The sequence below is a fragment of the Myxocyprinus asiaticus genome, chromosome 19, assembly GCF_019703515.2.
Source record: "Myxocyprinus asiaticus isolate MX2 ecotype Aquarium Trade chromosome 19, UBuf_Myxa_2, whole genome shotgun sequence".
Lineage (NCBI taxonomy): Eukaryota > Metazoa > Chordata > Actinopteri > Cypriniformes > Catostomidae > Myxocyprinus > Myxocyprinus asiaticus.
The window spans coordinates 13,470,503-13,542,591 of record NC_059362.1 but is presented as its reverse complement, the minus strand read 5'-3'; the positions used below and the strand labels follow the sequence as shown (position 1 = coordinate 13,542,591).

Here is a 72,089-nt window from a genome sequence, read left to right as displayed (position 1 = left end):
AATTTCAATGCGTGCCCTTGTCCTGGCTAGAGCTGCATTGTAACGGGTTTGTGGTCCGGGGTTTGGGTCAGGGAATGGTGTCATAAAATACTGCCTGCAGGCATAGCCCCTGTCTCCAAGCAGGATCCCGTCATAATCACCTGTACAATGGAAAAATGCAGTTCTGTTAGGCCCAGCATAAGTGTATGTAATTCAGTGACATTGACATCTATATTTTCCCTTACCACGTTCAAATAAAGTTAAAAAAAAAGTTCTGAAAATTCTTGAGTCATGCATAGATCCAGGCTATTTTGCTTCCACATTTGTGATATGGCACATAGTGTCACACACCATCTAAGAGATTTTAGTCAGTCAACTGTATATTTTTTTATAACATTCCTTTTTTAAAATTTGATATAATATTACTAATCTGGAATATTAAGAATCCTAATAGCAATTTACCTGCACATTTACACTGTGAACCCACTTTCGGTTCACAAAATCCTCTTCATTGGGGCCTGGTGGGGCCTTGATGGGGATGTGTGTGCAGTCTATGGCACCAATCACATTAGGGAAGCCTGGGGGACACATAAGTCATACTTATTGGCATGGTCATGATTGCATGATCTTCATTACAATTTTTAATGTACCTGCAATGGCGAAAAAATTCTGTTTTACAACCTGGGGCATTAAGTGGCTTGGAAATACCACAAAAACCCCTAAAAACTGCTGGAGCGCCAGGTAAACTTTGCGAATGGCACGACAGACAGCACTTTTCACCAAGTTCTCCGCATCTCCAATAGTGTAAAGGAAAGTGCCACTCGCAAAGAATCTCAGGGCAATGCACACAGTTTGTGCTGTGGTTAAAGCCCGACTCCGACGAGTCGAACATTTAATATGTGGTTCCAACATATTAATTATGTAAATGACACCCTCACGAGAAAACCGATATATCTCAAAAACTATAGTACTGCGCTGCGCTAAAGGATCCTGTCTATCCCTCAATACGCGATAAATTCGAAAAGCTCTGCGAATTATCCTTGCACCTTCCGCAACAGGTTGCTGTCGTAAAAACGGACAAGACATGGCTGTTACAGACTTCCCGTATCACCTCAGTTTATAAAGCCGCAATCTAATTTTGTTTACATGAAATAAGCCTGCTCCCGAGCAGGTTTAAGCTTATGGACCTGTTGCTATGACAGCAAGTCCAGGATGAGTGTCGAAGAACCTAACAATCCAAGATCATGACAAATCATCAATAATCAAATCCAGCTAACTGAGTTAGTGACGTACGAAGTGCGGACCCCTGGTGTAAGTAGGAGAAATGGTGTTGTTTTGAAGGCAAAAGTGTTCACACCAAATATTGATTTAGCTCTTTTTCTGTTTACTGGACTTTGTATGACGTTAATTGATTAATGAAAACTATTTATGTCATCATTTTTTTTAAGAAATCCTCACTTTGAAAGTTTTTCACAAGTGCCTAAAACTTTTGTACTGTACTGTATTTTTAACATGTATATTGTGTCTTACTGTAAGGGCAGAGTTTTTATAGTCAAAACAAGTGAAAAAAATCTACCAGTGATGAAGAAGTAATCCAAAGTATTTAGAATATGTTACTGACATTGAGTAATCTAACGGAATATGTTACAAATGACATTTTACAGCATGTATTCTGTAATCTGTAGTGGAATACATTTCAAAAGTAACCCTCCCATCCCTGTATATATATATATATATATATATATATATATATTTATTGTCTTATTGTGTATACTATATATACTTTATTTTCTATTCAATTTTTATTTGATTACATTTTTTTTATTATTATCTCTGTCTTGTTGCTGTATTGTATTGTTTTGCACTGGAAGCTCCTGTCACCAAGACAAATTCCTTGTATGTGTAAGCATACTTGGCAATAAAGCTGATTCTAAGAGCTCAGCTGTTAGCGCATCTATCCCTGGAGAACATCCAGTAGATAGCTGTTGCACCGCATCTGTTAATTCTAGAAGTGTAATTGCTTTGTCCAGGGCTTTTTGTTGCACTGACCCCAACTATGGTAGATCATGAAGTACTATAAATCCTAAGTACTTTCAAGATCACGGTTCTCAGAACTAAATAAAAAGAGTGATCACCTCTGGAAACATTAAGGCGTGTAATGCCTCGAACATAACCGCAAATTCGCAGTTAAGCCTACTTCTTTGAAATTTAAAAATAGCATGCCTGTAAGCAAGTTTGGGGTATGAAATAGGGTTTTGGGAGGGAAACAGCTGAAAATACACCTCTTCATTACCTATGTGTTTGCTGCTTCGACACGCGGCATGTTTTTTATATAAAAAATCATATGCACAGACGAATTGTTAATTATAAAGTGCATTATACATATCCACTGAGGTCTTGGCTAAGCCCTGTTTATCCACTGACCCTAGAACTGCTCCTGGTTAATCTTTCATTTCCTGTTTGACAAATGTAAGCTCGGAATGGCACACAGAAAAATTAATCAAATCCTACCTTTAAATTAATGCATTTTTACACAAAACTGAATTAAAAATATTTTTTCCCCTCAATATGATAACAGGACACCACTCACATGCAATGTGATGAAGTCACTTGACAAAAATCTAGCTATTTGATTATCATTGCATAATGTCCACTGTTTTACTTACTATTTTAATAAAGTGTGTGCTGCACAGTACTTAGTAAGTAGTAAGCTAGTATTCCATTCTGAACATCTGAACCTCTATCCAAAGCCTTTTCCTCAGTGGTAGGATACACAAATCCACAGAATGTTGTCTTTGCATCTTCCCACACAGCATGTCGGTGTTAATCCTAAATATCACCAAAACCTAGAGATGGATGGTAATCCGCTTACAGGCAAAATACAAATTATGAGAATTCTGTGAACCCCTTTTTCATGACACCTATTGTGAGACTACTGACTGTGCATGATGATGAAAAGAAGACTCTCTTTACAGCACATTTAAAGCACATCAAAATTTGAAAATAACTGCTTATTCATATGAGAGCCACACAGAAGAACAAAGAGATTGTTGGTCATGGTTGAGGTAAGCTAAGAACTGATCCATACCAGTAGGTGTACGACAGAAATACAGCAAGCGCAGACATTCAAAGAGAGCATCACATTGATGAATGATGTTTTTAATTGATTTCATCAGCATGTGGTGTAGCTGAGCCCCTCAGCATAGGGGGATGATCGGAATAAATGGGAATGATTGCTTCAAGCAGAACGATCTCAATTTACTAGCATAATAACACAAGCTGTTCTCTCTTGCTGGCTACACCACCATCACGACCAGTAAACCAGGCCTCCAGAAACTGTTCCCACCTCTAGGTCCACCTCTAATTATTAAAATATTAACACTAGTGGTGCTTCAGATGGTAATTCAGTTAAAAATATTTAGGCTAATTTCAAGGCATTTCTGGTTAGATACAAAATTATGATGATGTGATTGTACCATTCCTTGGAGAAGAGTTTTGACGTTCTTTACTGTATGATACAAATGCAATATTATCCAAAGTCAGTGGTTTCAAAGTTGCATATTTATGTGTGCAGAGAAAGTTATCATGCAAAATTAACTCAGAATTCACAACAGGTGTGTATGCACATACATTTGTTCTTATGTTGATAAACCAAGAGACATTTTAATTGAATGTTATTAATTTGCATAAAACATGTCCAAACAATCTCCATATAAGTACTTTCCTTTAATTTTTAAATGTTTAAATACTTTCTCCTATCCCCGTGTAATGTGCAGAAATAATAAGTAAGGCATTCCTGTTGACTTCTGAAAAAGCATAAAAATTGTGACTCTGTGGCGCTTTCAGCATTTTTATTTTAGTTTTGACAATCCGACACATTAAATCTGGCTTAACCAATGGTATGTGTTTGTTGTAAAACTACCTGTTTGTCCAAACCATGGAAGACTGTGGGGTGAGACGAAAGTGGCCGTTGGAGTGTTTGGAAAATCTGTTTCATTTTGCAATTCTGCTTGATGCTAATGTCGCAAAATTACAAACTTAACCTTTAACACAAGTCCTTTTAAAAGAGAATAGTCAGTGCATGAGGGATGGGACTTGTTGGTCAGCAACTAGCCTGGATGAAATAGCCATCAGGACATTGGCAGAACAGTCCATACGACACATGGCCCTGCTGAGTCCAGGGACATCGAAGCACTTACCTTGTTCCTGCCGCCCACCATAAGATTGGCCGAGGAGGGGGGAGGAGGAATCTCGTCCCCGTAGTCCACTGGAACCAATCTCATGTGGGCGTGTTTGTGCCACAGCTGGGCACACAGGGGCGGGGGGTCCACCGCTGGAGTGCCATACCTGCCAAAATGGGACGGTGGTCGTGACGACGGCCGTGCGCACCGGATATGTGACCCAGGAGATGAGGGAACCATTCTTTTGTCAGGCTTTTGGGTGCCACAGCCTCCTGGGCATGCAGCGACAAAAGATTCTCCTCCCAGCCCTCCACCGGGGGATGGAGTGGTCTGTCGACTAGCCCCAGAGAAGTGGGTCTCCTCGCCCCTGGGTCGCCCATCTCGGGGGCGCTTTGAAGCCTTCCTTGGGTTCTTAGCGGCCGGCCGTGAGACGGTTGGCATCTGCTTCCTGCGGAGGCATTAACTTGGTTTAGGATCTAAACCAAGTTAATGCCTGTCCACAAATGCCAACATAATTCTCAAGCCTATCCAAGAGAATTTCATGATCTATGGTGTCGAAGGCAACAATAAGATCTAAAAGCACTAGAAGAGAAATGCAGCCGTAATCAGATAATAAGAGTAAGTCATTGTAACTCTGATAAGTGCAGTCTCTGTACTATGATGGGACCTAAATCCTGACTGAAATTTTGGGAGGACACTAACTTTTCTAGTATTTTCGACATAAATGGGAGATTTGAGATTGGTCTATAATTAGCCAACTCTCCATGATCAAGCTGTGGTTTCTTGATAAGTGGTTTAATAACTGCTATCTTAAATTTTCTTGGGACATGCCCTAAGGATAATGCAGAGTTAGTAATATTAAGAAGAGGTTCGGAGATTACAGGAAAACACTTCTTTTATTAGCTTGGTCGATGTTGAATCTAACATATATGTTGTTGATTTTTATGGTTTGATACGTTTGTTTAGCTCTTCCTGTCCTATGACAGCAAATGATTAAAGTTGTTCTTGGGGAATAATATGAGACCCTGTCTTCAGAGGTGCTATTGCAGATGGTTGCACAATTCCAATTTTGTTTCTGATGATTTCAATTTTATCAGTAAAGAAATTCATAAAGTCATTGCTACTGTGCTGTGATGGAATATCTGGTTCAGTCGAAGCTTTATTCCTTACTAATTTATCCACAGTTCTGAATAAACACCTAGAATTATTGTGGTTATTTACTATGACTTTGCTAAAATATGCAGTCCTGGCAGCTTAAGATCCTTGCTGTAGCTAGAGACACTATCATTCCATGCACCACGAAAGACCTCTAAATTTGTAATCTGAGCTGCTCTCTTGAGAACATGAGTGTGATCACTGTACCATGGTGCGGGGCTTTTCTCTTTAATTTTCTTTCATCAAAAGGGGGCGACACTATCAAGAGTGCTAGAGAAGACTGTATCTATTTTTTCTGTGATTACATCAAGTTCTTCTAAATTTTTTGGTTTACTGAGTATTTGAGACAAATCTGGAATGTTATTAGTGAAGCTATCTTTAGTGGTCGAAAGAATAGTTCTACACGATCGCGGCATAGATTGAGTGACCTTTGCTTAGTGCAGCATGCAAGAGATGAGGTAATGATCTGAGATGTCATTGCTCTGTGGCAGAATTGCTATATAATCAACATTAATTCCATTTGACAGAATTAAATCTAGCATATGATTATGGCGATGAGTTGATCCTGTCACATTTTGTCTTACCCCAACAGAGTTGAAAATATCGATAAATGCTAATCCTAGTGTATCATTTTCTTTATCTATTTGAATGTTGAAGTCACCAACGATTAAAGCTCTATCCACAGTAACTACTAGATCTGATAGAAAATCAGCAAATTCTCTAAGGAAATCAGAATGTGGCCCTGGTGGTCTATATACTATAGCAAGAACAAAAGACGACAGAGATTTTTTATTTATATCTGACAATGTCACATTAAGGATTATCAGTTGAAAAGAATTTAATTTATATCCTGACCTCTGAGTAGCATCAAAAACATCACTGTAAATTTTAGCAACGCCTCCTCGACCTTTCAGGCGAGGCTCATGTTTATAACAATAACCTTGGGGAGTAGACTTTAAACTAATATATTCATCCAATTTAAGCCAGGTTTCAGTCAAACAGAGCGAAACTAAACTATGATCTGGAATAATTGAATTTACAATTAGTGCTTTGTATGAAAGCGATCTAATGTTTAGTAGCCCTACCTTTATATGATGTTTATCTTATTTATTTTTTCTAAGTGACTTAGTGAGAGTTTTGTGTTTGGTAGTTCGGAGAACAGACACAGTTTCTATATGATATCTAGGTGATACAGTCTCTATGTGTTGTAGTTTATGTGACCTGTGTGATGTCTCAAGGCAGCTAGCAAATGTTATGATTAGCCAGTTTGTCTGCTTTCTGACTTGGGCCCCAGTTAGTCAAACACTAACACTGTCCAGGTTAAGACTATGAGCCAAATTACTAGAGAGGAGAGTGGCACCTTCCCTGGGGTAGTCCTAGCAGGTCAGATCTACCCCAAAATCTCGTCCAATTGTCTATAAATCCTATTATATTCTGCAGACACCACTCAGACATTCAGCTATTCTGTAACACTAATCTACTATAAACCTTGTCACCACGATGAGCAGGGAGGTAACCAGAGTATATTACAGTGTCTGACATAATTTTTGCAAATTCACACACCTCTTTAACATTATCTTTAGTGATCTCCGACTGGCGAAGCTGGACATTGTTAGTACCGACATGGATAACAATCTTAGAAAATCTACGTTTAGCATTATCCAGCACTTGTAAATTTGATTTGATGTCAGACGGTCTTGCACCCAAAATGCATTGTACTATGGTGGCTGGAGTCTCCAGAATCACCAATAACCAGGGCGTTTCCAACAGGCTTCTCAGTGGGTGCATCACTGAGTGGGTAGAATCTATTGGAAATCCTAACAGAAACAGGAGAGTGCTATCGCTTTGCCCTACGAGTATGCTGCTGAGATATCACCTAAATGCCCTGCTGCAGGGGCTCTACAGCCAGAACCGAAGTGTGTGTGTTGCTCGCTGTACTACCCACATTCGAAACAATCTCTACAGTCTTCTCTTTCTCACTGACCTCCACTAGCGTTCGGATGCATGTCTCTAACTCATTAATCTTCTCCTTCAGTCTGACTAATTCCTTACATTTATCACATGTAAATCCCTCACTGCTGACGGATGAAGCTATCATAAACGTGGCATGCAGTGCAAGTAGCAATAACGTGTGCTGATGCCATGACTTACTGCAATTGTTTGTTGTTGTAGTTCTTCTTGGGCAGCATGGGATTGAGATCGATGTGAATCCCTCACACAATTGTTTGTTGTTATGGTGGTTCTTGATAAGCGGTGCTTTGAGATCGATGCAATAATCCGTGTAACACAGAGGAGAAAACGGGTGCACACAGTAAAATGCAAGCAGTTTGATCATAATAAAAATTTAAAGCGAATGCGTGTGGAAAAATGCATGCAGTTGAATCGTGCTAAGAGAATAATGTGGGAAAAAAAACAACACTAAGTATAAGGGAATCAATTATTTTAATAAATTAATTTTAATGAACTGTCCCAAAGAAACGATTCAATTAAATTATTCGGTTTTCCCAGCTCTACATTAGAGAGAGAGAGGACAGTTTAGGTGAGCATGAATGGGCTTCATTGCTGTGTTCACAATCCAGTGTGGTGTGACAAAGTGTTTTTTGAAGCTACAGCGCTACTCTGAAAATGTAGCTCGTTACTGGAAAAGCTGTACTACTTAAATAATTAACTACTTAAAGCTTATGTAACTTTGTCAGTGTCAAAATACTTTCTTCTATCCCAGTTTAATATGTAGAGAAAAAAGTAAGCCATTTATTGGTTCATTTTCTCAAAAACTGTAAACACTGTGTCTCTGTGGAACTATAAAAATTCCTGTTTGTTTTGAGCTACCCTTTTAGACCCACCCCAACAACACTAGAATAGACATCTGTCCAGGTTGACTCAGGTTAAGGCCAACATCTGTAAGTTCTCGTTCTTCAACTGGGGCTCACAGAAAAACAGAAGACCTGCAATAAATAAAACAATGCAATTCAAATATTGCCATATTACCCACTTCAGTATCAAATCTTATCTAGTCACAGGAGTATTCCCGATACTATAACAATTCTTATGATACCTTTAAAACCCTATAAATGTTTTTGAATCCTGGGCTAAATAGAGTCCCTGCAAATACTGAGGTCATGTGACTTTGTATTAAAACTCTGGCATCAATTCACAATTATAATTTAAAATAACATGGCAGCATTATGAGAAGTCCACTGACCTCACGGCAAATGTTTCTACCTTTTGCATGTTGTTTTCATGAAAAATAGGGTACATGCTGCAAAATTGTCAATAAAAGAAATATGTTGACGAAAAAACTTATATGTTTAAAAAAAAATATGTTAGAAAATAAAAATACATTAATTTGTTTTCATAAATTAATTTATGGGGTATTTTTATGTTCTTGCCCTTTTAAGGGTTAATCATCAGCAGGCTTACAAAATATTTTATAAGTACTTTTTTCTGGAGTAATTCATGTAAGTGTACATGCAACATTTATTTCCATTGACATCTGTTTCTTGGTCTGCACCATGTAAGCTTGCAAAGGTGGAAAATTGTGATCAATGATGAGAAAGCCTTTACCATTCAGTAATGTGCTGTGATGTGGCTCTGTTGAGGAGTTCCTCCCTAAAGGTAAAAGAAAAGACATCAATCACAGTGAAACTGCATTTCAACAGTGGGTCATTCCATAATAAACTCAAGTGTTATGAATGTAAATTCTAGAATTATAAAGAAATAACAGGTTATTCTATTTTAACTCCACCCTACAGTATATCAAATATTATATTGAGATATTTGGCATTACAATACAAAACTCAAAAAGAATACCACTGTCTTCTGTATTTGAGCCTCTTTGGGGTGGATTTACTGCAGCTGAAAAGTAATGCAAAAATATTGTCTAAAAAATATTACCTTCTAAAGCATGAAGCAAATGAAACAGGGGTATGGCACTGGATGTCTCTCTGAAATAGATAAATACGTACAAGTGACATTATTAAGCAGTATTATTAAAAGTCCTACTACCAATCATAATCATAAAATCATCATATTTAATCCTTTAGGTAAAACACAAAAGACCAACTGTTTCCCAGCACAATTTGTAGGTACAGCAGATGACAGTGTATTTTAATGTATGTTATATTGTTGTTGTGAGACATACAATTGTAATATTATAAAGATAAATTGAGACTTCTACCTTTACCATGCTCATTTGGACCATTAGTGCAGAAAATGCCACAAGGTTTGTCCCAAAAATTAAAACACAGTCTTTAAGAAAGTAACGTTATGGTTACTGGTGTAACCTCCGTTCACTGATGGAGGGAACGAGATGTTGGTGTCGATGTAGTGACACTAGGGGTCACTCTTGGGAGCCCGAGACACCTCTGGTCTTTGATAAAAGGCCAATAAAGATTGCCGAGTGGTATTTGCATGCCACTCCCCCGAACATACGGGTATAAAAGGAGCTGGTATGCAACCACTCATTCAGGTTTTACGCTGAGGAGCCGATATAAGGTCCGGCCATTTCAGTGGGTAGTTCAGCGTTGTGGCAGGAGGGACCAACATCTCGTTCCCTCCATCAGGGAACGGAGGTTACACCAGTAACCATGACGTTCCTTATCTGTCACTCACTCGACATTGGTGTCGATGTAGTGACACTAGGGGTCCCTATACAAAACGCCACAAGGCTGAACTGTGTTACGTGAACTGGCGGTGTGTGGTGGGCAGACTTGCTGTGTGCCTCATAGCCAGCACACCAGGTCGACACGTAACCTCCCCCAACACAGTTATGAGTGTCGAACGGCCCTTTTTGGGGACAAGTCGACTACCCAGAGATAGAGACAGGCTTAACCCAGTCGTGGCCTCTTTCCCCTTCTCTTTTTCCACTCCCTAAAAGAGAAGGGGGATTATCCGACTGGGCCGCCAGGTCTAGTCGGGGGGAGGACACCGCGGAGACCACACCTCGCCCCAAGAGAGGGGGGGATATTTAAGTGGAAGAATACATCACATGGTCTTTCCAACCATGTGGAGAGCCTTCAAGGTAGATCCTGCCCAATGGGGGAGGAGTTACTACAACATGGAGACTGGGGCAGAGGGGCTCTGCCCAAGGAAGACGCAGTTTGCCAGCAGGGAAATGAATTAGCGGAAGATATAGATCGCATGGGGTTAACCTTACAGGGAACCGCCACATGCGGAGCACCTACCCCAGAACCGGGCTCTTAGTCAGCACGTGTACTGGGCCAGCAGCGAGTCTCTCCGAAAACTCGACTGCCACAGGGCTCGGAGGAAGTCAACCAGGGAACAACTTTTGTGAACACTACTGGGAATTAACAGCACACGTCTTCAGCTCAAAAGGAGGTGGAAGGCGCTATGTGCAAGCGATACACCCAGCCGGCTATCCCAGGCTTATCCGCTTGTGTTGCGTGCCACTACCTGGGACGAAACCGGTTCCACCCGGAGGTTGTAGAACCTTGCAAAGGTGTTGGGTGTTGCCCAGCCCGCTGCTCTGCAAATGTCTGTTAGAGAGGCACCTCTGGCCAGGGCCCAAGAAGCTGCTACACCACGGGTAGAATGGGCTCGTAGATATGCCATAGTTATGGTGTCAATGAGCCAGTGGGTGATCCTCTGCTTGGAGACAGCGCTTCCTTTCCACTGTGCACCAACGCAGACAAAGAGCTGCTCAGAGACTCTAAAGCTCTGCGTGCGATCCAAATAGATGCGTAAAGAGCGCACCAGACACAGCAACAACAGGGCTGGGTCTGCCTCCTCCTGGGGCAGCGCTTGCAGGTTCACCAACTGATCCCTAAAAGGAGTGGTGAGAACCTTGGGCACATAGCCCAGTCGGGGTCTCAGGATCACGTGAGAATAGCCCGGACCGAACTCCAGGCACGTTTCGCTGACAAAGAACGCTTGCAGGTCACCTACCCTCTTGATGGAAGTGAGCGCAGTCAGGAGGGCAGTCTTCAAGGAGAGTGCCTTAAGCTCAGCTGACTGCAAAGCTCAAAGGGGGCTCTCTGTAGACCCTGAAAAACTACAGAGGTCTGATGAGGGAACGAGGTGCGGCCTGGAGGGATTCAGCCTCCTGGCGCCTCTTAGGAACCTGATGATCAGATCATGCTTCCCTAAGGACTTACCGTCAACTGCGTCGTGGTGTGCTGCTATGGCAGCAACGTACACCTTCAAGGTGGAAGGGGACAGCCTCCCTTCCAACCTCTCTTGCAGGAAGGAAAGCACTGATCTGACTGCACATCTCTGGGGGTCTTCCCAATGGGAAGAACACCACTTAGCGAACAGACGCCACTTAAAAGGCATACAGGCGCCTCGTAGAGGGAGCCCTAGCCTGAGTGAACGTGTCTACCATCACAGGTGGTAGACAGCTTAGGTCTTCCGCGTCCCGTCCAGGGGCCAGACGTGGAGATTCCAGAGGTCTGGGCGCGGGTGCCGGATGGTGCCCCTTCCCTGAGAAAGAAGGTCCTTTCTCAGGGGAATTTGCCTGGGGGGAGCTGTCGCGAGGAGCGTGAGGTCCGAGAACCACGTCTGGGCGGGCCAGTAGGGTGCTTACCAGGACGACCTTCTCCTCGTCCTCCCTGACCTTACACAGTGTCTGTGCAAGCAGGCTCACTGGGGGAAAACGCATATTTGCGAATGCCAGGGGACCAGCTGTGTGCCAGCACGTCTATGCCGAGGAAGGCCTCAGTCAGGGCGTACCAGAGCGGGCAGTGGGGAGGATTCTTGGGAGGCGAACAGGTGCACCTGTGCCTGTCGAATCGACTCCAAATCAGCTGGACCACCTGAAGGTGGAGTCTCCACTCTCGCCTTGAGGGTAACCTGTTGTGACGGCGCATCCACCGAAGTGTTGAGGTTGCCCGGGATGCGAGTGGCTTGCAGCGACTTGAGGTGCTGCTGACTCCGTTGGAGGAGACGGCGGGCGAGTTGTGACATACAGCGGGAGCGCAGACCGCCTTGGCGGTTGACATATGCTACCACTGCCGTGCTGTCTGTCCGAACTAGCACGTGCTTGCCCTGGATCAACGGCCGGAACCTCCGCAGGGCGAGCAGAATTGCCAGTAACTCGAGGCAGTTGATGTGCCAACGCAGCCGCGGACCCGTCCAGAGGCCGGCGGCTGCGTGCCCATTGCCAACAACGCCCCAGCCCGTTTTGGAGGCATCTGTCATGACCACGACGTGCCTGGAGACCAATTCTAGGGGAACACCTGCTCGTAGAAACGAGAGGTCGGTCCAAGGGCTGAAAAGACAGTGACAGACCAACGTAATGGCCACGCGGTGTGTCCCGTGGTGCCATGCCCGTCTCGGGACTCGAGTCTGGAGCCAGTGCTGAAGCGGCCTCATATGCATCAACCCGAGCGGGGTGGCCACCGCCGAGGATGCCAAATGCCCCAGGAGCCTCTGAAAAAGTTTCAGTGGAACCGCTGTTTTCTGTTTGAACACCTTCAAACAGGCCAGCACCGACTAGGCGCGCTCATTCGTAAGGTGCGCCGTCAAGGAGACTGAGTCCAACTCCAAACCGAGAAAAGAGATGCTCTGAACCGGGAGGTGCTTGCTCTTTTCCCAGTTGACCCGAAGCCCTCGTTGACTGAGGTGTGAGAGCACCAGGTCCCTGTGTGCGCATAACACGTCTCGAGAGTGAGCTAAGATTAGCCAGTCGTCGAGATAGTTGAGAATGCGAATGCCCACCTCCCTTAATGGGGCAAGGGCAGCCACTGCGATCTTTGTAAAGACGCGAGGAGACAGGGACAGGCCGAAAGGGAGGACTTGTACTGATACGCCTGACCCCCGAACGCGAACCGCAGGAAGGGTCCGTGTCGAGGAAGGATCGAGACGTGAAAGTACGCATCCTTCGGGTCTACCGCCGCGAACCAATCTTGATGCCGGACGCTCACTAGAATGCGTCTTTGCATCAGCATCTTGAACGGGAGTCTGTGTAAAGCCCGGTTCAGTACTCACAGGTCCAAGATTGGCCACAACCCACCGCCTTTTTTTGGTACAATGAAGTAGGGGCTGTAAAACCCTTTCTTCATCTCGGCTGGAGGGACAGTTTCTATCGCATCCTTCCGTAGGAGGGTAGCGATCTCCGCGCAAGGTAGCAGCATTTTTGTCTTTCACCAAGGTGAAGTGGACACCACTGAACCTGGGCGGATGCCTGGCGAAGTGAATCGTGCAGCCGAGTCGGATGGTCTGGACCAGCCCTCGTGACGGACTGGAAGGCGCAAGCCATGCGTCCAAGTTCCACACAAGGGGGACCAAAGGGACAACGTCATCGGATGTACCAGCAGGTGGGGCCTCGCGGCGGGGCGGAGCTCGAGGTGCCACACCACGTCGTGGCCGTGCTGAGTCCGAGGACATCAAAGCACTTACCTGGCTCCTTGTGACCACCCCCGGAACAGCCTGGGACGGGGAGGAAGAGGCCTGTCCTCGTGACCCGTGGAGACTGTCACATCGGGGGTGGATTTGTGCCACAGCTGGGCGCTCAGGGCGGGAGACCGCCGCTGGAGCGCCAACCTGCCAAATGGAGTGGTGGACGGTGGTCGTGATGCCAGCCGTACACACCGGATACGTGACCCAGGGAACAAGGAAACCACTCTGCTGAGCTCTTGAGTACTGCAGCCACTTGGGCATGCAGCGCAATTAAATGCAAAAGGTAACAAAAAGATGAAGATCTGCTTACCAGCTCCAGAGCAGCGGGTTTCGTTGTCCCTGGGTCGCCCATCTCAAGGGCGCTTTGAAGCCTTTCACGGGTTCTGGGCAGATGCGAGAGACGGGTGGCGTCTGCTTCCTGCGGTGGGCACCATGCCGGGGCCAGGCCGAAGGGGCGGGCTGCGGCGGAGCCGGTGCAGTCACCGCAGGGGGACGCCCTTGGCGATGAGTAGATGGGGTGCGGGATCTTGAGCCGCGCCGGGGCAGGATATGCCGGCTAGCATCCATCTACTGCTCTACCATCGAGAACTGCTGGGCAAAGTCCTCGACGGTGTCGCCGAATAGGCCCGCCCTTGGCCGCCCCACTTTTATTCATGTTGATTCACCCGGAAGACCGATCGGGGCAGATGAGCGTGCTGGGGAATGGGAGGTCCGCTTGGGAGATACCCGGCGGAGGCGGTCCCATTGGGGTCCCCAAATCGCCCCCAGTGCTAGCCGCGCTGGCCTCAAACCCGTAGGTAAAAGGACCGAGGCGGGAGCCTCTGGGGTGGCTCGCTTTCTTACGAAGGCGAGCCACGACCGCAACGCTGCCATGGACATATTCTCGCAATGAGAACATAACCATCCACGAACGCTGTCTCCGCGTGAGCAGTGCCCAGACACGAAAGACAGTGATCGTGACCGTTAGAAGGCGAGAGATAACGAGCACAACCAGGAATAACACACAATCGGAAAAGCATCTTTAAAAAGACGCGTCTTTAAAATGACGTTCCGTGTGTGCGCTCTTTTAGAGAAATATATACTCTTTTAGAGGGGAAAAATGCTCTTTCAGAAAATATACTCTCTAGTTTTTCTGCCGAAGCGCCCAGGGGCGTTCTCTGCAGTGCACCAGTGCAGAGGAGGGAGAAGCCGCTGAAATGCACCGTCAGATCCAGCAGAGGTGAATGAACAGTAGTATTCAGCTCAGTGAGCATGACCGTTCGGCTCCGAAGAGAAAATCTGAATGAGTGGTTGCATACCAGCTCCTTTTATACCCATATGTTCGGGGGAGTGGCATGCAAATACCACTCGCCAATTTTCATTGGCCTTTTATCAAAGACCAGAGGTGTCTCTACATCGACACCAACATCGAGTGAGTGACAGATAGGGATTGACAATTTTAATATCTATTCACCTTGTATATTACTGACTTAGTATGGCACGCGTGGCATCACTGCAGGCTCATCATGTGTAAAATGATGAATAAAAGTACATTTATGCTTACTTTTTTCTAGCAACTCTTCCACTGACGGTTGGCCCCAGTGGGAGAACCGGGACTTTTGCCGGTGGGCCGGCCGCGAAATGGGGCCGCATGGGCCGCCGCGTTACGCAGAACGCGCCACAAAACGGCACCGTGATATGCGGAAGGGGGCAGCGATATGCAGAAAACAGAGTTTTTGAAACTCTCTCCTTCCACACTGCCGTTTTCTAGCATTTTCTAAAAGTTTCTCATCCACACTGTAATGTATTAAAAATCTTAAACCCCCCTACTCCATATGCAAAAAAAATCGACATTCCAAGTACGGTCTGAAAAGCAATCATACTCGTGTTCCATCGCCGGACAGTAATTCCAAACAAACATCCCATTGCCTTTGAAGGAATGCAGTGTGAAGGTTGTACAAAGTAACATTTATATTTAACAACGCTATCAAAGTGGATAGCAGGCACAACAACGCCACTATAACATGAACTGCCATCTTGATTGTTTTGGGTTGAATGGATCACATGACTGCATCACATGACAACAAATACGTCATCGTTTTCAGATATCTCCTGTCTACACAAAAACACGAAGACGGCATTTTCTTATGTATCCACTTGGGACAGCGTTTTTTAAAAGCTCTGCTTTCGCTGTTAAAATTGCCGTCTCTGTGTTTTCAACTGAAAAATATTAGTGTGGACGTGGCCTGAAGCGATACGGAGTGCTGATATTTGGCAGCGTTCTTAAAATCTCACTCTAAAAAGACACAACATAAAAATGAAATCAGAATAAAACTGATTTGGTAAGTCTGATTTGTCTAAAAGCTAAGAGATATAAGGAGCATTTGATAGTACTTAAAACTAATATCTTCTGTCAGAGGAAACTCAAATAATGTGCTTATTTTAGATTATTTTAAAGAAGTCTTGTCCTTGGTGTTTTTCACTTTCATTTGAGTTTATGTCAGTCATTCTCTCTCAGCTACAGTACTTCTGGCTTTTTCCAGTTTGCTGTCCTGAATTTGAGTTGTTTATATTGATTCCACACAGATCAGTAAATGAAGACAATAATTTCAGGTGCAGCACTACTAGCCTTCTCACACTGGCTGTTTTGATTGTTGGTTTGTTTCTGTTCTTCCCTCTACATTTCTTGCTTTCATTCACACACACACAGACACTCACCTCACCCTCAGCCAAGTACTTTCCCTAAAAAGGCCTTCTTTTATTGCTTCAATAATGATAGCTTTGTCAGAATACAAAATGTGCTACTATTATTATAATCTTTCTTTGTAACTTTATATATTGTCCGTTGGATATTGTCTATAGACCTAGCATTACTTTCACAGAGGCACCGTTTACAGCTGTTATTAACATCTATCTCAGGTGATCTGATCACATGTGGACAGCGCAAAATACAAGTGTAGATGGGATCCAACATTTGGTGGTAGTCAGAAATCCATATGACCACATCACATTTGTAGTCTAAACACTGATGCATCCTGTAGACTGATGCCATACAGAGAGACTAAATAAGACTGTGAATTTGTACATTGAGCTAAATGAGATGCTTTAGAAAATGTACAAGCTTGAGTAACAGAAATGCATTTACAAAGGTCATCAATCACTAACACAGCAATAAAGCCCTCATCAGCTTTTTATATAGAAGAAATGTCTCATTTCATATGAGGGATGACTCTATTCAAGCCCACATCCAGAAATGAGTACTTCACCTGTGAGTGAGACATGAACATGCAAACATACATTCCTTATGACTCATTCCTTCTGATTCCTAATTATGTTTTGTACTGAGTCACAATTACATTTACATTTATGTTCTTAGCAGATGCTTTCTCAACAAAGAGACCATAGAAAAAACCATAGAAAACTATTACAGCACCAGTCACATGCAGGATGCAGAAGCAGCAACAAAATTGTTTCAGTGTCTGACTGCACTTATGATTGCTTCCTCTTTGTGGATTAAATACAGTAGGTGCTCTCTCAGACTTTGACGACAGTAGGCAGCAGGTATTTTCTTCATTTTTTTTTTTTCAAAAGGCTATCAGGATCTCTCTGGGGAGAAGCTTTCATGTTTGATATTAAGCCTTTTCCTTGTCGTATAACATGACAACATATGCATTTTAAGGTTTAGTGCTCTGCAAGATTTTACAGACTTCATCACAGTAAAAAAAAAAAACAAACAAGCATTTTATTACTCAAATCTGAATGCATTATTGTAGTTAAGGTTCAGTTAGCCCCTGCTTTTAGATACCGCAACCACACCAGTATGGGGGCAAAAAAGCATCTTTCTCCATTGAGTGACATTCAAAATTAGTTGTGTAATTTTAACTACATTTTATTTGTAGGGCTTTACTGGTTGTTTAGATCAGTGTTACTATCAGAAATAATTGGTAATATTTTTTTTTTTGTTATTAATTAATATTTAAATTAATTATTTGAATCTAACTCATTAAAACCTCATATGGGGCTCTAGTAAATGTAGTGCGCTACGTTTAGGAGCGGGTTTGGTTATTAGCAATAATTAATAATTATCAAAGACAATTATTAATTATTAAAATCAATAGAACATTGATGAGAATCAATGTTAGCTTTTTTAATCCTTTAAATCAACAATTATCAAAGATAATCGTTAATTGTTAACATCGATGAAACATTAAAATTAACACTAGCTTACTGATCATTCAAATTCAACAATCATCAAAGATAATTATCAATTATCAAAAATCAACAGAATATTAATAAGGATTAACATTGATGGGGAACCACCCTGGAATCAGTGACTAACAACCAGATAGTAAAACAGTCTCAATATTAGATTGTTTTCTTAGGAAAATTTTCGGGAAAAAAAAACAATGAATGAAGGCTTGAATCCGAGCACTGACATCCCGTCAGCATGACACAGGCATATGCAAAACAAACCAAAACACTTCTCTTTGTAATATAAACAAAGTTTATTTATGCAGTAATATCAATTAAGAATTAATACAATGCAGTCAATAAACTTCCGACTTACAACTACAAACTAAACAGTGATATGATTAGATATGGAAATCAAAATAATCCTATAACACATGAGGGTGTGTGTGTTTGTGAGGGGTCATGTGTGTGTGTGTGTGTGTGTGTGTGTGTGTGTGTGGTAAGTACGAGAGAGAGAGAGAATAAAGTGACGGCCCTAAAGCCGATTTCGCAATCGTGGGAGAGAAAGCAGCTGTTAGTTTATCGCTCAGAGACACGGTGGACGGCTCGTAAACAGTCCCGCGTTCTTTGACTCTTTAATGGATAAACTCAGTTTGCCGGTCTCACCCGCGATGGCGAAAATGCACAACAGCCCACTGTGGTTGGACCACAATACAACAAATCTCATTCGTGATAATAAATACACTGAGTATTAATAATGATCGGACATGGCGGTCCGTAAACTGTACAAGCAAAAACCTTGAAACACAAGAATAACAAACTATAATATTCTATCTCTTCCCAGACATAAACCTCTTACTTGAATCGTATGAGGACGTAGAATGTGTGTTCATCTGTCTTTTAACTCCGACCCGGTTCCTTGAGGCTCGGGTGATGACGGGAGGCCATTTCCTCACTCTGTCGGCAGGCGTATGGCTGACTGCTTCTCGGCGGGCTGGCGGAGAAATCAGAAATGTCGACTTGATTGAAGATGGAAGAGAAATCTTTTATCTCTTCACTTCTGCAGGCAAACGGATAAAGATGCGGATTGCTCAGCGGTCTCCTTCGGTTGAACACAGAGTAATCTCAACTCGTCCAGCAAGATGGAGATTGTATGGCCACAGTTTCAAGTTGGACGTTACTTCCTTGTGCCACGAGGTTGCACCTGAGAGCAGCGATGAGCTGCGTCTATACACTGCGAACAAAGTTGCTGGAAGCAAATGCCGGATGCATTTCAGAGGTATTTCTACTCCTGATGATGTCATGGTTTGAGGGACGTTCTGTTGTGTGCCTCATCCAATAGGAGTTGAGAGTTCGATCCTTTAGTGAGCAAGGCTTCATGGGATTTGTAGTCTGTTTTGGACTCCCGTTGTTTGATTTTGGCGCGATTTTTATCAGTAAGATTTACAACTTGGTATGTGGGGGGCTGAGTTAGGTTTTTACGACTGTGTTAGGCCTGCCTTTGTCTTCTATCTGAATACATGAGGCCCAACACATTTGACAAAGCATAAAAAAAAACTCACCATTTATGACTAGAGATGCTAAACCAGTGAAAGGCTCCAACGCTCCCAAAGCGTCTGTCACAGTCTGGCCTGACTGTGCCTCTCCCGTCTGTCTGTCTGTCTTGTCTGAGTGTTTTCTTATGTTAGTTTTGTCTCACACCCTCTTGTGTCTTGCAGGTGCTACGTGGAGAATGCCAGCTCCATTACCCGGACAACAGCTCGTTCGGGCTTGGACAATCTACTTATTATGGAGGTGCTAAGCGAGATTTTTGTTTTACCCTTTTGGGATCTGGTGGACCATGTCTACCGCCTTGCGGAAATTGAAAACCTGATGCAGAGATGGAATGCCAGATCCAAGAACCCCCCTCAGCCCATGCCCTGATTTTCCGTGGCCACTTCTTGGGCTTCACATTGCTGTAGGAGGAGGAAGCTCATAGCTAACTGCCAGGAGACGGAGGAGCCCACTGTTGTCCATCAGGAGGCAGAGGAGCCCGCTGCCGACCGCCAGGAGGAACTTCCTGGTTAAATATTAAAGCACACTAGTGTGATAAATAGTACAGAATATTTTCATATTTTATTTAATATTGCCAAAATTATCCACAAATAATGCTGTTTTCACTCAAAAACGGAGGTGCATAAGCTCAGGTCAGTGAGGCCTACGATCAATAAGTTCCAAAAAGAAATGCAAAACCTGTGCTGGTGATAAAATAGCATAATGAGAGATTTATAAACTATTTTTATAAGCCGATCATTTTTGACCAGGAACACCAAAAGTGTAACAAGGTGAAAAAAAAAAAAAAAACCTGCCAAAAATTCAAAAAAATTTCAATTTTTTGGGGAAGTTGTGATACCCTGTGTGAGCAAAGTCAGTAAGTTTTAGTCCAATAGGATAACATTAACTAGCATTTTCAGGCAAAAGAAAATCATCTTCGGGTCACAACATGAGGTTTAAACTGTTAAGCTGGACCTGGAGAATTCTGCTGTGAAGACAATTGAAGCTCATCTCATATGAATCAGGGAAATACAGGTCTCCAAGCAACAGCACAGAGCCAGCTTTCTTTTGCCATCTGCACAGAATCGTTGCCACCACATGCATAAAATCCAACAAGCTTCTCTTTCAGACACGGATCACTAGCAGAGCAAAAAAGCCCCTATTTATGTTCAGTTTCCCTCTGAAAAAGAATCAATCCATTAGCAGCATAATACTGTTACTATAAATAACATCAATACTGACATCTCACTGAACAAAAGCATACATGAAAATCACAGGCCCTGTCTTTACAATCCATCCAATGATTCTTATTTGGCTAATCTTTGATTTCTGTGTAGCCAAATGTATCTAATATCTATTTAGTGAGTGTCAAATATCATAATATTTTTAGTGCAAATTACTAACTGCTCTGATATAAGTGAAATTCTATATCATTTCATATATCACTTTCTCATCAAAAGGAGTAATAAAGTGTCCAAGAGGAAATAGTGTTCATAATAAAAGGGGGAATCTGGCATCCTCGCGGTGAACGGGGCTCCGTGAAAGGGGCGGGGTAATGTTCATAGGGAAGCCCAGGCACGGAATGGGTCAATAGGTCGCTCACGCTCTGCTCCAAGGTCCACGGCGCGTGGGGCGGCGGTGTCACTGGCGGCCTGTCTTCCCAGGCCCGCGGCAAGCGTGAGAGGAAGGCGGCCCGGCATCTAGCCCGTCGGCGGCAACGTGAGCTGTTCACCCCCGGCGACTCAATACGCTGTCCGGGGGTCCGAAGAACGGGTCCGGCAGCGCGTCCACTTGTCCGATCCCTCCCAGCTCTGGTCCTGGGCGTGCGAGGATGCCAGTGTGTGCACACATGGAGATTTGAAGCCGGCTCCCCGAGAAGAGGTGCGCACTGTGTTTTAAAAACAGCAGTGATGAAGCATTATTCACATAAGGTGTGCTTCATTCACCACTGACCAAACGAGGCTTATTAATTACGCACCTCTTCTCGCTCTCCCTCCCGACTCCCATCGTGAGCCTGGCTGAAGGGTGGCCCTAAGAGGCGGGGCGATGATGACGAGCCAGAGGGGCGGAACATTCTGCCACACTGCCATTTATAATTGGTCTCAACAAGTTACCTATTCAAAAATGAGGCTCTGTGATTTTCACTGGTCACAATTTTGTGACCACTTACATGTTTATTCATCCTGTGAGCATGATTTACAGTATATGAGCCAGAGCAATTTTAATCATTAATAACAGACCCTTTAAACATTATATGTACAAAATATGGTAGTTGTATTTGTATTATGACAGGTTTTACATGCTTCCTTTTATGGAGCTTTGTTAAATTAGCTTTAAGATGGACACAGTGTAATTAAATTGCTCTGGTCATGTGACTATTTCCACCACCCAGGTAAAAATGTTCACATTAAATCAAAACAGTCTGCACTTTCATTTTTTTCATGACAACTCTGTGTAAAATACACCAACAACTCTTTTTAAACCCTTCAAATTTCAATCAAAATTTCAGTGAAAATTATAACCGGTGGGATTAAATGTGCATGTCATGATTAATAAATGTAGATGTGATTTAAATGTTTGCATATTGACAGAGCAGCACTGCCTGTCAACTTTCTGCCAGTTGTAGCTGATACAGGCAACTCTTTTAATTAGGGAGCCAGCAGTATGTTCATTATATAAGTACAACATCACATTAGTGTGCTTGATACTGCATTTGATACTGAATATCAATAATGTGCTGTGTATAAATGGTGAACACCATATAATTCATTATAGATAACAAATATGTTTTCTAATTTGAAGTGTTCTTCTTTATAGATTAAGATCAAGGTCTGTAATACCTGGAGAAAGCTATCTGTTAGAATCCCTATTCCTAACCAGATAGAGTGATCAAACTTTTTTCATAGAATGACTTTTTTCATACTGATATTTGTTACTCTAATAATTGCCTATATAATAATTCACATACCATCATAGTATGCACTGAATTTGATGAAGAACAGTGTTATGTTATGTTATGAACATATAAGGTGAGTATAGTATTAATACACTCCCAGACATACGTAGAAGACATAGGTCCGGCAAAAGGGAAGTAAGGGAAGTTAGGTAAATCCAGGTATTTCTCGCCTACAGTTATGAATACTGTGGATTCAGATACCTTACTAAATTTACTACATTTACTTCTGGCATACTATACAGTAGGACAGTATTTTCATACTTTCAGATTTGATGATCACACTGAGCAGAGCTGAAGTTAGTTGTGCCAAGTGCTACAGGAACCACATAGTTTTGTCATTCCATCTACAACAGTTCTTCCCTGAAACAAAAAAGGGATTATATTCAAGTTTTTGTTTGTTTGTTTGTTTTTTATCTGAAAAAGAAAAGCAAATAAAGAGAATTGTGGCATCAGTCAATGTCTTATCTGTTACTCTCTCCTGTCTGTGCCTGTGTAATTATATACTGATGAAATAGCAATCTTCAGTCATCCCCACTGTGTGAAGAGTCAGACATACTTAAATGCCACAGGCATAATTAATCTTATAATGATAGAAATGTAGAACTACTTGCTGTGGGATTGTGGTCATATTATCTGTCACAGGTGTTTCACGTGATATTGTTGAGGTTGTGTATACCTTACAGTCTGCAATACATGATGTACTTAGTCAGAGTAATCTCATTAGTATTCATATTTATTTGTATGTCATGTACACATAGAAACTTACAATATTATTGGCAGAATCTAAATGTAAATGTAAAACCTTTAAGTATGTACAAATTTATAGATCAAATATTTACAGATCTTCTCTGCAGTAATTATCTTCTTAGAAAATAAATAAATATTATATAACAAAAAAATTGAAGCATCTTCTTTCCATTTAATCAGCATCTGGCTTTCTTAAACAAGTTCAATAAATATCTCTTTATCAAACACCTGAGCCTAATTTAAAAACTTTTTAAGGCTCATCTAAATTCATAGGCTCTTGATTACAGTGGTAGGTGCAGATGGTACAGTACTAGCATGACTCAGGTTCATGTCTGGAAATAAGATGAGAACATTTAAACCTTAATAGAGATTTTACAGTGGAGCACCTTTCTAATCAGAGTTGCTTCCTCTTCCACTGGCTCAGTGAGAAACTTTAATTGGATCTAAACATCAAATAATAAAAAGCCTGTACACAAGCCTCCCTTAAACCCTTTCGGAGGGGTGAATACAGTGTTTGAGTTGTTATTATAAAAAATAGACTAAACATACGTTTATGGATTAATGCCAAGAGTATCTGCAATTCATTTAAGCATGACGTAAAATGAAATTGGTTTTCTTATTGTGCAGGCCATTAAGCACGAATTTACACACTCATTATTGCATCCATTTATAATGTGAAATGTCTTTATGTCCCATTCATTATACCTCTGATTCTCTAAGATGCAACATACCCACTTATCAGTGTATGCCATTGTCTGTAAAGGAGAGATCACAAATGTTTGTTTTTTTTTTGTTTTTTTTTGTTTTGTTTTTTTAAACAGGTTTCCTAAACAAACCCTAACCAAAAAGTCATGCTGTTGGTATAGCCATTGTTGCTGCATTGGCTCGTTGGGATGTTGAAACAAACAAAACAATGTTTTAATATTGGTACACTTTTCAGGGAGTCAACCTACAAATGGCTTTCTTGCCTTATAGTTGTCTTTGCATACAGTATTATTTAATCAATCTAAAAATAATTATAAAAAACACTTTTCTTGCATAAAATAGGCCTCATTACTAAAATCTAAAACAAATTTAGAAAAATAATTTTTTAATGTAATAATTGTAGACATCCTGGTCTCATAGATTCATGTTACTATACTTAAATTTTTTGCTAAATTATTTTTACATGGCTTCTTGTACATATCACATGAGTTTCCTGGTTAGATACACACTAGAGGTGCTACAACAATGATTTTATTGACTTTCACACAAATCGGTAACGTCAGATTAGCAGTTCATGAACACCCTGTTCCTCACACAATACTATATAAAACATCTAAAAACATTTGTTACAGTGCATGATTTTATAAGATGATACCTTTTAACATTTGTGTAACATAACCAACTTCACTTACATGCTTGTTCAAGTGAAATCAAATTACACGGTTGCATTACAACATTGCATTTACGATTCAAAGGTGGAGTCGTGAAGAGCATGTAAGTTGACACGTGATCTAAAAGTGTCATAAGCACCACAAAATTATGTGGTTGCTTCAGCAATTGCGTATTTCATGTCTAATTTGCTTTTATGACTCTACTCATTAGGTTTAGGTTTAAGGTTTAGGTTAAGGAGGTTGGTTTTCTGTATTTAAAACTTGATTGAGCATTAACCTTAAAAACTGTTTGGGAGAAAATGTCCCTCGCTTTTAGTGCCTGGTCACCATTCACTTGCATTGTATGGGCCTACAGAGCTGAGGTATCCTTCTAAAATCTCTGAGTTGAGCAGAAGAAAGAAAGTCATACACATCTGGGATGACATGAGGGTGAGTAAATGATGAGATAATTTTCACCTAATGTGTTGCATTATGTGTTACATCATAATTTAATCAATGCAACTCACTATCTATAAATAGGTTATTATGTATTTATTTTGGCATTGGTTGGTTAGTTATTTGGTTGTTTTAAAGCATTGTTTCAGTGACCAAAGCATCTATGGCTCAAAAACTGCCCAATCATTGAGTTACAGTTCAGTGAGTTCTCAAAGAGAGGATCTGTCTCCAAGATACTAATCAATGCAGTAATCAAGGCTAAGGACGTTACTGAGGGGGGCTAAATGGATCACATCTGACTCAATTCATTAGCTTGGAACAAATGCAGATGAATCTTACTCAACCTGAGCATTTTATATTAGAGCGGCAGTAACATAAGCCATTAGGGCTGTGGTACCGTAATTATTGCTGTTTTAGAAAGATATTTTAGAGAATCATACAGTTAACTTAGCAGCACAAGACTGACCTTGGAGATAAGAAAGACTTAATGACATTTTCTTGGATGTTATTTTGACAATCAAAAATGGTAAAATGTCATCTTCCATTATGAAAAGAGGGGCTAAAAAGCTTCGTAAGGCGAAAGAGTACTAGGCAATTTTGACATGTAGTCTTTTTTGTATGCCTTTAGATGAACTGCAGTGGCATGGGCAACATTTTGGGTCACAAAATGTCATACATTAAACTCTTGTCTTCAGGTACTGGTCACATAAAGCTTTAGACATTGTGTGCAGTGGTTCAAATTTCAGTAAACACAGAATGATTTCAGCAGCAGAGCTTAAAGGTATAGTTCACCCAAAAATGACATCCCAGATGTGTATGACTTTCTTTCTTCTGCTGAACACAAACGAAGATTTTTAGAAGAATATCTCAGCTCTATAGGTCCATACAATACAAGTGAATGGTGGCAAGAACTTTGAAGGTCCAAAAAGCACATAAAGGCAGCATAAAATAATCCCATAAGACTTCAGTGGTAAAATCCATATATTCAGAAGTGGTATGATAGGTGTGAGCAAGGCCGTAACCATGTCTTGAACACTTGTGGGGGTCGGGGGTTGTGGGTGTTGAGGTCACAAAAATAATGGTCCTTGGTCGATACAATTCTAATTTTCTGAATAAAGGCTTTAAACGCATTTAAGTTTTTTAAATGCGACCAAAATTTGATCATTGTTGGTTTTAAAAGATGTTTTTTTTTAAAGTTCACACAGTACAAGACAAACAATGTGTCAGCATTGCTAGCAATGTGCCTGTTTCAGTCATCTTTTGTTTCTTTTTTGTGCTGTATCAAAGAAAAGATTAATATAATTTGAATTTCTTTTCGTCACTGATGTATCTGTAAAATTACATGACTGTCAGCTGGCTAGCAAAAAGAAAATACACAAAATTATTTACTGTCCTCAAGTTATGCCTCATGCACAAACCTGACAAGACATACTCAAAATAAAATGGTCTCTTTTAAAAGTAGACTCTTAGGAGATGCTGCACAAAATTCAGAATTAATTAAAGACATAAAGAAATTATTTAGAAAATCTTAAATCGATTGTTAATGATTACGTAATAATATTTGCACTAAAAATATATGACACTGTTTCTGCCACAACCTAAAAACTCAATGGAAGCCATAAGTCACAGTTCTAGTTTTAATCTGAGGATGATAAAAGCTCTACTTTGTGTTTTTTTTATAGATAATTTTCTTAGACAATGTCAAGAGTATTTTCTAAAAAGCTCCTACAAACACCTGCCAGATTACCACATTCATTCAATTCCTTTACAATATACACACATTCGCGCTTTATCTTAATCCTGACATGCTGAAAACTGCTCCGTTAATGTTTTCACATTCACAATTATTAATGACATAAAAATCATGTACTGTACATGACATATTTTAAATTCAATACGGCAAATTTTGCCAAATGGTGACTAGTTTGCACCCTTGGAAATTGATGTCGGTCGGTACAAAATTTCAGTCATAAAACAGTGGTCAAATATTGCATGTTTAGTTAGATACTTACATCTTACATGACACTTACTCTCTTAACCTGAACTGCTTGCTGATGCGTGGCACTGGGATAATCCACAAGGTTCCAGCTTAGCGTCTTGAGTCCTGCCTTCATCGATTAGTTTGGCTAACTCAAATTACATTAACGAGCGGTGTTAGAATACTGCAGCAGCCATATCACCCTGTAGCTCAAGACCAGATGTCCACTGAAGCTAAGCAGGGTTGAGCCTGGCCAGTACCTGTATGGGAGACCACCTGGGGAAAACTAAGGTTGCTGGTGGAAGAGGTGTTAGGGAGGCCAGCAGGGGGTGCTCACCCTGTGGTCTGTGTGGGTCCTAATGCCCCAGTATAGTGACAGGGACACTATATTGTAAAAACATACCGTCCTTTGGATAAGATGTTAAACTGAGGTTCTGACTCTCTGTGGTCATTAAAAATCCTAGGGCAATTCTTGTAAAGTGTAGGGGTGTAACCCTGGTGTCCTGGCCAAATTCTCCCCATTGGCCCTTCTCAGTCATGGCCTCTTAATAATCTCCATCTATTAATTGGGTCTATCACTCTACTCTCTCCTCTTCACCAATAGCTGGTGTGTGGTGAGCGTACTGGCGCACTATGGCTGCCGTCGCATCATCCAGGTGGATGCTGCACACTGGTGGTGGGTGAGGAGAGTCCCCTGTTCACAGTGTAAAGCGCTTTGAGCGTAGTGTCAGAAAAAGTGCTATAAAAATGTAACATTCATTCATTCATACTGAGCGTGGTAAAAATTTAACTTTTTTAAACCTTTATGTTATTCTTGCAACAACTTAATGATAACTAGAATGCGATACATAATGGACTACAGCAGAACAGCAACAAGGATGTCAAGTATGGGGGGGGGGGGCAGTCTGGCCATATCTGATTATTGGAGGGGACTTGTCCCCCTCAAAGTATATTGCAGTTACAACCCTGGGTGTGGGTGAGAAACAGATAAATATTTAAGACCTTTTTTATTATAAATTTTCCTCCCTGCCCAATAGGTGGCAATATGCACAAACAATGCAAATCACCGAAAACAAAAGAAGAAGAATTTGAAAGTGATAGTGGAGATTTACAGCAAAAAAAGTACATAAATAATTATCTGTTTCTCAGCCACACCTTTCATATTTCTTCTGAAGACATGGATTTAACCAGTGGAGTCATATGGATTACTTTTACGCTGCCTTTATGTGCTTTTTGGACCTTCAAAGTTCTATCCAACATTCATTTGCATTGTATGGACCTACATATCTGAGATATTCTTCCAAAAACCATTGTTGGTGCAGAATAAAGAAAGTTATACATGTCTGGGATGGCATGAGGGTGAATAAATCAGAAAATAATTTTCATTTTTGGGTGAACTATTCCTTTAAAGGTGATCTGAACAAATGCAAAACAATCACTGACAAAACAAATTGAACTCAATGTGCAATACTTTAAAATAACATAATTTCCACATTTTCATGTTTAAGGTGAAGATGTTTGTTCCATAACAGATAAAATCAAGCATATTAAGTTATGGCACAAATAGAAAAAATAAAGGAACATCAAAACTTTAGGATGAGATCAGTGTTTTTATCTCCTTTTATAATGTTTCATAAAGCTTGTTTAACTGAATGTCTCTAACTTTTGAGATTAAAATTTAGAATAGATTAACATTAATACATTTGGCAGACACTCATATTCAAAGTGACTTACAGTGCATTCAAGATAAACATTTCATCAGTTTGGGAATCAAACCCATGACCACTGCAATGTTAGCCCCATTCTTTACCAATTGTTGTGACCTATGGGAGACAGGGAGAGTGTCTGGGAGACCTGTTTTTTTTATTTTTTTTTTTTTTTATTCCGCATGGTGATGCTAGTGGTGCAGAAATTACTCTCTGCACCTTTAAGGTAATGTATACATACAGTATAATGTATGTGTACATACATACAGCATCTTGAAAATATCACCTGGCTTTTCCTGATGCTATGTTGACTCTTTGTCTCTTGGGCCCTTTACAGAGAATGCAATACCTACATGTGGCCATTCTCAGTTCTCAGTGAGTAACCATCTACAGTACCTGCTATGCATTGTAAACACATTTCAGCCTGAGATCATGTGATGCAGAGGCCTTGTCCTTGTGTTCTGGATATCTGGCTACATCTCTACATGCTCAGGTTAGTTTATCACTGATGAGGCTTTAGCTGTGTTCCTCCATTCATCATTCCTGGTGAGACAAGCACAGAGAGGACCTTGGCAATGCATACAGCATTATCATTTATTCCCAGAAGTGGATTAGCCTTCACTGTCCTTCTCTTTTTCCCGAGGGAGAAAGGAATTAATGTTTAAAGGCAGCCACTGCCACATTGTGTGAATGTGTCAGATACAATTGTGAAAATAGAGTAAATAATTGTCTTCATCTTGGAAGTTTTGCAGCTACTTGAAACTTTGAACCACAGAATGTTATAAAATTGTATAATGAAGACAGACATGCTAGAACTAATCTTAAGTTTTCTCAGCTGGGCTCTTAATGCAGCTATCTTAAAATAGCTACTGAAGAGTGTCCTTTTACTCTAGCTGTGGTGGAAAAATCTGATGTTTTAAAACAAAGAAAAACATGAATAAGAATACTGGATGTCAAATTCAAACAGGGTTCAGTTCCCATGGAAACCCGGAAGTTATCGCATTCACAATTATGACAGCGATGCTAAGATTGCATTTGCACTCTAAATTACAATTTACTTCCCTGACAATTATGTTTAGGCTTGGGTTTTGGGTTAGGGGGTAGATTTAAAAAAATATGCATTCCTGTTGGCTGTATTACATAAAAAACTAAATTAAAAATACAACTCGCTTTTGCATCACCGTGTGGACATTTCACCCAGAAACTGGAGCTCACAGGTGCTCCATATGTTCATCAACACTTTTAGCTTCAGAAAGTAGGTGCAGTGGTTCAAATTTCAGTAAATGATGAACAATTTCAGCAGCAGAATTTAAAGGAATAGTTCCCTATTTGTCACTCACTCGAAGTTGTGTTGATGTAGCGATTGGGGGACCTCAATGGGAGCACCTCTGCCGGGTAAACCCCCACACACCTCCCATTCCCCAGCATGCTCGCTTGCTTGCTTGTCTTCACAAAGGTCGCAGAGGCAGCCCTTGCCCCGCTCAGGGAAGTGGGCGTCCACATACTCAACTACCTCGACGACTGGCTGATCCTAGCTCACTCTCGAGCGTTACTGTGCGCACACAGGGACGTGGTGCTCAGGCACCTAGGGCTTCGGGTCAGCTAGGAAAAGAGCAAGCTCTCCCCAGTTCAGAGCATCTCTTTTCTTGGCTTGGAGTTGGACTCAGTCTCAATGATGGTGCGCCTCACAAACGAGCACGCACAGTCGGTGCTGAACTCTCTGAAGGTGTTCAGACAGAAGACAGCAGTTCCACTGAAAATTTTTCAGAGGCTCCTGGGGCATATGGGATCCTCTGCGGTTGCCACACAGCTCAGGATGATGCATATGAGACTGCTTCAGCACTGGCTTCAGACTCGAGTCCCGAGAGGGGCATGGCATCACATGGTCGTCACGGCAATCTGTCGCCGCCACTTCAGCCCTTGGAACGACCTAGCATTTCTACGGGCAGGGGTTCCCCTAGAGCAGGTCTCCAGGCGTGTCGTGGTTACGACAGATGCCTCCAAGACGGGCTGGGGTGCCATATGCAATGGGCACACAGCCGCCGGCTCCTGGACTGGCCCTCGGCTGCATTGGCAGATCAACTGCCTCGAGTTGTTGGCAGTACTGCTCGCCCTGAGGAGGTTCCGGCCATTGATCCAGGGCAAGTACGTGTTGGTCCAGACAGACAACACGGCGACTGTAGCATACATCAACTCTCAAGGTGGTCTACGCTCCCGTTGCATGTCACAACTCGCCCGCCATCTCCTCCACTGGAATCAGCAGCGCCTCAAGTCGCTACGAGCCACTCACATCCCGGGCGACCTCAACACTGCAGCGGACGCGCTGTCACAACAGGTTACGCTCAGGGGAGAGTGGAGACTCCATCCCCAGGCAGTCCAGCTGATCTGGGGTCGATTCGGTCAAGCACAGGTAGACCTGTTTGCTTCCCTGGAATCCTCCCACTGCCCATTTTGGTACGTCCTGACCGAGGCACCCCTCGATATAGATGCGCTGGCACACAGTTGGCCCCATGGACTACACAAATATGCGTTTCCCAGACGTGGTTCTCGGACCTCACACTCCTCGCGACAGCCGCCCCCACCGAATTCCCCTGAGGAAGGACCTTCTTTCTCAGGGATGGGGCACCATCTGGCACCCGCGACCAAACCTCTGGAATCTCCATGTCTGGCCCTTGGATGGGACGTGAAAGACCTAAGTGGCCTACCACCCGTTGTGGTAGACATGATCACTCAGGCTAGGGCTCCCTCTACGAGGCATCTGTATACTTTGAAGTAGCGTCTATTCACTAAGTGGTGTTCTTCCTGACATGAAGACCCGCAGAAATGCTCAGTCAGATCGGTGCTTTCCTTCCTGCAGGAGAGGCTGGAGGTGCGGCTATCCCCCTCCACCTTGAAGGTGTATGTAGCCACTATAGTGGCACACCACAACACAGTGGACGGTAAGTCCTTAGGGAAGCACAACCTGATCATCAGGGTCCTGAGAGGCGCTAGGAGGTTGAATCCCTCCAGACTGCATCTCATCCCCTCATGGGACCTCTCTGTAGTCCTTCGGAGTCTACGGGGAGCCCCCTTCAAGCCCCTGGAGTCAGCTGAGCTTAAGATACTCTCTTTGAAGACTGCCCTTCTGACTGCAGTCACTTCCATCAAAAGGGTAAGGGACCTGCAGGCGTTCTCTGTCAGCAAAACGTGCCTGGAGTTCAGTCCAGACTACTCTCACGTGATCCTGAGACCCTGACCTGGCTATGTGCCCATGGTTCCCACGACCCTGTTTAGGGATCAGGTGGTGAACCAGCAAGTGCTGCCCCAGGAGGAGGCAGACCCAGCTTTGGCATTGCTGTGTCCGGTGCGTGCTTTACGCATCTATTTGGATCGCACGCAGAGCTTTAGAAGCTCCGAGCATCTCTTTGTCTGCTTTGGTGGACAGCGGAAAGGAAGCGCTGTCTCCAAACAGAGGATCGCCCATTGGGTCATTGACACCATCGTGATGGCATATCACGCTCAGGACATGCCGCCCCCTGTGGTGCTACGAGCCCACTCTACTACAAGTGTTGCGGCCTCCTGGGCCCTGACCAGTGGTGCCTCTTTGGTAGACATCTGCAGAGCAGTGGGCTGGTCGACACCCAACACCTTTGCAAGGTTCTATAATCTCCGGGTTGAGCCGGTTTGTCCCATGTGATGTCAGGTCTGAACAGGTAAGTTCCGGGACAGCTGGCCGGATATACCGCTTGCGTATAGTGCCTTTCCCCTCCCATGAGGTGAAGACGTGTGCCTTTGACTCCCAGTCATGCTCACAGGTTGTGATCCCTGGATAATTTTCCTCCTTTGCCCTGTTTTTGTGGAGAAACTCGCTGCCGGCCCAGTACATGTACTGGGGTAGGTTCTCCACATGCGTTGGTTCCCCATAGGTGACCCCATGTGATATATCTTCTGCTAAATAATTTCCCTGTCAGTAAACTGTGTCTTCCTTGGGCAGAGGCCCCTCTGCCCCCGGTCACCATGCTTGTAGAAACTCCTCCCCCCTCGGGTAGGACCTACCAGGCGACTTCTCCACATGACATACTTCCGACAAGACTCGGTAAGACCATATGACGTATTTCCACTCGAAATACCCCCCCCCCCCTCTGGGTCGGGTGTGGTCTCCGCTGTGTCTTCCCCTTGAGAGTGACACCCCCCCGACGTAGACATTTATGGCCCCCAGTCGGTTAACAAATTCCACTCTTTTTGGGAAGAAAAAAAGAGGAAAAGAGGCCACAGCTGGGCTAGCCTCTCCCTATTTGTTGGGCAGTCGATTTGTTCCCGAAGGACCGTTCGACACTCATAAGAGCGTTGGGGGAGGTTTCATGAAGGCCTGGTGCACTGGCTACGAGGCACACAGAGGTTTGCCCGTCTCGCACCGCTAGTCCACGTAACACAGTTGAGTAGTTGTGGCGTTTTGTATAGGGACCCCTAGTGTCACTACATCGACACAACGTCAAGTGAGTGACAGATAGGGAACGTCCTGGTTACTTTCGTAACCTCCATTCCCTGTTGGAGGGAACGAGACATTGTGTCCCTCTTGCCACAACGCTGAACTACCCGCTGTAATGGCCGGGACCTTGTCTCAGCTCCTCAGCACAAAACCTGAATGAGTACCAGCTCCTTTTATACCCATATGTCCGGGGGAGTGGCATGCAAATTCCACTCGCCAATTCCCATTGGCCTTTTTTCAAAGATCAGAGGTATTTAGGGCTCCCAAGAGTGACCCCTAGTGTCACTACATTGACACAACATCTCGTTCCCTCCATCAGGGAACGGAGGTTACAAAAGTAACCAGGATGTTCACCCATTTTTTTTTTCTTTTTCTCATAATATATATATATTTCAGCTCCGTAGGTCCATACAATGCAAGTGAATGGTGGCCAGAACTTTGAAGATCCAAAAAGTATATAAAGACAGCATAAAATTAATCCATAAGACTCCAGTGGTTAAATCCATATCTTCCTAAGCAATATAATGTGTTGGTGAGAAACAGATCAATATTTAAGTCCTTTTTTACTATAAATCTCCACATCAACTTTCACTTCCACCTTCTTCTTCTTTTGTTTTTGGCAATTTGCATTCTACATTTACAATACATTTAGTCATTTAGCAGATGCTTTTATCCAAAGCAACTGATGAAATGGATTTAGCCTTTGGAGTCATATGGATTACTATCATGCTGCCTTTATAAGCTTTTTGGACCTTCAAAGATTTTTACAGTTGTAGTATTATTGTGGTACAACAGAGTAAAAAAAAAAAAGTCCAATATGGTCTAACAGCTGTCTTTGAGGCTACACAAATATGACTGACAGTAGAAGGACATAGTTTACACAGCAAAACAGATCTTCAAGATTTAAGTGTTTATGTCTCCAAGAGGCCTCTGAAATAGAGCAAAGAGTGGAATAAACAGGAAACAGTACTGCATTCATAAATAAACAGTGCACATTGAAGATGTTTTTGAAGCTGTTGGTCAGGATGTGCCCAAGTGTTTAAAAATCTGGGCTAGTTACCAGAAGTTGCAGGCTCAAAGCTTGTAAGACTTATCCTTGAGCTATCACCATTGTGCCCTGGAGCATCAGGTTGCTCCAAAGGAACTGTCCCTGTAACTTAACATGGTACCATGCTATGGTGATATTATGGGCCAAAGCATGGTACTATTATGTTAATTATTTAATCTGATGCTCTCCCCGCACTGTCCATGCAGGGTTGCATGAATCGGCTTGGAATGTGCCAGAACAGAACCATACCCCCAACACCAACATTGTTTCAAATTGTCTATAAGTCAATAAATGAATTCATTTGACAAAAGTGGTCCTGACAGAAGTTGGTGTTTTCTTCAATTTTATTGGCATGCCCGAGTAAACAAGGCAGGTGGGCCAGGCTGCAAGTCATACATAATGGGATGTTGATTGGAGAATAAATGAGGCTCCTTGAAACATGCTATAATCTTAAGTAGCTTCCACATGACTCACATCTAGGGGTCAACACTAGCATAGTTTGAATCTGGACTCAAAGAATATTCCTATAAGAGAAGCCTTCAGACAATAGAGCCATGCTTGAAGAACACATATACTCATGTACATAAATTCATTCTTTCAAGAGTTAAGTTGCCCTTAGTTTTAAACAGCTTGTGTGTTGTAGCATGTCATGTAGCGGATATTTTTATTTCTAAGCGACTTATGCAATTACTTATGTTTAATTACAGATACTTGGAGCAAACTTAGTCTTAGTCCCATAGGTGATAGGAGTTTTCGTGTCATGGATTGTCTCTGGCGAAGTGACAGATCTGGAACCCCAGCTCTAACATAAATAACAAATGTGGTTGTTCCAGGCTTAGAAACTGAAGAACACAACTGTTTTAAAGTCAGATAAACTATTTGTCTCTGCTGACAAATATCTGACTTGTGAATGGTTTGAAATTTCATGCTGACCCTTAAAAAAAAAATTAAACTAGCAGCAAACTTGCCACAAATTTGCAGCAAAATTGCCGCTCATTATTTTAAAATGCAAATGAGATTTTGATTCGCCGCAAATGTTTGCCAGAGGTTTGCAGCTCTGCGCTGGTTGTGGTGAACCTCCGGCAAACATTTGGCTACAATGGACAATTTTCTGCAAGTTTGCAGCAAAGCTCATTTGCATGTGAGGATTGTCAGTGGCGAATTTTCAGCAAGTTTGCGGCATATTTGCCAATAACTCGATTTTCGTAAGGGGAGCCTAAGCACACCTGCATCAAATCAGAAAAAAAAAGTGTTGAAAACATGTTTTGAATGAGATGAGGAAAAAAAAATGTCCAATTGTATCGGTCTGTGTTCCACAAGACGACAAGGAACACCAACTACACGACACGCCCACTCCAAGTAATGCCCCCCTTGGATCATAAAGCATTTCTATTGGCTAAAATAACTTTTTTAAATCCTATAAAGTTGCTATATTATTCATGTTGTTTTAACTGTGTAAATTTGACAAAGAATTATTTCAAAATTATATTTCACATGTCACATTATTAAACCGAAGAAGTAAATGATGACATTAAACATTTCTCTGCTCTGTTTTCTCCAGTTCGCTTACAAGCTAAGTAGCTAGCCTTTTAGCTTAGCATATGCAAGCTTCTTCTCCTTTTCATTTTCATCGCATTTCTCCTTACTTTCACCACCTACTGATACAGCATTATGATTGTATTCCATAGAACTTTAAAGGTGTGGTATATTTAATAATTTTACAAACTTTTTATTTTTTAATGTTTGTGGTTAAGGTTAGGTTTAGGGGTAGGGACAGGGTTGCCGAGGGACTCAAATAAACACAACAAACATAGTGTATGAATGTGACACCCAACTGTAGCAAGACTTTTGCATTTCACCTGTTATTTGAATGGTATGTCAGTCAACACGGCTTGGAAGGATGAACGGGGTATGATTTCCACACCCTGCTACTCGCCGGGCAGAGATGTGCCGCTACCACCTCTTCCACAGGGGGTAGTAGGCATGCCTTGTAGTGGGTGTGTCTTGTATTACTCTTACGAAAATTGAGAGTTCATATGCAAATGAGCTTTGAGGCAAACTTGCGGAAAATTGTCCATGGTTGCAAAAGGTTTGCTGGAGGTTCACCACTACCAGCGAAGAGCTGCAAACTTCTGGCAAACATTTGCAGTGAATCAAATGCTCATTTGCATGTAAAAATAACGAGTGAAAAATTCACAGCTAGTTTAGATTTTTTGTAAGGGTAGTCTTGCAGAATGCAGACAGACCCTTTTCAAAATGTTGCTTGCTGTCCTTTATTGCTGTCAGATTCCTCATGGACTGCTAAAAACATACTGAAATTAATTGAAATAAGGGTGAAGTCGGAGTGGTGGAAAGATATTGGAAGAATTGTCACAGGAGTGAGTAAATCAGCATTTATATACAATTGTGTTGTGACTGACAGGATTCGAAAAAGTTGCCCATTACAAAGCGGCAAACAAATATGTAGTATTGAATAACATTTATAATTTGACAAGTGGACAGACCTGTCAAATATTATGATCACTCCAAATGCCAACAGGTTGAGTCTTTTAAGATATTAAGCCCTCGAGGATATTAAGACTGGCGTTCGATTCTGTGTTACACTCTCCTTGCTCACTGAAAGATTGTTTTTACAAAACATTTCATTACTCGTATTTCTTAGCTGTTAAGGAAAATAAGAAAAATACAGTAGTTTGTTCCTTATTGGTTTTGTGTATAAAACGTCTCGGTTACGTATGTAAACTCGGTTCCCTGAGACGAGGGGAATGAGACATTGCATCACTAAACTGACACTATGGGGGCAGTGTCCTTCTATACGACCTAGTTGAAACCTTTCTACAATAACACCAATACTAAAATTGGCTATGGTGTTTAAGCCCTGCCCTTTTAGGCGCGAAGCTGTCCGGTATAAAAGTGGGCACGCAAACACCATTCTTCAGAATTTTCTGACTGAAGGACAAGAGCGCATCACTCACACCACAAAAAACTGAGTCTGTAGTGCGGCTAACTTACGCAATGTCTTGTTCCCCTCATCTCACGGAACTGAGGTTACGTACATAACCAAGATGTTTCTTTATGACTCAGTACACTTGACGTTGTCTCACTGATCTGACACTATTGGGAACAGAGTCTCATCATGCTGCACTACACGACATAACCTTCTAGAGAAGAAACATGATGCCGTAGTCCCACAAGATGGCGACCGACATGAGTATACCGCAAGTGAATGACCCTGGAGGGAAACACTCAGAATGGAAATATGAAGTAAAGTCATATAGTGTGAATTAACCCCTTCACAAACCCAGTTGGGAAGGAAGTTTATTTGTAATGAAAGTGCCTGTGACTTTTGGGAAACACAACGGTCTGAATGCAGGTGGTTGTGTAAAATTATGGGGAGCCCATACTTAAAAAGAGGGGCATAAGTATATGTTTGGCCAATGAAATAGCAAGCGCTCTAGACAGAGATGACTTGCTATGAGAGAGACGTTATGTCTAGGTTGTAAAACCTTGCAAATGTGTTTTTAGAAGATCATCCTGCTGCAAAACATATGACTTGTAAGGACACACCGTTCGTCCATGCCCATGAAGAGGCCATGCCTCTAGTTGAGTGTGCTTTAACACCAGTTGGGCAATTTGCACCCTGCAACTTATAAGCCAGGGCGATCGCATCAATGATGCAGTGAGAAAGTCTTTGCTTGGAGATGGACATTACAAACAAACGCAAGGACTGTTCCTCATCTGAATTAAATGGAGGAGGGAAAAAGGCTTGAAGGTGAACCACCTGCGCTCTGAAGGGTGTGGTTAGAACATTTCTGGGTTTGACAATGGTTTTTGAAAGACCCGGACCAAACTCCAGACATGAATTGTCAACTGACAGTGCTTGCAAATCACCAACCCGTTTAACTGAGGTCAAAGCACACACTATTCAACATAGTCCAGAGGCTCAAAGGCAGGCCCCATGAGCACTTTTAGGACCAAAGTTAGGTCCCAAGTTGGGACTGTAGCCGGGTGAGAGGGATTTAGCCACCCCGCCCCCTTAAGGAATTATGATTAAATCATGTTTGCCTATAGAGTTGCCGGATTCAGGTGCAAGATACGCAGATATAATCACCACATAAACTTTGAGCATTGATGGAGTGAGCACTGCGTCCAGTCGCTCTTAAAGAAATGTACAAATTTCAAGTATGGGGCAGTTCACTGGGTCTTTGCTGTGTGAAAAGCACCAATTAGTGAACACATTCCCTTTCAGTGTGTAAAGGCGTCTCGTGGATGGTGCTCTAGCCTGTAAAATGGTGTTCATAACCGACTAAGCCAATTCTGGCTCGTCTGCTGTGCTCTGTTCAAAAGCCACACGTGTAGGCTTCACAGCTCTGGCTGGGGATGCCAAATCGTGCCTTGAAAGCTCTCAAAGCTAGAAAGACAACCAGTAGCTCTAGGCGGTTGACATGCCACACCCGTTTCACACCTGTCCAGGTGTCGAAATTCGGGTGTCCAACACACACCGTGCCCCAACCTGTGTTGGATGCATCTGTGGTCAGCACTTTCCTTCTGAAAATTTGACCAAGCATAACACCCTGTTGGTAGAAGGCCGGCACTGTCCATGATGCTAGAGCAGCCAGACAGTGGCAAGTCACCACAATGCACATTGCCGAGGCTCCAGGCGCAATGTGGAACATCGCTTGAGTCAGTACTGGAGAGGTCTCATGTGTAACAGACCTAAATGTATGACGGCGGATACTGCCACCATAAAACCCAGCATTCTCTAATATGACTTCAGCGGTAATGTTTTTCTGGTTTGAACTGAGACAGACACCGAATAATGATCTGTACACTCTTGTTATGGAGTCAAGACAAACTCTAAAACAGATTTACTGGCTGGAGAAAAGTGTGCTTTTCGCCCAGTTGACATTAGACCAGATTTTCCATATGGCAAAGCAGCAAGTCTCTGTGTTCGCTCAGTAGTGCCTCTGATTGGCTAGTAATAACCAATCGCTGAGGTAATTCAAAACAAGCACACCATTCATTTTCAATGGGGTGAGCACCACATCAATACATTTCATAAATGTGTGGGGAGCCAGACATAGCCTGAAATTAAAGACTTTAAATTGATACGCAGTTCCCTCAAATGCAAATCTTAAAAGCGGCCTGTAACATTGTGCAATTAGTACATGAAGTACACGTCCTTCAGATCTATTAATGCAAACCAGTCCTGAGGACAGATGTGTGATAAGATCTGTTTCTGAGTTAACATTTTGAATGGACGTGTTGCGAGCACGCGATTCAAGCGTCTCAGAACTAAAATGGCTGAAGCCCACCATCCTTCTCCAGAAAGAGGAAATAACGGCTATAAATCCAGCTGTGCGTGTCGCAGTCTGGGGCAGTCTCTATCGCGTTTTTTGCAAGGAGACTGTGAATCTCTGCACGCAACACCAACACATTCTGTGGTCGGACCACATATTGCAAAGCACCAGTGAAGCGAGGTAGCAGGTGTACAAACTGAATCGTATGACCGTGCTTGATCATTTTAAACACCCAGTCTGACACACCCGTGAAGACTTGCCACGCATTCGCGCAGCGGGATAGCAGGCTTATTTATTAATCTGAAACAACCTCTATCACATTCTTTGCAAGAATATTGTGTATTTTGACTCGTAACACCGGCGCATCTTCGGATGGAACCATGGAAGACAGAACTTTGAAACGGAGCAGCCGATGTGCAAATTGGATCATATAACCATGTTCAATCATTTTTGGCACCCAGTCGGAAATGCACATAAGGGCTCGCCACGCATCTGCGTAACGGGACAGAGGGCAATTTGGTTTGTTCATTGTATGATATAATGCGCCGCTCAACATTGGGAAGTGGTTGTGCATAATTTGTGGGCTTTGAAGTGGGAAAGTTCTTTATTGAAAAAGTGTGAGCGTCTCGTACATGTGCAACTAGTACTGTACTCTTTTTTGCATTCTTTATTGCATTTGATTGAATGTGAGACACAGAAACAACATTCCAAACAACAATATTCCTTTCCCGACAAACAGCAGTGGGGAAGAGGGGAACAACATTGTGTGTCAGGAGCGCTTTTGCTGCACGGGGGGGGGGGGTTTCCCCTCGGCGCGGGGCTTGCGCTGAGGCGGCTGCCTTCCTTTGGGCCATGGCTTGCGTAGCTTAACCGGCAGCTCAGCGATGACATTTGGCGGCACTGAGGCAACAGGCATGGGGTTTTATAGCCTGTGAGTGTTGCTGAGTTGTGAAGTTGCGCTCAGCAAATCTATCTACAGAGCCGCTGAAAAGGCAAGCATCAAATAGCATCAAATAGAGCAGCTTTTTCCACGTCACGCATTTCCGTGAGGGTCAGCCAGATGTGACAATCCAAAACCACCAGGATGCTCATTGACTTGCCAATGGCCTGTGCAGTGACTTTTGTGGCTCGCAGCCCTAAGTCCGTAGCGGTGCAGAGCTCTTCAAACATCTCTGGATCATAGCCTTGCTCGTCCAATTGCTTGAGGAGCTTAGCTTGGAAAACTTGGAACACCACCATCATGTGGAGTGCTGAACATGCTTGGCCCACCGATGAGTATGCTTTCCCAACCAGTGTGGACATCAGTCAACACAGCTTGGAAGGATGAACGGGGCATGATTTCCACGCCCTGCTACTCTCCAGGCAGAGATGTGCCGCTACCGCCATTTCCACAGGGGGTAGTTGGGCATAACCTTTGTCTTCCCCGTGGTCCACTTAAGCGAGGAGAGTGGAATCGCTGTGTGAGCGAGCTGAATAGGGCATGCGCCAGGATTTTGTCAGTTTGTTATGAAGATGCTGAAGCAGCCCGTTCACCAGTGAAGCGTCAAGCGGCGAGGCAGAGTAAATGTTCGCCGGAACACTACAGGGGTGCAGAGAGTCTTCTCTTTGCTGTGAAGATACCACCCAGTGAATAGAAGGCTTCTAGACAAAAGATGAATCGCTGTCTTGAAAGAAGAAAATCCTGAGGAATGGTGTTTGTGCGCCTGCTTTTATTCCGGACAGCTTCGTACCTAAAAGGCTGTTTGCTGTTATTGTAGAAATATTTCAACTAGGTCATATAGAGGGACACTCCATAGCATCAGCTTAGTGACACAATTTCAAGTGTACTGAGTCGTAAGGGAACTCTGTATTTGGTTTCCAATTATGGATTGCAAAATAATTTAAAAAAGATCTAACACTGACAGTTTTTGGGTCTTTGAGGTGCGAGTGGAGCAAGTCAGTTAAAATAAATGAGAGTGATACTCCAATCTAAATGTGTAAAGTTAAGTCAACTCAACATGACTGCTTGTACACAGTCAAATGGAGCAGATAAGTCTGCTGCTAAGCTGAGAGCACAGCCAAGCAGGACAGTTATATTCATTTATCAAAGCTGTAATGCTCTACTGAACTGCATTCATAACTGACTAATGATTGCCAGAAAGCATTAGAATAATTAGATTGCATGACTGACTTAGTAAATGAGTATGCAATCAGAAGCAGTCAAATGTGCCCTCAGAAAGCATTGGTAAACTGCTATAATGAGACTAATAGTGTTTGCACAGCTCAACAGGTTTGCAGTCAAGAGTAGATTCAGCACAGCACAGGTAGACCTTGATGCCATAGTCACACATTTACAGTACATGGAAAAACTAGTGGCTGGGGATGTCCAAAGTACCGATATTTTGGTGCCATGTCGATTCTAAAATAAGGTTGCTTTCATCTGAGTTTTTTTTTTTTGCAAAAAGCTCATTCATAGAGACAAGTATGTTTATGCGAGAATATGTGTTGTTTTTAAAGGGATACCTCCCCCAGAAATAAAAATTCTCTCATCATTTACTCACCCTCATGCCATCCCAGGTCTGTATGACTTTCTTTGTTCATCAGAACACATATGAAGAAAAATACAAAAATATCTTAGCTCAGTAGGTCCTTAAAATGCAAGTGGATGAGAATACAACCTTTGAAGCTCCAAACAGAACAGACAGTCAGCATAAATGTCATCTATACAACTCCACTGGTTAAATTAATGACTTCTAAAGCGAAACGACCGGTTTTGCTGTGAAAAAGATCCTTATTTATGTACTTTTTAACTTTAAACCATCGCTTCCGGTCAGAGTTCACGTGGTCTCATGATGTATTCATGTTGGCATGATATGGATCTAATCTCATGTTTCTCTTCGTTTGAGACATCCAGGATGATCGTCTGTTCTTGCGTGATCATGCCAACGCGATTACATCATGTGCATACTGCTGCTGACTGGAAGCAAAGAGTTATAGTTAAAAAGTACTTAAATATTGATATTTTTTGCACAAAAAGTGATCGTTTCGCTTTACAATACATTAATTTATCCAGTGGAGTCATATGGATGACGTTTATGCTCACTGTCTGTTCTTTTTGGAGTGTCAAAGGTTGTATCCCCATCCACTTGCATTTTAAGGACCTACTGAGCTAAGATATATTTTTCTTCAAATGAAGAAAGAAAGTCATACACACCTGGGATGGCATAAGGGTGAGTAAATGACAAGAGAATTTTCATTTTTGGGTGAATTAACTTTAAGCCCTAAACACACAAGCCATTGTGAACAAGCTTCTCTCATAGCGCTCATATACATGCAACAAACTTTGATATTTGGTTGTTTCTCACCAAACCCTATCATATATCTTCAGAAGACATGGAATATGGTGCACAAGTCACATTGACTACCTTTTTAAAAACTGTTGGGTTCTTTTTAAAGCTTTAAAGGGAGGTGCTGCTACTGCCATTTTATTGAAAAGACGGAGCGGGATATTCATTAAAATATAAGAATTTTCATTGTAGGTTGAACTACTTCTAAATCACATAAGATCAACTTTAGGTAGATATGTTCCTTATTTGTCTGAGCACTGAATGGTAAGTGTACTGTAGAGGCAGAAGTGCTTCCTCCCAGCTTTAGCAAGCTTCTGACCCAGGGAATACATGACTAAATATGGCAGAGACATGTTTGTGATTCCACCTTGCAAACCCAAGATCACATGCAGTGGTACAGTAAGGAAGAGCAGAGCAATAATTTCAGTGTAAATCTCATTTATATACCAGTAATTCACAAGTATTTAAATGTGAGCATTTTAAAAATACTTCTTTATCATATAGATTACATTTTTATCTCAACCATCTTACAGTGCACTTATTTCAGGGACAGTCCACCTGGAGCAACCTGTGGTTAGCTGTCTTATTCAAGAACTCAGTGGTGATATTTGTTGATCAGTGCTAGTGGGATTTGAACCTACACTCTTTAGATATCAGCCCAGATCTGTAATCACTAGCACTGTAACAACTGTAAAGAAAAATATATATTATTTGTTTGTATTGATTTAATCTCTGAGACATCATATTAAAGGTCACCCTGTCATGTGTCCTCTGACAATAACATGTAAGAGTGTCCATGTATGTGTGTCAATGTATGTTCTTTTGCATAATTTCTTCACATGAGCTTGCGTTTCCTGTCTCCAGCGTTCAGATGCAGTTGAATGGGGTGTGTGACCGTGGCTTTACATTTGGACTTGGCCATTTTCTATATGTCACATTCACAGAATGAGGCTCAGGACCCAAACACATAGTGAAAATAAACAGGGATTTATTAATACAAAATAAATAAAAAACAAACCAAAACTCCCACAATGGAGAAAACAAATATAAACAACCCCAAAGGGGAGAAAAGGCAATCCAGGCTGGGGCAGGGGAAACTGGTTGCAGGACCGACCAGACCGGGTAAGGATAGGGAATAAACATAAACACCAACCAATCAACAGGGACCGACCAATAGACAAGACCGACTGGATAACACAGAACTGACTGAATACACAGGCACAAAAGACGAACTGGCACTGGACAGCACACATGAGGAGACTAAAATAGGGAGAGAAATCAACAAGTTAACAAGACTGGGCAGGTGTGACTAATAAACTAATAATGGGCAAACAAGGAGGTGGTGTATGATGCAAGACAGAGAGACATGTGGCAAAACAGAAACAAAACAAATCCACAAGCTCTCACAAGACAACAAAACACCCGAATGGCATGAGCGCACGTCACCAAGACAATAAGGCAATATATGCTCATGCCAACCGACAAACAAGACGACAGAATGCGTAGCAACACCAAACAAAGCAACATCACGCATTCTCACACTAAACAATACCTGAGCGTACATGCATGCTGTCAGAGTTTTCTGCTTTAATGTTTTATTTTGGCCACTAGAGGGCCTCATTGTATTTCTTTTCAGTTCCCCGCCATTTTATCTTGTGTTATTGTTTTCACCTGTGCCTCGTTCTGGACTGTGTATTTAAGTTGTTCACTTCCTTTGTTTCTTTGCTTGGTTATTGATGTTCCTAGCCAGTTACTGCTGTGAGTTTGCTCTAGTTCCAAGTACTAAACTTTGTAAGCCTTTTGGTTTGTTCTTTCCCCGTGTTTATTTTTTGCTGTTTTTTGATATCTTTTTCCTGAGTTTTTTGGAGATTATTTTTCCTCCTTTCAGATCCTTTTCTGGACTAAAGATTTTTCTGTTTTTTTGTGATTGTCAGTAAGAAATTGCTTTTTGTACTCTTTTGCTATTTTTGTTAATAAACTCTTCTGAGTTCTTTTAAGAGCGCATCTGACTATTGGGTTCAACTCCCTTCTGTGGCTCAGTGGTAGAAATTAAGACTCTTGCACCAGAGACCCAAGTTTGATTCCTGGCTCTGACAGAATAACCAAGCCACACTATGAACCCAGAGATGCCTAATGCTCAAGAACTCCTGGCCACAATTGCTCAGCAGCAGTCCACAATCCAATGCCATGAGTCAGCACTAGTCCAGCAGGAGACTGTGATGGCTAAACACTCACAAGTGCTGTCGGATCTCATGATTTCTGTTCGTCAGATCCTGGACTGTCTGCTCTCTGCTACTGCTTCTCCTGCTGCCTTGGTACCCCTTCTGGATTCTCAAGTACTCTCTCCCCTGATTGAACCTTGCCTACCTCCACCGCAACATTTCTCAGGTGATCCCTGTGCATGTGATGGGTTCCTGACTCAATGCTCTCTCACATTTGAATTACAACCATCTTCCTTCCCCTCAGATTGGGCCAAGATCGCATATGTTATTACCCTCCTTTCTGGCAAGGCTCTTTCTTGGGCAACAGCGGTCTGGAAGGCACAGGCACCCTTCTGTTCCAGTTATTCTGTGTTTGAAAAGGAGTTCAAGCGAGTCTTTGACCACCCCCTCAGTGGCCGGCAAGCCTCTAAGAGACTTCTCACCCTCCAACAAGGTAATGGCAGCGCGGCTGTATATGCCATACAGTTTCGGACAGTTGCAGCAGGGAGCGGCTGGAACGACGAGGCCCTCATGGTGTGCTTCCTGAATGGTCTGTCTGAGGCAATCAAGGATGATATGACTACCAGAGAACCTGCTCGTGATCTCGAGACCCTCATGGATCAAGCAATCCGGCTGGATAATCGCCTGAGGGAGAGAAGCCTGAACCGGCCATCTGTTTCCACATTGTCTGCCAGTCCAGCACTTGCTACAATGCTACCAGTGCCCCACGAGTCCTCGGAACCCATGCAATTGGGAAGGACTACGCTTTCCCCATCAGAACGAGACCGTTGCATGAGAGAGCGCTGTTGTCTATATTGTGGAGTGTATGGTCATTTTCGCTCTGCCTGCCCCGAGCTTTCTGGAAACGCCCAGTCCCGTACAGGCAAGGAAGGACTGTAACGGGAGTTACACGCACAGCTTCACCTTCCAACTCTGGATTGTTCCTTCCCATCACACTCACTTGTGGAGATCAAAAACACCAACTCCGGGCATTGATTGATTCTGGTGCTGCCGGGAATTTCATGGATATTTCCCTTGCCAAGAGTCTCCAGATTCCTATTAATTCCCTTCCTGCCCCCCTAACTGTGACAGCCTTGGATGGAAGACCATTAGCTCCAGGGAAAATAACCCACCTCACCTCTCTCCTTGGTCTCGTCACTTACCAGCACCAGGAGAAAATGTGCTTTCACCTTATACAGACTCCAGAGTTTCCTATTATCCTCTGTCACCCCTGGCTCCTCCAGCATAACCCACACTTTGACCGGTCCACTGGCGCTGTTCTCAGTTGGGGTCCCACCTGTCAGACTACATGCTTGGCCCAGAATTCCCCTGATCTTGTTCTCGAGTCCCAAGAAACCCTAGATCTGTCTCAAGTCCCTGCTCAGTACCACCACCTCAAGGCAGTGTTCAGCAAAAGGAAGGCCACCTCCTTACCTCCTCATCGCCCCTATGATTGCGCCATTGAGCTGCTCCCAGGAACCTGCCCCCCCCAGAGGTCATATATACTCTTTGTCTCCCCCCGAATAAACTGCTTGTTGTGACCTGGGCACGCAGTGCAACATGAGGCGCACCCGTGTTCACTTGAGACCGACATAAACTACTGACGCGAGTGCATACTGCCAAGATGACATAAGCATGATGCACCCACATCAGTAACAGACAGAACATGGAGCACGAGTGTCTGGATCCCGACACAGCTCGAAACAGAACCAGATAGGATGTCTGGATCCAGACACCATGCTCTGGACATGAAACAAGACAGACCGAAGAGTGCACAGCAGGGAATTCAACTGAAACTGTGCACTCACACAAAGACAGACAATGGGACAATGATGACATGGTGCTGTCAAACAAAAACCCAAACTGACAGAGTGACAGGACTGTGAAAATATATGCAAAGTCAATATAGTTTACATATTTGATGATGCTTATATCAGGCAGCAAAGGTTTTGTTATTTATTACTTTATTTCATGTCATCTAACACCATGTGTCTGTTTGTGCTGTATATTTTCCCCCTCAGGACTTTCTTTGGAAAAATGTCCATGTGTGGCAGGTGCATTTGTCAGTATTTAGTTTCAGTTTTGTTTTTCTGCGAGCTGCATCAAATAAATAAAGAAGAAAGTTCCCTCTTTCCTACAATTTGCCTCTGTTTCCTATATTGTTATTTTTATAAGTTTAGGCAAACCCTATGCAAACACTTGGTAACAGCTATTATGTGCCACATTTTCAATATGCTGACGTAGTACCTTTTGGGCAGAGTAAAGTTTACATACTGTATGTGGTTTGAACAACCGGAAGCATTTACACTTGGCCGTGTCACATCTGGAATGTGTCTCAACCACCTCCTGAGGTGAGTGATCTGATTTGTATCCATCTTGAATTTACACTTTACACTAGGAGAGCTGGTATGTGATTGTTAAAAACAATTCAACTCAACCCAGTGAAGACCACAACATCACCATTCACCTGGGTTCATCTACAATAACACCATCCAAAACAGTCAGAAACCTCAGGGTAACCATCGACAACCAACTAAATTTCACCGGCTACATCTAAAAAATAGCCCAATCATGTATATTTGCACTCTACAATGTCAAGAAGATATGACTCTTCCTCTCCGATCATGATACACCACTCCTTGTTCAGTCTCTTGTCATATCTAGATTGGATTACTGTAATGCTCTTTTAGCCAGCCTTCCTGCATGCAGGCCTCTGCAATGATCCAGAATTGCAACAGCACAGCTTGTCTTCAACGAAACCAAGAGAGCGCATGTTACACCCCTCCTTGTCTCTCTAAACCGGCTGCCAGTTGCTGCATGCATCAAGTTCAAAGCTCTGATGTTGGCATACAGAACAGTCACTGGGTCTGCTCCATCTTACCTACAATCATTCGCGCAGAGCTACGTTCCCACCAGAATGCTACGGTCTGCAAATGAGCAGCGCCTTGTGGTACCAACACAAAGAGGCACCAAATTACTTTCCCGGACTTTCAGCTTCACTGTACCTCGATGGCGGAGTGACCTACGCAACTACATCTGTGAAGCAGAGTCCCTCTCTCTTCAAAAAACTGCTAAAGACACAAATTTATTTGTGAGCACTTGAAAAAAAAAAATTCTTGTTGCACTCTAATCTCTGTCTTGGCTAATACTTCTCTGATGCAATTGAAACTTTGCAATGCAGATCTTCGTGTTACTGTCTCCTTAAGATGAATCACTTAAGTTGTATCCTTACTCATTTTGTAAGCAGCTTTGGATAAAAGTGTCTGCTAAATGAATAAATGTAAATGTAGTAAAGCATTACAACAATAATCAAAACAACATGGTTGCACAAAAACAAGCGTGTTAGTCTCTATTTTATTTTATTTTCGCCTAAATTCGGATCCAAAGTGCCATATTCCAGACAAGCGCCACCATGTGGCAAATGTTTATTCCCTGAAAATCATCCACTGTTCTTTTCACATCACATCCATTTTGATTTCCGGCTAGTGAGATGTTTGCAAAGAAGTGAAAGATTTCTTTTTCTTGTTACTGTTATGGTAAGTGAAGTTAGGTGGTTTGAGGGATCGAGCCCTATTCATTTAAATTGCCACTGGACCCAAGTTGGGGTGATGGACACCCACTTGGCCACTAGCTTGGTAGCCATCTGTCACTTTGCCATTATTTGGGGTAAGTTTCATTTTCCCCCTTATCTCGCCGTATGGACACCTCTAGGGGCGCTCTCGAGTTGTCATGGTCACTTTGGAGAGTGCCCACGAGCCACCTACTGCCCACGGGGCATTTAGTAGTGTACACAGACCCTCTTTTTGTCCACCTTACCACTAGTCTTCATCATAGTCTTCCTCTTGTCCATGAACTCACTTCCTGTGTCCCCCTTACCCACTAGTCTTCACCATAGTCTTCCTCTTGTCCATGAACTCACTTCATGTGTCCCCCTTACCCACTATTCTTCTAAATGGGCTTCCTGTTGTCCACAAACTCACTTCCTGTGTCCCCCTTACCCACTAGGCTTCATCATAGTCTTCCTTCCGTCCACAGAACCACTATTTGTCCCCTTTCCCACTAAATACCACTTTGGCATGCCTTTGCGACCAGTATGTCCCCTGATGCCATACATCGCCCTAATTAGTGCCGGGCAGCGCCCAGGCATCCCACATGCATAAGTGTGTTTTTAGGCGTTCCTGACACAAATTATTTTTTGTTAAATTTTTTAAACCATTTCTTCATGGGGCACACGTTGGGGGCCCGCTGTGCCCGCCCAGAGTCCTTTAAAGGTGTTTTCTGACATTCGACCAAAACTTCACCGAAATCGTTAGCACTCTCAGCATGTCTTCAAGAGGCTCAAGAGGGGTCACTATGTGAAATTTGGGGTTTCTGGGACCTCTGGGCACTTTAGGCGCATCCCACGAGCAATTTATTCCATTCATTTCTATAGGTGTTTCGTGGACACCCCTCAGAAAGCTCCAAATGACCCTGATTTTTTTTAAAGTACTTCCCAAACTCTGAGGAACACAGCTTTTTAATATGTTGTTTCTAAGGGCCCTACGATGAAGCATTCAAAGCCCCCAGGTCTTTAACACCTAATTTAAGGCTGTCCACGAAACACCTATGGAATTGCATTGGTTTAATGGGCAAGTGGGCCATCTAGAAAAGGGGGTTCTAAAGGCCACAGGACCTTGAAATTTGAGATCCTCGAACATCAGGGGCCCCCAAATCAGGTTAGGGTTAGGTTTAGGGTTTGGGCTAGGATTAGGAGTATATTAAAGGTGCAATATGTAAAAATTTTCATGTAATATTCGCCTTTTTTTTTTTGTCAGTGTGTGAACAGCTTGTAACGCAACTTAAAAAATGAGCCCTTCCTGGACTTCCTAGGCTGCCTATTAAAGCCTGTAGACTGATTTTCATGGGAAGGGAGCCGATCGCTTTTGCCGGGAAAACCCAAAGGATGTGACGTTCATACACGCTCCCGAGAGCCTTGCCTCAGACAGTAGTGTCTCTTCCGCTATTCAGCAGCGACAACAAACTGCAACACTAGGTAACGTTATCTTAGAGATGGAATACAGCAAACGTCCGGCTCCTAGCACAACACAGAATCCTACACAAACTGAGCGGAAACGTGATCGTTGTCAAGTGAAAACTAGAGTGAACATCGGCAGGGTATTTGATCCTGGAGGGACCTTCGTTCGGTTTTGGGGATCAAAACCGACCCTGAATTGCCATTCTTCTTATTGGACAGGTAAGCTTATATAACTGCAAAGCATGTGAAATATAGTGCCATAAGGATTGATCTGTGTAATTTTAGCTAAATTGATCTTGCCTGCTATCACTGACAAATTGCAAGCTACCTTGCTTCATAACTTTCAAATAATTTCAATGATCAGATGTTAATCTGCAATTATCAGCAAGGTAAACTACAATAACACATGAAATGAATGCTAGACAATGTTCAAGATAACGCAAAAAGCTCCATTCATTAGTGTAACGCAACTTGGTTATACAGAAAATATATACATTCTATTATTATAAAACAATAGTGCATCGATATATCAAAATGTCAGTTGTGATGGAATCACATCAATACTGAATTGTGTCAACATATTTTAATCTACAGTCTATTTTATAAACAGCTACTGTCATCATCCACCAAATTTAGCTAACAGCTATTGATAAAGCTGGCTAGCTAGCTAACACCGATATAGGCTATCGTATAAATGCAGTCAATGTATCATGCAAAGAAAAGTGATTACTTCAAACTACAGTCTCGCATATTCAGACCTATATCCACACTTTGTTTTAGCCCTGTTCCAGCACTGGAGAGTCGAATATAATATGACAAATTGTTTCATAAGGCCCAATTTGATGTGTAGCGGTGGCATTAGCACCTTCCGGGGGTCCACCAGTGGCTCCCACTTGACATTGTTCCTCCCCACAGAGAAATCGATCTGCTGTGGCCAGTCCTGCCTGTGGTAGTGCGCCTTGGTGTCCCTGCTGTCCCAAAGGGAAAGATAGCAGGGAAACTTGGTAAAACCGCCGTGGAGATCCATCAGGAATGCCACCATTTTGAAGTCTCCTATGACCTCCCAGCTGTACTCATCATATTTCAAGGTGTCCAGCAAGGTCTTGATGCTGTTGTAATCCTCTTTGAGGTGCACTGAGTGAGCCGGCGGAAGAGACGGGTACTTGTTACCATTATGGAGCAGCACGGCTTTGAGGCTCCTGGATGAGCTGTCAATGAAGAGGCGCCACTCATTTTGGTTACAGGCGATTCCGATTGCCTCGAACAGACTGGTCACATTGTGGCAGAAGCAGAGCCCATCTTGACAGGTGAAGAAGCTGTAAAAAGGTTGGTGACGCTTCCTCTGATCTGCGACTTGCACACTTTTATCCAACAAGTTCCACTGCTTGAGCCTTGACGTCAAAAGCTCTGCACTGGACTTGGTGAGACCAAGATCTCTAATCAAGTCATTGAGGTCTTTTTGGTTGGGGTAGTATGGGTTTCTCTCCTCAGCTCCACCTCTGAAATCCCTCAAAGTCCAAATCCTTGATGCTCATCTTGATAAATTCAAGGAGAACATGGGAGCGTACTCGGAGGAGCAAGGCAAGCACTTCCATCTGGATATACTGAACTTTGAACGCCGCAACAAGGACAGTATAACGAGAACATGATGGGAGACTACATTTGGGGGCTGATTCGTGAAAGTGATTTACAGTATAATCGTAATCTCGAAAAACTACTCACTTCTAAATCTTTTGTAGTTATTTTTGTATTACTTTAGTATAAATACATGTTAATTTGGATTCATATGTTGTTTTTTTCTGACTTTATGTGAATGAAAAGACACAAATTCGCCTGTTTTCTCATTGGAAATAGGTAAATTTCTAAATATCACTGTCCTGGACACAAAAGCAAAGTTTGTGGGGAATAATAACCATTTTCTATACTTTTGAGGCGTAAGCAATTAGGAAATAACACTTACTACCCAGGAACCAAAAATATAATAATATATATTTTTTTTTAAATAAAATAAAATAAAACAAATTGTTACACAGTGTAATTACTCTCCAAATCAATTTAATATGAATGTATAAAATATATGAATAAGTACAAATAAAAAAAATAAAAAATAAAAAGCTTACCATTTACAAACACACACACACACACACACACCTCCCTCTCTCCAGAGAGCCTGTACAGCTTTTGTCAAAGCCAGCTAACTAAAGCAGCCATCAGCTTTTTATCAAATCCTGTGAGAGCGATGGACAGATGCCAGACACATGCACACCAGCCGTCTGTGAGAAAGGGAGCTTTAAGAGTACCACGGCCATTCTTGTGCATAGCAAATCACCAATACATTTGCAGATCCTTGAGACAAGTTCAGTGGAAACAAGATGAGTTCGCAAACAAACAGATGCTTTATACAAAATATTTTTCTTTAAAGACCGTCTGCCTTTTGAGTGATTGATTTTTTTTTTTGCCAAGAGATGAAAAGTAATTAAGTAATTTTTGAAATAATAATAATGATACATTTTCTTCCGATATGGGTATATATTAAACGTCTTCCAGTGCTATTTCATGGAGGATTGGTTCTATTTAAAAGTACCTACCTGTTAAACAGTATTACTCCCTGTTTAATCAAACAATGGAAGACGGAGGGCAGGGTAGGAAATCATTTTGACAAAAACGTTTCATTTGCAATTCTGTTTAATTCTGTTTCTGTCTGGTGCCACTAGTGGTGCTGAAATTATATACTTCACTTTGAAGAGTATCTTTTTATTCACCTTGAAGAGTTATCTTTTTATCCTCCTGTGACCAGAGCATGACTGCTGTGTATATTTCCATTTCCCTTTTTTTATTTATAACTAGTAGCACCTAATAAACAAGCAAAACAAAAACAAAACAAAAAAAACCTAGAGCAAATAGTTTTCCTAAAAATGTATGTCCATGAATGTGGACAGCGGGACTAAGTTGTGAAATGTAAAATAATACCAAGCTTTAGAAAAAAAACATTTAATCAAATTGCTAATTATATTTCCAGGAGTGTTGTTTATTCATGTTTTTGAGATGTTACAGACATCACAGCTGATGTTCTGTAAAGTTGCTTTGGAACAATGTGTATTGGGAAAAGCACAAATAAAAACTATACTTTATCATGTGATTATCTAATCAGCCAATCATGTGGCTGCAGTGCAATACATAAAAATAAATCAAGCAGATACGGGGCAGGAGCTTCAGTTAATGTTCACATTAACCATCAGAATGGGGAAAAAATGTGATCACAGTGATTTCGACCTTGGCATGATTGTTGGTGCCAGATGGACTGGTTTGAGTATTTCTGAAACTGCTGATCTCCTGAGATTTTCATGCACAACAGTCTCTAGAGTTTACTCAAAATGGTGGTAAAAAAAAAAAAAACATTAAGTGAGCAGCAGTTCTGTGGATGGAAATGGAGTATGGCCAGACTGGTTTGAGCTGACGGAAAGGCTGCAGTAACTGTATTCATTCACGATAACCACTCTAGAATTATAGTGAGCAGAATAGCATGTCAGAATGCACAACACGTCGAACCTTAAGGCGAATGGGCTACAACAGCAGAAGACCACATCGGGCACTTTATTAGGACCATAGTGTTCCTAATGAAGCATGGCGACCTCATGGGCTTTGGCTAGAGAAGCATTCTTGGAGGACATTTGTATGGCGGCAGGGTGGTCCTCTCCACATATATTTGTTAGATTTTATAATCTGGACAAGGGTTTGACTCCTGCTTCCCAGGTTTTCTCTGTTGGAACAGGAGTAACCTCATAATTCCTTCTTTTTATTCGGACGCTTTAGCTTGCTTGTGCGCCGCTATATGCTGGCCATATGGGCTTAGATAGTTGGCAGCTACTGTTTGCATGGCGTGAATGTATATCGTTCCCATAGCGTTCATACGCAGCTCGAGTTCCTACGAAAGGGAACGTCTCAGTTACGTGAAACATAACCATGGTTTCCTGAGTGGGAACGAGATGCTGCATAGATGGCCATACTCTCTAGCAGCTGCATAGGCTCATGCCTTCCTGCAGAAAACCTGACTCAATGGTGTGAAAGCAAGCGCCTTTATAGAGCCTGTGATTTAGCTCACTATGGCCGTCGCTTAAGCGCCATCAGCTAATAAACTGCCGTGATTGTACAAGGGCTTCAGACCACGACACACAGATGGTGTCCCATAGCGTTCATACGCAGCATGTCATTCCCTCTGAGGGAACCAGGGTTACGTTCCACGTAACCGAGACATTTTTCTTAATCTTTCCACCTCGTGAACCTCATACCAAAGTTTACTCTAGTTTTTTCCCTTTGCTGGTCTTTCTGTCTTCTTGCTTCAGACCTTTTTCGCTTCTTCGCCAGTACAGCTACTGGATCTCCCGTTGTCTCTGCTTTTAAAGCACGATAATAAGTGTGTTCCATTGTGTTCTTTTCACTCTTCGCATCACCAAACAACACTGCGCTAAGCATAGCCAAACGTATTTACATAGGCGGCAGCCAATTAGCACGAGGATACTCTTCTTCGACGTTTTGTGAAGCACTGAGCGGGTCATGTCATTTCAACATGGCGAAACCATGTATCCATATATAATAAAAAACATTTTTATAGAAAACTATTATGAGTACAGTCTTCATCTTATGTGAGTGTACACTTTGCAAAAACACAATTCATTCGTTAATGTGTAAAACTTTTTTTTTAATTAGCCCCAAATTACTGAATGCACCTTTAATTCACAAGTGCAAATTTGTCATTTTGCAGACACATTCATGCAAAGGGACTTACAGTACACTGTTCTGTACATTACTAAGACACTCACAAGTTTGTGGCAAGGTTGTGGGTTTGATTCCCAGGGAACATGATTACTGATGATATATACCTTGAATGCACTTTAAGGCACACAAGTGAATAAATGCAATGAATTTTAGCTGCTTTGCCTGACATGGAAGTGAACACATACTAAAGCTGTTCAAAACAACTGAACACACACAAGTGGCTAACATTTTATGGCAACATGCTGCAATACATTTGTTTCAGCCAATTGTTCTCTCAGAGAGAGGGACTGGAATGGGAAAATCCAATTAGAAAAGTCATTGGAAGGCCACGGTTTGATTTCAACAGCTTTTACCACCTCTTAAGATGAGATGAGATCACAGAACAGGACATGACAGCATAGCTGCAGAAGATTAACAGTTTGACCATTGTCTAGTTTGTATAATAAATAGTGCTCAAACAAAAGATTCAAGCAAAGTGGAATGATTTGTGATGAACACACGAAACCCAGCTAAATAGCTGCAATCATTCTCATAGATCATTTGGAGAACAAAATGCCTGCAATATAATGGATGACACCTTATTTGTGAGGGCCCATGGGAAATTATGTTCACTGTGTGTCTCCGATGGAGCAGAGGAACATATGGCTACATTGAATACAAAGGCTTCATGTTGACAAGAGATATTGCTTAGAAGCCAGCTGGAGGAAACCATAGTTTCCAAGTCATTATGAAACTTATGTGAAATAAGACGTTAATCAGGGAAATCTTTCCACATGTGCTGCTTACTGAGATAGAAGTGCTGGTAAAAGCTGTAATATAAGCATGGGAAAATGAAAGCTATCTCTGCCAGGCAGTACTGACAAATTTGCCGGCATTCCTGTAGTCCAAAAGTACAGAGCATAATCTCTGTGCATAGGCATATACACACCTGGTACAATCACAGGTAATTACGATTACCTGTGAACAAGGACTAGATCATTTAAAACCTTGTATGTAATAATGTTCTCAGCAATTAGGTTGCTTTTATCTCTCTCAAAATGTAAATCAGTCATGTAAGTGGAATGATGGTTGTAGTACATTTGCAAAAATGTGTAGGTAACATTTTAATTACAGTAAAGAGAAATAGCAAGCATTGGAATGATAATATGATGGTGGAATTGAGATCGCAGATGCAGAATGCTGTTAGTTTCTGTGTTAATTATTATATGTGTAGCAAATTATATTAAGCATTTGAGGTTGCCATTATTAACATCCAAAAGGGAAGCACAATGGATTGGGATGGGATGGGATGGATGGATGGATGCTTTTCTGTAGTGAATCCAATAAAGATTTACAGCATTAATGACACAATATTAAGGCCCATTTGTCATGATGTGAGTGGATGCTTTCTTTCAATGTGTACAAAACAAGCAGGTCACATCCATCAGTTCATTTATCAGATCTACCATTAAATCAACTTCTGTGTTTTCCTTGATAGAGATTATGTACTGCATTCAAATATCGAATGGCATGAAACTCAACTTTACCTTTTATCAGATTCAGTTTGTGCTAATAAAATGACACAGGATTTTTTTATTTTCATTATATATTTATTTATTTATTTCATTTATTTATTTATTTTCATTCGAGCCAAGGACAAATTTCTTATCAGAGGAAACTCACAGGAAATAATAATGAACCCCAACATCCTCTGTGTTGAATTCCAAATTATTAAGAGCATACTCACTGACTCACTGAGCGTACACAAACATGACTAAGCATTTTATTGAGAGTGATCCTTTCTCAAAAATAAATATGTCACGTCTGGTACCTCAGACTGCTTTAAAAATCTGATTCATAAAGACATACAGTGAAGACCATAATTACCACAGAACATGAACAGCACTATTCAGCAAAAAAGAATGCCAGTGAACAACATCTTTAGAGTTTTATTATTGCTCCACCTTGCAGCACTTAAATAGCACAATTTCTATCAGACAAATCCTTCGTCACAGTTCTATCAGATTTAATTCCATCAGATACTTTTCCATCAGACATACCTCCTTCGAGCAGATATAGAGCTGATTTGATCTGATTTCCAGGCCAGAGATGGCACTTGGGTGCAGGGATGCTCTAAGACCCAATGATTCCAGAGACTGGCTGATCTAATTTTCCACTGAAGATGCTGACAACAAGTTTAGTGATTTATTCAAATGGACGGGCCACTTAAAAACAGAGTAATGTTTTGAAGGCACCACAGAGTCACAGTGTTACACTTTTTGGCGACATCAACCTAAATATGTCCTAAAATTAACCTAAAATTATTACACAGCTTTAAGCCTTATCAAATCTATCTTTTGTCCCTCCATGTTTATGAGTTTGTTCTAATCGCCCAATAGTCAGTCCATCTTTGGAACTCTCTTAGGCAGGCTGGGCAGCTATTTTTCTATATAAACAAGCAGCACACAAGTGCAGCTCTTATGTAATTGAATGGGGAAAGAGCAAAATCTACAAAACAGTTGGTCAAGACTATGATCAAAGAACATATTTAAATATGTTTAAACAACACTGGTATCCTAAATTGTTCTTCTTACCTAAGATTACGATAAAAAAAACTAAATGTATGTGGCTTGTAGCTAATGAACATACGCGTTCTCGAGTTTATTAACAGGCAATGTCTGTATCTGAAAGGTCCAGTGAGCGGCAGTTTTGATGACGGAAACACCTTGTTGATGAGAGAGGTCAATGGAGAATAGCCAGACTAGGTTGAGCTGGCAGAAAGGCTACAGTAGCTCAAATAACCACTCTGTACAATTATCGTGAGCAGAATAGCATCTCAGAATGCACAACACATTGAACCTTGAGGTGGAGGGGCTACAACAGCAGAAGACCATGTCAATAAAAGTGTTTATTAGGGACAGATCAAAGTGTTCCTAATAAAGTGCTCAGTAAGTGTATATGAAATTATAGTAATTTATCTTATTTTTATTCACTCAAGTACATTATGTCATTCTCTAGTTTGCCCTCCCGTCCAACCCTGGCTTTTAATGGTAAACTGATTTGGCTTGCTGTCTCGGGCAAAGGGGCTCTAGATTGAGACTCAATTTGAGCTCTGGAACCCCCCCCCACTAGGGAATAGAGTTCAATTGTACGAGTGGAAGTCATCTGAGGACCACTGGCCAAGAGTTTTAATTAGGAGCTCAGGTAGGCCTTTTTGCACTGCTGATGTTGCAGCACCGATACAGAAGGAGTGACTGGAGTAGTGGTATTACTGGGATACCTGATCTGAGGAGGACGGATTTTAGGTGTTTTTGAAACCAGTGTCTAGAAACCGGGTTGTTGGAATCATCTACGAAGAGTGGATCAGTGACGTTAGAAATTTGATTCCTCCTGTAATCTAAATATAGTGAAAGGAATTGGAAGGGCTGGATGGGAGAGGGTAAACTGAAAATAAAAACATGATGGCCGCAGTTAGTCTGGACTGTTTTGCTTCGTTTGATATTAAAACTAATGGTATCACTGTCAGATATCTTAAGGTTGGAAACAGTTGTATGTATGTTTGGATCAAATTTGGAATTGCATGTGAATTCTGAGCATCTGAGGAAACCAAAGAAAGCGAGAATAAAAAGTGCATCTAGAGTTCTGTCTGTGTTTTTGGAGTGGTAACCTGAACGGAGTGTGGATAGGGATCTGCTTAATAAATCCAAGGTGAGAGGCAGCCTGGGGTCTGGACAACATGGTTGAGATTTTTTGATACACTAGGGTTGGATAAAGTGGAGCATGATTGGCCGAAAATCATTTTGTGGAAAAATTGTATGCTGCTTAGGTACACTTTAATAGATCTGGCTTGGATGTGTTTGGCTTGGTGAGGATAATTAGTGGAGGAGGAAACAGATTGGAGAAAAAAAATCAGGGAATGGGAGAGCGTGAATTAGGTCAAAATGTTTTAAGCTTTTCCAGGCTGTAAAATTAGACTGGAGGGTTCTGGGAGAGACTGCTTGAAAAACAAAATCTATGGATTGACGGTGGTGGTGAAGAAGTGGGTGGTTCACTGGAATATCATCTCGGAAAAGGGTGGAACTTGTGTTGCTAACGGGTCTGCATGAGGAGCCAATGTTCTGAATTTCTGAAAGGCAATGCGGGAGAGAGAATCAGCGATTTGGTTCTTGTAACCAGGAATGTGTTCAGCTGTGATAATAAATTGATGGCAGACAGAGATCCAGACTAAGTGCCTCAAAAGGGGCATTAATTAGTTCAAATTCGAACGGCCTTTATAGACACAGTGAATGACGGCAGAATTGTCACAGCAAAATGAAATGCATTTAGATGACCATACTTTCCCCCACAGGGAGGCGACTGCAATGATCTAATATAACTCGAAAAGAGCTGAGGGCTCTATGTTGGAAAGCTCTGGGGGCCAGGGAGACGCAAACCAGCAGCCTTGGTAAAATCCTCCAAATCCTACAGAGGGGGCTGCATCTGTGAATAGATACATGTCGGAGGCAAATTAGATGTGGTCCTCATAAACAAGGTGAGCCTATTCCATTGACTAAGAAATAAACTCCAAAGTTTCAAATCCAATCTGCAAGATGTGTTTAGATAAACCAGATCGTTAAGGTCTGGGACTGATGAGGCCAGGGACAGCAAGTGGGAAAGAAAAGGATGGCCTTGGGGCACAATCCACATTGCGAAATTTAGATGTCCGAGCAGTGAGAGGAGGTCATGTTTAGAGCATTGCTGAGAAACTAGAAGGTGGTCTAAGACTGAGATGATTCTACAGATTTTTTCTTTTGGAAGGGAAGCTTGTAACTTAACCGAATTGAGGAGAATGACTGAAAATTCAAGGGAATTAGAGGGTCCGGACGTTTTTCTGGGGAAAGGGGAACACCCAAATCTGAAAAAAACTTTTTGGATGGTGGAGAGATGCGCTGCATGTGGGGAGTCACTTGGAGAGACTGTGATAAAATCATCTAGTGGGTGGACTAGGTGGGGGACTCTGTAATTATTGGACAAAATACAGCACAAAGCTTCAGATAGCGTATTGAAAATTTTGGGGCTGCTTTTGTAGCTGAAAGTTAATAGAACAGTGAAGTAGTATTGCTCACGCCAGCGAACTCTGAAGTGTTTCCAAAAATCTGAGTTAATTGGCATTACTTTGAATGCTGAAGTGACTGCACATTTTGGATATCTCCCTAATTAAACACACCTGATTCAACTCATCAGCTCATTAGTGGAGACTCCAAGACCTGAATTGGGTGTGTCAGAAAAGGGAGATATACAAAATGTGCAGTGTTGGGGGGCCTCCAGGAACAGGGTTGGGAACCACTGGTCTATGTCTATGTCATTGTCTCTTGCAGATGATTTATACACAGTGCACATGGGGTGGGCATGGGCACCGGTGCAAAAAACGGCAATGATGTCTGGTACAGCAGAGGTCATTAAAATTGTTGCAAACCTGTCGGCCAGAATTGAAAGTTATATTCTGTTTTTATATTCCGTCATTCCTGGACAGCGATATGTAGAAGATTGATTTTATGGGTTTGGATGTTTGTTTTTGATTTGGTGGTAATTCCTGATTAATCAGGGGGCATGATGATGACTGATGATCAGCATATCGGCAGATAGCGCAGAAGATGTTTCTACAACCCAGGAAAACTCTGAAGTAGAGTTTGAAATCGAGGGCTCCCCAGTAAGGGCACTGATTACATTGTGCAACCCTTGTTGCACATTTAGCGGAAAACAGCTTATGGTAGGTGTAGCTAAGATGGACAAGTAGTTGTTTATTTCCTAATGCCCATTGGGAATGGCAGAGCAGATAACTTTGGTAAATGTTCCAAAAGCCAAGCAGAATTCAGCAAAGGATAGGATGTGGTTTGTATTGGGAATGGAATCTTTGAGAGTGACGGAGAACACACTGCAGTCCACGGATCGATGTAGCTCTTTATGTGTGATAGAAGATAACAGCGAGGAAACGTCTATGAATTTGAGCACGTGTGTTGAACAATGGTGGTGGTTCCATGGCAAAAGCGTGGAAAGGGGCAGTTATGAGCATGGCTGTCAATAATATATGGGGTGAAGGGCGGGCTGAGTTTTGGGTCAGGTTGTTGGTGGGGGGTTAAGCAGGGGCAGAGGCCACCAGCAAAGGCAGCCTCACGTTAGTGTCGGCCCTTGTGGAAGGAAGACAGGAAAGCAAGGGTGGAGGAATAGCAAGAGCTGGGCTGTAAGAAGCCAGAGGGGGAGCGGATACCACTTGCGGAGGCAGCCTCAAGTGCGTTTCCACTCTGGGAGCAGATGGAAGAGAGGTTTGAGGGAAACACACAGGAAAATAATGGGAAAGGGTGTGGACGAGCTGTTTTTGGACGATTTGGGTTTGCTGAGTGGGAATAGATAAAAGAGGTATAGGGTTCCCTGCTGAGACTGCGGGGCTGAGTGGAGAGGCAGGTGGGAGTAAGAATGGGGGCGGAGCTGGTAGCCATGGGAACAGGAATGGTAGGAAGGTGGCGAGGAAAAGCTGACGTGGCAGCGATGGCTGTATTGACATGTCGCTTTCAATGAAGGAGGAGAGACTTTGGCAATGAGAAGAGCATCTAGAAGCCCTTTTTTGCTGGATGTCAGAGGATCTAGGCATAATTGGCAACTGTTGGCCACTTTGGGAGTGGGAATAGAGTTCGTATAGCTGTGCATTATTTAATCTCCTGGAAAAAGAGATGCTGCCGGTGGCAAAGGCCGTTTACGGTCCATTTGGATATCGGGGGAATAGGAGGTTTTGGGAATAGCGATGATGTTGAAGATCTTGAGGAGGGTAAGAAGGCTGGGAGGCGAGGAAGCCTCGCTAGAGGAGGGGAGGAACAATTCCTAGCACGGAGTCTCTGAAAAGACTGAAGAGGGGCGCTGGAGTTTGCGTTCTCTGTTCTTGTCTATAGGGTCAGAGGGGGATCCAGCTTTGGACAGTCATGGATCCTTCTGGGTGGTCGCGAGATTGGGGCTGACGGGGGAAGGAGCTCGTCATCAGAAATGAAGAGCTCTAATTCCACAGGACTGGACATAGCTCTTGGCTTAGGGTGGGGCCAGATGCCAGAAGAATTATCCAAGGACCATGGTAAGAGGCTGCTTATACTGTATATGCTAGTGGCAAGATTGACAGATCTGAATGATCGGGCTCCTCCCGAACTTTCGTTTAGAACTTCTTTTAAACCTAAAACTCCTAATCTGAGTGACCGAAGCGTTGCTAGTGTTTGATAACCCTACAGGTCACTCTAAATGAAAACTATTTGACAAGTGAAGTGCACATCTACAGATATGCTCAGTGTGTGTGGATGAATGATCACTGCGTAAGGACCCTGTGAATCATAGCAGCTTATGTGTTATCCCTGCATTTATGTACCTCTCTGTAGTTCTCTGTGGGCATAACATTTTCCACTCAGAGAAACTACTGCTGTAAAGTAACTAATGATATCTGACACAGCTGCCTTAGTGATGTTACTGCTAGTTTGATAGATACCTGAAATGGAAGCGTAAGCGGTAGTTCTAGCAGGAAGACTCTGGATCCTTACTCATTTCATTCAATCAGACATCTCATCCAATCACAATACAGTCTCCGCTTTATAAGCCTTCACACCTGTTCTATTGTTAGCATACTTCCGTTGTTTTCAGTCACATGCATGTTAGTGGAACACACTCACAGAACAGGCTTTTCCAAGCAACAGTTGTTCCAGAACGTGCCTTCACAAATCTAAATGGTGCCCTTTTGATTAAGGGGAGATTTAAGTGGAGGTGCCTTTAACCCTCTGGGGTCTGAGGGTGTATTGGGCCCTGGAGCAGTTTTGACATGCCTTGACATTTGTGCTTTTTTCAGTTGCTTAAAAACATATTAATGGCTAAAGTCTGATAACACTGTATTCAGCACAAACTGGGCTACAATAATTTGTGAACAACATGTATGTACATGTTTGTATTTTTTAGAAAATAACGTTTATGCATGGTTTTTGAAAAAACGAAATTTGTAAGTCACTGAAATAAGGCCATATATCACATACTAAATATTTGTTCACAAGACTTTTGAGAACTTGATCTTGTGGTCTAGAGTTTTTGCTACAAAAATGATGTGAAACCATCCTGATCACTCATTCATACAAAACAAAATAGTCATTTAACTTTTGTATGACTTTTAGTGTTAGAAAGGCCATATGCGAGGAGGCATGGATGATCATGAATACTGATGTGATTCACACCTGAGACAAAGACCCCTCCCCTTAGAGAGAATGAATGTAAGGAGACTTAATGATTGAAGTTATTGTTTGTAGCTTATTCACAAAATCAAGTTTAAGTTAAAAGAGTTAATCTGACTATACATTTTCTTTACATAAAAATTTACTTAAAAACTTTAGACCTACACTACCATTTAAAAGTTTTAGATCTGTAAGATTTTTTTAATGTTTTTAAAATAAGTCTCTTCTGCTCACCAAGGCTGCATTTATTTGATCCAAAATACAGCAAAAACATTGATATTGTGAAATATTTTTACAATTTAAAATAACTGTTTTCTATTTGAATATATTGTAAAATGCAATTTATTCCTGTGATCAAAGCTGAATTTTCAGCAGCATTACTGCAGTGTCACATGATCCTTCAGAAATCATTCTAATATGCTGATTTTCTAATATGGGCATATTTACAGCACATTTTACACATATACAACTGAACAGATATTTGCAAGCACAAACTTCGTTAATGATAATGAGGCAGCATAAACACTAGTTAAAATATAATCTGAACATTCATATTATTTTATATCATATTACATATCATATTTATATCATACAGCATACAATTTAAATACCTGCTTTTAAACAACATTTAAATGTAACTAAAACTTGCCTATTAGGACATATTTCAAATTTCAATACTCTGAATCCTGGCTGGCAAGTCTGGAAATAGTCCAACTAGTAAAATATGTACATGTTTATATATAATAGCATGTCAACTAATGTAAGTAAAGACTTGTATCCTTGGCTGGATCAAGTCGCTCTTCAAAATGCAAACATTCCTCGTCGGATTCCCGCTCTTCTTCTGAGGAAAATGTGAACTCTTCGTCACTATCCAGGAGCTTCCTCACCTGTGTAGGGTGCCATCTTCCAAATGCGCAGAAAAGTGAATGAACTTGATGCTTTTTAAGGCACTGTTGGGTGCGTTTACCATTTGCATTGATCGCCTCAGCACATTACCGTATGAATAGCGCGCTCTGCTGGTGGGTGTGATCACATTAGCGATAATTAGCTGAGCCAGGAGAAACTGTACATCACATTGTTTCATACAGATTACATTGCAGGAGAATATTTGTTTTAAATTTGAATTGTTTTATTTAAAAGTAGACATTTTAAGCTTTCTTTAGACATATGTTTCATGTTTGTCTGTTAAGTATTTGCGGAGTTTCAGTTCATTTTTGTGACGTGTTTCAGAAAGATGCTCATGGAGACAGAGATAGCTGAAAGCGCACCCTAATTATTTTCTTTATTTTACAAAAGCACAAGGTTTTGTTGTTATTGTGAGTGTACACAAATAAAAGCAGACCCTTTATAGTCTCTAATGATGTCTTACACTTATCTGCATGCCCAAAAATGATGGAGTATTTTAAGTTGATTCCGCTGTTATGAGGAAAAAATCCAGCAGGACGCGCTGGCACGTCCGTCAACCCCAGAGGGTTACAAGTGCCCCGCTCAACAACTTTTGGGTCAGTTTCTATTTCAAGTCCCGGACCGATTTCTCTTCCCACTCTCTTCATGTCCTTCAGCCCCGGTCCCTGCTAAGGCCTGTGCATGTCACTGGTAGATGGGGTTTCAGGCTTTCTGCTATCAATGTTGTTTATCTGTTCATTATCCTTTTACTGCATCAATATCACTTTTCAAGCAGCAATATTTCATTTTACTAGAGTCTTGTTTCTCACCGATCATTTAAGAAATCGTGTCTGCCAGCCATGCCGACTGCATCATACAAGCAACTGAGTTCAAGTTCACAATGTTGATCTGTTTACTCCGTGTTTGGATGCCATCTGGGAATCAAGATTCATTATCCACGTATGTCATCATGCATAAGTACTCACTGTACGGGATATGATTACATCCATTAAGTTAAGATGATGGTTGTCATGGTCTGCTGATTGTTCCTATCGCATGTTAATCATGTTCGTGTTTTAAAGCATGTTAAGTGTTTTCTTGACTTCATATATCTATATCCACGTTCTCCTTAAAGGGGAAGTATCATCTGTGCTTCGTGCCCTCTTACACCTAGTGGTAAGCATTGCTCATTACACTCCGTGTTTCATTAACAGCACAATGCATTTGGCTGCTCATACAAATAATCATATCAAACCGAGGGTACAAATTCTTATATCAAAGTTATGCTACATGGTTTGTTATATTAGGAGTCTTTTTGGCATCATTACACTGTTGTGTCACAAGCTGGGCTAGAACCCAGGTTGCTGGTGTGGTGGTTGAGAGATCTATGATTCAAAAATGAATCAACAAAAGTTCTTCTCGGACCGAGGTATAAACAGCATAAACAAAAAAAAAAAAAAAAAAAAAAACAATGGGCAAAGCCAAAGGAGAAAATAAAACTCCACAAGGGGAGAAAACAAAGCCAGCGAACAATTACAATCAGTGAAAGGAACTCAGGATATCTTACTTGGGGTAGCTAGAGAGGCTTTAGTGAGACAAGGCAGGAAACACAGGGCAGAGACTCAAAAACCAAGTGAGGAACCAAGGGAAAAAAACACAACTTAAATACACTGGGGGAAACAAGGCACAGGTGAGCTGGATAAGGCTAACAAGGCCACACGAGGAAGAACTAAGGTAGAGGAGAACACAGGGGACCTCTAGAGGCATGGAGACAAACTACAGGAGGTAGGATGCTGACATGTTGATTTTATTATCATGGACTACTGTAAACTATAAATTATTTTATTAGTGATAGGACTATGAAGATTTCTAAACAATGAGGCTTTATCAAAATTGTTTGAATTCCATGCTTCATCACTCAAGTTTCCGCATACAGTTCATTTTCTGCATCTGAGGACAAAACATATGTCAGTTTAACAACATAAAATTTATTTTAAATTATCTTTGCAATTTGTTCATTTTGAGCCATTGTTCATCTTACACTGTATATGTGCTCGTTGCTGGGGCAGTAACAAGTAAGTAAGGTAGCAAGTAAGTAAGTATAAATAAGTAAGTATAAAGTAAAGTAATATTACTTTACAGGGACAACAACAGTGCTGGATTAGCGCTTCTTTCTAAGCAGATAGAGAATATTCAGTCAACTGAAGCTTCACACTTAATGAACTATGCATATGTATTGTGGTTTGACATGGGCTTCTTCGAAGCTTCTGCATCAAACATCACATCATTATTCGTGTTTGTGACACTGCAACAGTGGTGCTCCTGTTAGTGACTCAATTCATCTCCTAAGCAACGCAAATGTGCTGTATGGTTACTGCAACTGCAGCTTGTCTTTCTTGCCATGCAACTAAGCATCCCACAACACTGCAACTGTGGTGTTAACTGCTTCGGCTCAGTAAATCTCCTAGGCAGCACATGTGCTGTCTAGGTGCCACAACCATGGGATGTCTTTCGGGCCTCTTTTCTACGTGTCCCACAGCACCACAAATGTGGTTTATATTTTTACATTTTTGCAGGGGTATTGCACAAACAGTACTCACCCCATCGTAAGGCTCAAACGCAAAATGTTTTTCAAACGCAAAATGTGTTATTCTTGGCAAAGGTATTGCACAAACAACATTTCCCTTATCAGGGCTCAAACGCAAATGTCTTTTATCCTTCTGCAGAGTATTGCACAAACAATGTCACACTTATCGTAGGGCTCAAACACAAACAGCATTTTTCCTTGCAGGGGTATTGCACAGATGATGTTGTCCTTATTGTAGGGCTCAAATGCAAAATGTTGTTTGTTACTTTTGCAGGGGTACTGCACAATTACGTCTTTTCAAAAAGGCTGAATCACATGCTAGGGCTCAATCACAAGCATTGTCCACCCCTCTGCAAAGATATTGCACAAAAAATGCTCACCCATTTGCAGGGGCTCTACAATTCTAATAAACTAGCCTACCCTTCTGCAGGGTATGGCAGTAGTACTATGTTGTATTTGTATTTGTTCTTTCAGATTTTTCACTCACTTTCTGAAGACCTGGTTGTTGTCCTGAGTCTAATTATTTTGTTTTGTGTTTTCTTTTTGGGGCATAGGTTAAATTAGGTTCTAATTCCTTTGGGGTAAGCTCCGCTCCCCTGCCAATCTGGAAAGTGAGGTTTATAAAGGTTAAGTACCATTATGAACCCAAAAAAGTTTGGCTCATTACTATTAATTAGGTGGCGTGATGTTCGGCCAGTAATATTGTAACTGAATCAGTCAACTACTGATGGAAAAGCTTGTATTTGGTCTTAAAGCTGTCATAATCCTGGCAAGCTACAATTTCGCACTGCAGCCAAGCAAAATAAATCTCTTAAAATATAATTGTTATTTCCCAAAAAGTGGGGTGATAGGTGGTGGGGTTGTAAGTGGGGTTATTATGGTTAGTGTTACAAATATTGGCTTGTGTAGAGATATCTTTGACAGATCATGAGCAGATATTTTCTCAAGATCTCTCAAGCAGACCTGTGCATTTAACCTTGACCTTAAATTTGACATTGTCCTGATGTTGATGTTATGCAATGAGGTGACTTAATAAAGAGATGGCTTGGCTTTTTATGCCTCAAGCTTGAAATGGCAGTGAAAAGCAATATTCACACTCTTTTGCTTAGCTGTGTGAAGTGCAGTATAATAGTGGAAAAGATGGCTTTTGATGTTTAACACCTTTGGATCAGTCCCAACCCCTCTTACTGAGATGATTACTTCCATCTCCTCTCTCGTAGATGCTTGAATGCTCCCATACTTGCTTCCTTTCAGCAGGACAGTAAACTAGTTCCACACGCAGAGTGCTTATGTGGGCCAACCTCAGCAGAGTGCTCTTAATAGGGAATTAATAGTGCACCTAAGTAAATATGCCTTTTCATTCCAACTGTTGCAGATATTTCACATTCTGAGGGTATAAAGCACCTCAGAGTTCAATAAATCTTTGGTGTCAAATGGCGAGTCACCAGCTCCCTTGGTTTGATTTAAAGATGACAGGTTTATAACCTAGCACTCCTGGATTCAGTTTGAATGTGTCAACTCCATAACATCACATACAGTATATACAATGGGGTACAAAAGTCTGAGACCACTAGTGTAAATGCTTCTATTTTGTATTTTTCTAATGTAATACAAAAATGTTAATCACAAATGATATTATTAGCATATCAATATAAGAGAAAAGTTGAATTGAAAAATTAACATGCATTTCAGAATTTCAGTATTTGATATGTTGGTATGGACCTGATGATCAATGTTATTCCCAGCAAGATCACATGTTGCTAACTGTTGTTCTGGTACCCTGACATCGACCCCATTCTGCCGACTTACTGACAAGTGCCATCTCCATCTTTGCATCAATTAAAACATGTTTAATTTTTCTTGCGACGCTGCTGAAGCAGCCTCAGAGACAGGGTTCTGGTCCCATGGAAACCAGAAAGTAATCAAGTTCACTTTAACAATGATGAGTGTGATTCTGAGATTTCATTTTCCCACCATGTTTACATTTTTACTCTACTGACGGATGTGCTTAGGGTTGGTGTTTGGTAGACTATATTACATAATTTACAACTAAAACAACTCAATTTACAACTTTTGGTGCCACACTATGGACATTTCATCTAAAAACTAGAACTCAAATGTGCCCACTATGGTGCTGGGAACTCTAAGTTCATGGGTTTGATTCCAAGGAAATGCAGGGTTGCTGCAGAGTTTTCAAAATCAAATTTAAGACTTTTTCAAGACCTGAACAAAATAAAATTAATACTGTATCCCCATACCAAAACAAACCAACACAATCTCTAAATAAATCATGTATCAGGTGGAGATTTGATTCATAGCGTGGAACTTTTAACTTTAAAGGCTCTTTAACTTTGAAATACACGGGAACTCTTATTTTGAAATGCTTGCACTTCACTGCATCCAGTTGCTCATTCAAACAAATAAGGGATATAAAATGTGTACTCCTACAATAATCTACAATGTATTACAATATAAACAATTAAAAGTAAACAATGTCATATTTCATCAACACTATATCATCATCATCATCATCAACAGTTGATCTTTAGTGATAGTTTGTCATAAATTTCCGATATGGCTTAATGATTGTGAACTGCTCTGCAACAGCTAAAAACACTCACAAGCCCCCGCGTGCTCGGAGAAAATACAACAGTGCCGCATTTTCACTTTGAAGGACGCAGCGCATGCATTTATTGAATTAAATCGTATTCTTTTGAAGTTTGATAATCACATTAGGTCATATCAGGATTCCTGTCTTACCGCCCCCAAATTTAAGGCCTTTTAAAATAAAAATTAAGACTTTTGTTGTATCATTTATGATATTTAAGACATTTTATGACCTTAAATTTTGGAAAATGGAATTTAAGACTTTTTAAGGATCCGCGTGTAAGGATGTACTAATAAAAAAAAAGAAGAAAAAAAGCTTTGGATAAAAGCCTCTGCCAAATTGAATGCATACATGTGTGTCTGTTCGTGTTTTGTTTATTTTATTAGTGACTTAAAAATAGTGATGAATATTTCTTCATTTTACGTCATAAAGTTTTAGGATTTTGAACAATTTAAAACAAAAGTTGTTTATTTCTAGGTTTAAATGGAAAAAACAAATCACAGATTTTCAGTGTGGTCTCAGACTTTCAGACCCCACAGTGCAAACGCACATTCAATTTGAATAATATATGTGTGATGCAAGCACAAAAACAAGGAACAGACTTTTAATTGGAAAAAGAAGGATGATCAAGACTAAACTCTCACAGTAAAACACAATGAAGCGTGACGAATAGAGACCACCATTGAATAGAGAGCTTCATGTGTAATAAAACAGACATATGGCTGATTTATTCATCTATGGAAAGTGCTTGTTCAGAACCACACAAAAAGATGCTGGAGGAAACAGGTAGGCAAGTATCTATATCCACAGTAAAACAAGTCCTATATTGCCATAACCCGAAAGGCTGCTCAGCAAGGAAGAAGCCACTGCTCCAAAACCACAATAAAAAAGCCAGACAACAGTTTGCAAGTGCACATGGTGACAAAGATCTTACTTTTTGGAGAAATGTCCTCTGGTCTAATGAAACAAAAATTGAACTGTTTGGCCATAATGACCATCATTATGTTTGGAGGAAAAAGGGTGAGGCTTGCAAGCCGAAGAACACCATCTCTACCGTGAAGCATGGGGATGGCAGCATCATGTTGTGGGGGTGCTTTGCTGCAGGAGGGACTGGTGCACTTCACAAAATAGATGACATCATGAGGAAGGAAAATTATGTGGATATATTGAAGCAACATCTCAAGACACCAGCCAGGAAGTTAAAGCTCGGTCGCAAATGGGTCTTCCAAATGGACAATGACCCCAAGCATACCTCCAAAGTTGTGGCAAAATGGCTTAAGGAAAACAAAGTCAAGGTACTGGAGTGGCCAACACAAAGCCCTGACCTCAATCCGATAGAAATTTTGTGGGCAGAACTGAAAAAGCGTTTATTCTGTTTAGGCTGTCTCAATTGCTTCTGTCTCTTCATGTAATCCCAGACTGACTCGATGTTAGTGGGGGACACTGAGGGGGCCATGCCATCTGTTGCAGGGCTCACTGTTCTTCTATTCTATTTGCAAAATGGATGTTTGGGAGTCTAAAATGTACATTTCCTATTGACACACTAAATCTGAACATATACAGTGTGTATATATATATATATATATATATACTGGTTGGGAATATATGTATACTGGTTGGGAATCACTGTCTTAAGGTACTCGCCATTTATTTGGCTTTCAAGAATCTGCAACATTATTTTCCTCTAACACATTAGGGGCCCTATTTTAAGTGCACTAGCGCTAAGTGCAATGCTTTAAGTCATAAGCATAAAGTCAGTGGGCATGGCCATGAAGTTTTGGTCTTTTTGTGCAAGCATGTGCTAAGTCTAGACGCAGTGGCTTTGGCGAAATTAAGCACACAAAGCGCTAATGCGCTGGGTCATGTACAATTTAATTCTTAGGTTTTTCTCCAGTTATTGCACTGTCTTTGTCCTATTGTCCATTCCCTGTCAAGCACCAGTAATATAAACAAAGACAGCACATACATAAGAAATTGTTAGTGTAAATGGACTGTATGCAATGAATTTGAAGAATACAAATACAAATTTACCTCTTTTATGCATCAACTGCATCCTTGTTGAATGTCAGGCATTCAACAAGGATGCCTGATATTCAACAAGAGCTTGACAGAGCTTGATTACCATTTGCTGGTGGAATATCCAAACTGCAAATGCAGGACTTTAAACGTCTTAGCGCAATTACCTATTTCTCAGGAAAATAGCAAATTGCACCACATCATTACCATACCATACCAACATTTTATTGCGCACATACACCCACAGATAGCGCAAACACTCCTTACACCTAAAATAAAGATTTTAGAATTTTTTTTTAATGTTGACTCAGCACAGTATTATATAACTTAAAATAACCTTATTAGTTAAATGACAAAAAACACAGATTAATTTTGAATCTAGCCCTCATTTTGTTTTATCTCAGGAATGAAAGGAAATTTCCCACACTTGAGCCCTCTCTTACATTTAGACTTAACTGAAAGAAAGTGAAGTCATCTGATCTTGAAAAGGGGGAAATCATCCATTAAAGCCATTTTTAATATGGTACCGAGGTGCACCAAAAGATACCAAAATAGAAAAAGCAGTTTCCTACCTTGGGGCCATAAACTAGTGCAGGCAGAAGAAATAATCTTGCCAAGTGACTCTTATGATGGCTATAGTAACTTTTATACTTTAACCAGTCCTCTCTAAATTACTTTGAAATGTCACTGCCTCAGCCTTCTAAAACTTCCCTTGTCTGGTGTGTGTGAACCCTGGTTGTATCAGGGTTGATTATTAGTCCAGAGAGAGGCTGCATGCACACGAAGAGCTCAGCACTCAAAAAGATCGGTCTAGTCCTTCTTTCCTGTTGCTAAGCACTGGTGTGGCATAGCACCATATTATGTTCAAAAAGGTCAATGATCGGTCACATGCCCCACTGTCTTAAAATTAAAATGATTAATCATTAATATGATTTATGACATTATACATGGACATTTTTATAGAGGCAACCCTTACAGCTTATTGATATTTAATAATCATGACATATTTATATCTTCCTTGACATCAGCAAACATTATTTCATCATATAATGCTTAACAGATCATTATATAATATGCATTTA

At 41.7% G+C, this 72,089-nt stretch overlaps 1 pseudogene; it reads right to left on the bottom strand.

Moving 5' to 3' along the window:
• LOC127410474 (putative nuclease HARBI1) overlaps positions 1–1,065 on the bottom strand; it is a 1,287-nt pseudogene extending 222 nt beyond the window's left edge.
• Positions 1,066–72,089: the final 71,024 nt, after the last annotated feature.